The sequence below is a fragment of the Alexandromys fortis genome, unplaced genomic scaffold (genome assembly GCF_014885135.2).
Source record: "Alexandromys fortis isolate MF-2015 unplaced genomic scaffold, M_Fortis_MF-2015_v1.1 scaffold_15, whole genome shotgun sequence".
Classification (NCBI taxonomy): Eukaryota; Metazoa; Chordata; class Mammalia; order Rodentia; family Cricetidae; genus Alexandromys; species Alexandromys fortis.
In genome coordinates, this window is record NW_026067911.1 from 14,718,287 (window position 1) to 14,790,375 (window position 72,089).

Genomic DNA, 72,089 nt, shown 5'->3' on the forward strand with positions numbered 1-72,089 from the left:
GCATACTTGTGATAAATATTTTGAAAAAGGAATGATTAGTTCAAACCTGTGTTTAATTTTGCATGTGTTTTTAAAAGATCCTTCTTTTAATTCTATACACACGAATTAACCAAAGTTATCTAATGCATGTTTGACTAATGAAAGAGAAGCCGTGAATCAAACCACATTGACTTCTCAGTTCACTTGCTCACAAGCGCACTCATTTGTACAATGTAATAAAAGTGCTGAAATAAAAGAGACAAAAAGAGCTGCAAGAGATGTGTGGGAGACACATGAATTAAAGTTGAAACAATAAGATAACAAAGAATTTTAAGAAAGCACATGTTTTCTGCCAGAAAACTTCATACCAACTAATTTTACTGAATTCTGTGCTTATTATTTCGTAAAATTGGGTTCAGGGATGAAAGAACTTGATGGAATGTGTGGAAGAAACAATGCTTCATTCTTACTGAAATTTAGAAGTACTTACCTTGGGCTATGCCTCTCTATAGAAGCAGAATAATGTAGATCACACTTCATTAACTGAAAATGAAAAGTTTAGAATTGCCACACAGATCTAAATCCCACTCTGTGCTGAGAGGACAGAAGGCAAGCAAGTTGTAACAGCTTCTGTCTGTTTCCCTAAATGACCTCTGTTCCCCCATTAAAATGCCTGCCAGAGACAGCTCAAGGCTGCCAGGACCATCTACTGCTTGCTCTAGCCAATACCAGACAATAGGCCCTGACCTTTCTATCTTAGAGCATTTATGAAAAAGGCTCACAATTATGAATCTTTCCTTTGTCCCTTTGAGATGTATGGGCATTTCCTACAACTCAGAAGTGTCTTTCTCAAGCACCTGAAAGCCATTGCTTTGAAATGCAATCAGCAGGAAAAAGAAAAAGAAAAGAAAGGAAGGGAAAGAAAAGGAAAAGAGGCTTTAGTTTGAGGCTCTTGGGACAGAAAACAATCTGCATTTCCACAGTGGCCAGAAAGCCTACACAGCAGGCCTCACAACATCTACCCTGACCATCTCTTTTTATTCTCTAACTGCTAGGAGCCCAAGTCTCTGTGTCTTGTTCCTTCATTTTTCCTTCAAATAACCAATCATCTCACCACACTTCAGAACAGAACTCAGAGTTTTTGGAAATCATCAGTATTTACTGAATAAAATCTGTTTAGGCGACTTAAAATTCAGCTATGCTTTTCTTTGCCAAAATAAAAGTGTTAAACACTCACCTAGGAATCCATAACTCACTCCATATCCTGTACTTGCCCTCTTATAGAGCTGGCAAATTTTAATTCATTAGGAACATTCAAGAGTTTAAATCATTAGGAAAATAAGCATACCATTGAGCTATCTAGTAATTTCACAGACCCACTTGTCACATTTACTGTTTATCTGTAGATCAGCAAGAAGATCATTCTTCACTAAGTTTTATTGTCTAATTGATAAGAATAATGTTAGCTTATACAGAGTTTGGATGGATAAAAATAAATACAAGGACATGCTACACAGCCAGGGCCTGTGAGTTTCACCTAAGGAGCTGCATAGATTGTAGCTCAACTTAATTATAAGAGAAAAACAACTGAGTCCCAGTAGCCCAGGAACTTTATATAATTTTAACCTTAATGTTGGGAGATGTGTTCACAGGTTTCAGAGTACATTACAGCTAAAAAAGCTTTAAAAATAACAAAGTTAGACTAAAGATGTTTTTATTAAATAGCTTTGGGTGAAAAGCCCACGAAGAAAATCTCATGTTTTAAAAGGGCACCTATTTGAATGCAGAACCTTGTTAAGCTCAGGAAACAAGAACAAAGAAGTCCAATTATCATTGGCTAATTTTCTTTTCTTGCTAAAGTATCGTTTGCAAGGTTTGGGGACCTTAGCCCTCATACAGGGTTGCATTGTCCAGACTTTATTCTAGGGGGAGTGCCTGGACTTACTGCAACTTGTTATGCCGTGTTCTTTTGCTAGCCACGGGAGGCCTGCCTTTCTCTGAAGAGAAACAGAGGAATGCTTGGGGAAGGTGGAGAAGAGTGGTGGGGCACTGGAACAGAGAGAAGACGAAGGAGGGGAAACTGTGATCAGCAAGTAAATTGTCATCATTATAATAATTATTACAATAAATACAAAAATCTTATGAATTCCAATTAATGTAAACAGTTTAACAATAGGGTTTCCATTCATCACCTGATGAAGGTTAATATTCAGGAGGATGCCTATATGATTTTCTTTGGGTTCTCTTTCTTATTTAGCTTCTCTAAGAACCCGAATTATAGGCTCAATGTCCTTTATTTATGGCTAGAAACCAAATATGAGTTCCTCTTTTTGGGTCTGGCTTACCTCACTCAGGATGGTGAGAGACAGAGACCCACAATGGAGCACCGGACTGAAATCTCGGGGTCCAAATCAGGAGCAGAAGGACAGAGAGCACAAGCAAGGAACTCAGGACCGCGAGGGGTGCACCCACACACTGAGACAATGGGGATGTTCTATTGGGAACTCACCAAGGCCAGCTGGCCTGGGTCTGAAAAAGCCTGGGTTAAAACAGGTCTCGCTGAACATAGCGAACAATGAGGACTACTGAGACCCCAAGAACAATGGCAATGGGTTTTTGATCCTACTGTACCTATTGGTTTCGTGGGAGCCTAGGCAGTTTCGTGGATGCTCACCTTACTAGACCTGGATGGAGGTGGGTGGTCCTTGGACTTCTCACAGGGCAGGGAACCCTGATTGCTCTTTGGGCTGACGAGGGAGGGGGACTTGATTGGGGGAGGGGGAGGGAAAGGGGAGGCAGCGGTGGGGAAGAGACAGAAATCTTTAATAAATAAATAAATAAATAAATTTAAAAAAACAATAGGGTTTCCATGTGTACATGGAGTGAATAACTGTTTTTCTTTAATTTGACATATTACCCACAAAAACAAAAACAAAAACAAAAACACAAAATGCTGAACATGGTGAGTCTTCTCAGAAGTAATGGCATTTTTATGACAATAATATTCATAGAAAATTTATAGAAATATAAATATGAAGGATGTATAATTGTTGTGTGATTGTTGAAATGCTCTTTGATTTTTCTCTATGAAGTTTGTCCTTGCACACAGTACTTGTTGGTATGTTATCTGCAGACTTTCAAAGTACTTTGCCACAACTCATGTTACCCATGTGCACCAGCTATTCCCTACAGACCACCTGGTAGCATTTTAACTGTACATCCAAAAATATGAGCAAGGGAAAAGCTGGCCACTCCATCTGTTTACTTCTGATGATAGTTTCCAGAAGAAAACTCATTGATTTTTGAAGCCTGACTTGACTTTCTTCATACAGTAAATCTACCATGTTTGTGTGATTTGTAGAAAAGAGACCTCTACGTTGGTATAAACCAACGACTTTCTTTTTGCTAATTTTTGCTTAAATAAATTTTGTACAGGAAAACATATCTCAAGAAAGCTACTCAAGCAACACTTCAAATTTTATTGTCTAGAACAAGTCAGAAAAATCATTATTAGTCCTATACAAAGGACTAATGTTTGTTTTGTTTTGTTTAGATTTTCGAGACAGGGTTTCTCTGTGTGACTTTGGAGCTTGTCCTGCAACTAACTCTGTAGACCAGGATGCCCTCAGACTCACAGAGATCCGCCTGCCTCTGCCTCTCGAGTGCTGGGATTAAAAAAAAAATTGCATCTGGCAGAACTAATACCTTTTGTACATACAAAGTGTGTAACAATTGTAATCAATTAATAATATATGGAGAGTTTCTAGACTGCAGAATAGACCCGCAGAGATGTGCATTTGAAATGGCATCTATTACCTAGCAGGTAAAAGATGCTACGATTCAGTGGAAAGGAAGGTATGCCCTATTTCCAGGACATATGTCACATCGTTTCTAGGAAACTCTTAGACTCCGTTCCACCTGAGATTCGCAAAAAAACAAAAGTGCCATTTTTTTTCCAGGAAACTTTAACTTATCAAGTTCACAGCTTCCATTTCTGTCCTGAAGGAGAAATCAATAAATGCTTTGGAGTACCTATCCACCACTGGTCTGAAGTCTTCAGGAGAAGAATTTGCGTTGAATAAATGTCTGGGGACATTGCAACAAAATTTCTCTTTGGGCCAAAACCACATCAACTGATTTAAAATTTCCATGTGGCACCTATTTTTTGTTTTTGTGCTTAAAAATAGCTAATTGAAAAGCTTCTCAGGTATTTTTTTATACTAGGTTTATTTTGCAAATAATAATATATCTTGAAAGCAGTATTTCATTTTAAAATAATTTTAATGTTCAAATTTGTGCATTGTGTGTTACATGAGTAAAAGAAAATTAGAAAGACGAAATATAAACAATGCTAAAACATAATATCCTAAAAGAATTAAGTACATTTATAAAGCTAACATTTTTAAAATTAAACTGTTAGAGTAGAAGCAAATATTATGCTTTTTATTATAGTTAGCTTAACAACAATTCATTCCAAATATATGCTTATAGAAAAGACTTAAGGCTATACTCTTCATATGTCAATCTTAGATATGAAAATATTAATGCCTTAAACCTATTAGCATCCCATTACATAATACATGGAAATCATTCAATCAGTAAGTTTGACTGACTATATAGTCTAAAATTCTCAATAGCCAATGAACAGTAAGGTGATAGGTGTTTTGGACCATGCAGTAAACTAGTAGATCAAATATGGCATATATATAATTTTTAATTAATTCCATTTTCATTGTAAATTAATAACACTCCAAGAATCTCATTCTTTTGCTACATATATAAAAGATGTCTGGGTAACCTGACACTTACAGTTAAGTCTGAAATTATAAAATTACACCACTTGGAGTTTATAATATCTGGCATAGCATATGTTTCTTTTAATAAAAAACATCACTAGTTATATCAACAAGTGTCTATTTTTCTGCTTAACTTCTTACACAATAAGAAGCTGAGAAAATATCAGTATACAGTTCAAATATAATATATTTGAGATAATACATTGAAATACAACTAAGTTTGGTTTCACTAAAATTTGTGTCTGGGCAACATGAGCAAAATTTGACAGCTAAAGATAAAATACACATTTGTAGGAATAAAAGTAAAAATTTAAAAAAAAAGCATTGTATTGTTTTCCAACTAACAGAAAAACATCATGATCATTCTTTTTTGAGGGCTCTGAATTCTCTAACCAGTCTCTAATTTGAGTATATTTCATTCTTTTCATCTAAACTATTTCAGAGAAAGAGATACCCAGATAAAGGTGGTCATATTCATTTGTAGGTAACATAACTGTTCAAGGTTACCCTTAGAGAAATACTTCCCACTTAAACCTTCGTCCTTTAGCCAAGTGGGATGAATGCTGGACTGCCACTAACACCATCTTCCTTTTCTATTTTCACTGAGTTTGGAAACCAGCCCAAGTTGCTATGCACACCTGTGGTTGGTCTTTATTTGGATTTTTCTGGAGACATCCTTACAGTCAAAACTAGAGATGTGTCTCTTAGGTGAATTCAAACAGCCAGTTTGAAAATGGATTTTTACCATCACAATATACTTAGTCTTCAAGGTATTTCAGGATAGAGGATTGTCACAAGTATGACTTTACCTATAGCAATTTCCTGCTATTCCTTCCTGTCACTGTGTCCAATCCAAAGCATTTTGCTTTGTGTATTGTCATTGTAAGAATCCCCAGTTTCCTAAAGAGTATTTTAAAAATTGAAATCTCTTCTCTCTGGAAGTTTAATGACTGAAATACGATTTTTCTGCTATGCAGAGCCCCAGGGTAATACGTCATTTTTTTTTACCTCCTTTAGTATGTCTATAGTTTTCTGAATAGTTTCTCTATTTAACTCACTTTTCCTTTTTACATATTATTTTTCTGTCTCTTTCTTAATGAGTTATATTTTTGACATAAATTAAATATTTTAGTGAAATGTTCAACAAATTCAGAAACCTTTAGATAGAAATTGTACCACAATTCAATTTTACCTCGTCATGCTTTGTTCTAACCACTGTTTGTCACTTACTTTTCAGAAGGCTGGGGGAATTTCATGCAACATGTATGAAAAGGCAAGTATTTGGATAAGGCTGCTTTAAAAATATGCATGTGGAACCAGAAACATTAAGCTCACCAAACAAGCCTTGATAATCAGCATATAATATAGGACCTCAGGATAGAATACAGAAAACTGTACTCTAATCTTACTTTCCCATTGCTTGAGCTACATCTGGAATCTTCTCTCTGTTCTAAAAGACTCTGCACCTTCTTGGCCAGCGAAGGCCAAATAACCTTGGGAATCACAACTTCGAGTTCAACATTATCAGGGGTAGGCCCCTAAAATAGTTTGAATTGTAGGTAAATGAAATCAAGTGCACAATAGAACATTGTTCTACGCTACCAACAAGCTACAGCTTTGTCTTCTTTCTCTGAAGCATTTACATGACGCGTTACACACCACAAATCTGTTGTTCATCAACTTTTTAGAGCATCTCTTAGAGCATCGTTACCTTGTGTTCCTCTTTATGCCAGTTCAAGTGAGTCTTCTCAGAAAGTATTCTACCATCCAACTTGAAATAGCTGCTTCTCTTAGTATCTGTCTTATTTTGTTACTATCTCGTAACAGTCACTACACTTTTCTATATACAGATTTGCTGTTTTGCTTGTCCTAATAGTGTGACACAAATTCTTTAACAATATAGATTCCATCATGAACATAGTCCTACTGTTTTCAAAATTGAAGGCTTCTGTCTAACTTGATTGGAAAATCTTTTTTTTTCTCCTTCAAACCCCTCATTTCTTCCCTATCATCTGGAAGGCATGTTGCACCAACTGAAGAATTAACACATTTCTCCAAGAATGTTCTATAGTCTTCATTAAGCTTTGTTTACACAATGCACTGACAGTCATGTCGTGAAACCAGCATTGAATGCTGAGCATTTTAACAGTATATGGTAGATTAAGAGCAGCCATGTCTGAAAGAAAATGTGTCATCAAAATCATAAAGTATTGCATGTGGTAATTTTATTTCCCAATTGTCACTTGCTTTTTAAATATTTACCAACAAGCTACTGTATTTGAATTTATATATCAATTGCAGTGAGACCATTACAACATAGTAGAAAATCTGGAAGTCTCAACTTTATAGATCAGGTACCTATCAGTAGAGAAAATGGTATCATTTCTTGGATTTAAAATTATAGCTTGTAAGCTACACAAAAACATTCACCATAAAACATCTGTTATTTTAAAACACATTTAAAACAGCACACTCAACATTCTCATCTGATAATTCAGAAGGAATGTTTGTAAAATCATAGATTCTATGTTCTTTGCTCAACCCTTGAAATTCTGACAATGATTCTACAATTCACTGGATATCAGAATGACTTGGAGAAGTTTCAGTGGCCATGACCAATTAAACCTGAATTTCTATGGGTAGAATCTAGGCATCAACATCATTCCCAGCTTTCCAAGTGACTGCAATATTCAGACAAAACTGAGATCTACTACCCCAAAGATGAGTGAATGTAAAAATGGGCAGCATGCCTAATATATATGGATATGAACAGAGTCAAAGATGGAATATTTCTACTTAAACCTTATGCCAGTCAAGTTGAAGTTTTGCAGTTACATTATGTCATTATCTCTGAAATGTGCTTGGTTGAAATCCAAGGAAGATAAATGAGCACTCTTCACAGAAATGGTTTAATTTGGCAGACATCACTGCTTCCACAAACAAACTGTTCAACAAAATCAATTCTTGGAATCATTATAACTTTAAGAATAGAAATTAAGAACTAAGAGGCAGGTGTTACATGTAGACAAGGCAACAGAAGCACTCGCACTCACTTTTATTATGTGCAGCAGTGCTTCTCAAGGTACTTGGCTTTAAGTTTTGCCACACACCTTGGGTTTAAGGCATCCCATTCTCTGCTGTTGTTATAGAAACTTTTTCCAAAAACATGACTCTAGTGTCAGTTCTTACATTTCTCTAAGAACATAAATTACATGGGTAAAGTATCAATATTGTTACTTAAAATGAAATGTATATATCTATATCTATCTATCTATCTATCTATCTATCTATCTATCTATCTATCTATCTATCTATGTACCAAAATATATGAAAGTGTTCACATATACACCAGAAACTTATCTATAAGTGTGTATCTGTACCCACAATTCATGTATCTGGCTAGCTGTCCTCTGTAGTTTTCCAGCCGTTTAGTAATCATGTATTATCTATACCTTCCAATCTTGAGAAAAACTGTAAGATCATTTTCCTGTATTTTTATATATCATGTAACTGTTAGATTTAGCATATATCTTATACCCAATAAAATATATCACATTTTGATAATAAATTATAGTTCTGATTTTGTGAAACTTCTGACATACAAATTATATGTCATTCCTTAAGTTAGTCATTTAGCTCAAATACATAGCTTAAAAATAAGTTCTATTATTAATTAAGTCATCACTAGTTTAACTGTAAAAGGAAAATATACCATAGGGTATTAGAAATAAGTAGAAAAAAAACAAAACAAACAAACAACACTGTGATAGAATAATTATTTATCTTTTGGTAATTTAGAAATCTTTTTCTTTTTTATGGTTTGGATTCTTTTTCCACTCTAAAGGTTGCACTTTGGATCTCTTAGTGTTCACTCTTAATTTGAAATTTTTATTTGTTTAAGGAAATTGGTATATGTACTTTTTTAACATAGAGAGAAAAGAATTTTGTTTACAAATTTCACATTGTTGTAGAACAAGTGTATGACTATGTATAATAGATAACTTGACTTACTGAGAGTGCAACTGTTTAGCATCCTGGGTGCCTTGGTTTAAGGGGACTAGCCTCCCTGAGACTAATTTTGTGTGTGTGTGTGTGTGTGTGTGTGTGTGTGGTGTGTGTGTGGGGGTGTGTAGATAGATGATAGATAGATAGATAGATGATAGATAGATAGATAGATAGATAGATAGATAGATAGATAGATAGACAGACAGATAGATATATCTACATTTACTACCAGGGTATATGTTAATTCTTATTACATACAAACACACACATCACAGATTGAATTGGTATTATTTTTCCTACCTTACATTTAAATGGCATATATTAAGTGGAGCATGATGAAGGGTAAGCACCAATATGAATCAAGACTGGATTTGCTTCCATTTGATTCACAGTTGCAATTATTGACTAGAACTGCCTGTTGCACATTATCCTTTAACTGGTTCCACACTGTGTTTATTAATTGCTTGTAGCAATTTTATAGTTTAATTCTTTCAATGTAGGAATGGGGCAACACACTAATCTCAGTAGAAGGGTCTTCATCACTTCACTACATCACAGCTGTTGTTTTTTTCTTTGTTTTGCTTTGTTTGAGACAATGTCATACTCTGAGAGAGGCTGAATTGAAACTCATGGTCCTTCTGTCTCTGTCTCCGCAATGCATGAAGGCAATTGACAAAGTCGTTCCTTTATCCAATATTTTCAGAATATAATTGAGCTCTCGTTTCATAGGTATCTGGCTTTATCTATCTATCCATCCATCCATCGATCCATCGATCCATCGATCCATCGATCCATCCATCCATCCATCCATCCATCCATCCATCCATCCATCCATCCATCTACCTATCTATCTACCTATCTTTTCATCATTATCTATCGAATCTGAAGACTACACTGTGTAAGAATAGTGTTTGTCCTTAATTTTTGCCTCTCCTGAAAGGAAAAAGCCAGTCTCACGGAATTGGTGACAAATGACTCTCATCCTATTGCTCTTATAACATGCCAGGTGGAATTCTAAGTATAAGAATGATATTAAGTGTGGTGGCACACACCCATAATGGCAGCATTTGGGAAGTAAAATCAGGAGGATCAGAATTCATTGCCAGTTCTGTTACAACACAAGCCGAGGCTCCATCTCTAGCCATAAACATACAGCTGCTCTTGATTTTTTTTTATTGTTCACCTGTAACTTACTGTTCCACCAGTGAGAAGGCAAGATCACACTGGTCACTTTCCACAATGTCCTGTTCAAATCTAATGCATCATCCCCGTGAGACTGGGTGACATTGTCAAGCACAGAGCATAAGTGGAACACTTTTAACTTTAAACATGGATATCCCATTCCTTTACTATGTCCCTCAGGCTCCTCTCTGGTACCAAGGGTCTTCTTTAAGTTAGAAGGTATTGCAGCATTCTGCATTGTATCCTGGGATCAAAGATTCTCATTTTATTATATTTCATTTTAAGGTCTTCACACATGGAGCAAATTCATCTTTATACCTCAGTGCCACTCCTCCTCTTTGTGCCACTCCTCCCAGGGGACCAATTACTTCACTTTCACTTGTATTGATGAATTTAGGAATATATGTATGCAACAACAATTAATAAAAAAAGACATCATTATTTGAAAAAGAACAAGGATGGAATATATACGAGGGAGGTTTTGGCTGGAGGAAAGGGGGGACTGTCATAAGTAAATTTTAACTTAAAAAATAAAAATAATGTAAAAAAACAAGACTGAGCAAAGTAATTTAAATGCATACTAAAACAAACATTATAGATACCGATAAAAATTATTTTCCTTTTCTTTATGAACAGTAATCCTTCCTCTTCTGCATCCTGAAAAACATTTGCAAGATAATTCTGAGGATTTGGATCAAACAGAACCAACTGGAGTTCTAAATATGAGAAATCAAATGCAGTGAGATTGCTTTAGTAGGTTGTCTTGACTTATGTACATTTAGTAATATTGATATTTTTATAGGTTAGTACATACAACTATTTATTCATAGCAGCAAGTAACATTCCAAAGGAAAACATGTTGCTTCTATGGAATACAGTATGTAGCTAAAAATAATGAGGACAGCCTTCCTTTGTCCATAGTCATTCCCTAAGTACTCTGTCAACTCCAATTCATACTGACATAAACACGTGATCCGTGGAAATCTACTGTAGATTTTAGAGCTTAGTACTCAGAAACAGGGTGCTAAATCAAATTCTTGTGAGTCGTTAGCTTAATGTAAACATGATTTACACTATTAACTACTGTCCATGATGTATTTGTGGATATTTGGTTCTATCATTTACTGTGAAATTAGTGTTCTTTCAATAATTTGATTTACTTCTTCATAATTTTCTTTTTCTCAATGAAGAACCAGCATAATCCAGGGTAGGTTAATAGCTTTACAGATCACAAAATATAACAGCAATAATCAACGGTAAATGTTTCCAAATAAGTACCATTTTATCATATTAACAAGTGAGTATATAAATAGTGCCAGGTTTCTTACAAGCCCTATAATGACTTTTACTCATTTTTTTCCTCCTCTCTGTCTCTGTCCTTCCCCCATCTGGACCATCCCATTCCCTTAAGTTCTCCTTCTCCTCCCCTTCCTCTCTTTCTTCTCCTGCACCCCATGCTCCCAATTTTATTTTTAGGAGATCTTGTCTATTGCCCCTTCCCAGGAAAATATATATATGTTTCTCTTACTTAGATTCTCTGGGGTTCTATTCTGAAAAGTAAAACAAAGAATGTATGCAATTATAGTAAACTCAAGACTGATGCATGAGTCCATTGTAAAAATCAGAGCATATTTTCTATAGAAGCAGTTTAAAGTCAATGAAGACAGTTTAGTAGTGCATCATTTTACTACTAGATAGTGTGGTTAGTCATCAGATCACAGTCATAAATAAGACATTAATATATCCATATTTCCTCATTTTGAAAAATATACAATTATAAGTATTTTCTTTTGAAGTACTGAATGAGGCCAATGCAATTTCTTCCATTTGCATAGTTCTTTTTCTGTAAACACTTGATTTAAATCACTAAAGCAAAAGCGTGTAAGGACTATGAAATGGTGGTGGTGTGCCAAAGCCAGACCAAGCAGTCAGAAAATAGAAACAGGAAACACTCCTTGGCTCTACAGTTTGTAAACTGTATGGTTCTTTATTAATTCATTTGCCAGTGACCTAGTTTTCAATGATTTCTTTAGTACATTTTGCCCATTTCACCCCCATGTGTTCCTAATAACTGATCTCACCTAGTTGGTCCATGTTGGCATTGCCTCTGGAAACAGTGTGAGAATGAGCGTTTCTTGTGAATTAGACATGCCTTTTATTCTTGCGGGACTTCCATGTTTAAATGAATACTCACACTCTTCATTACAGTATCTCTGAAATGCATGCAGACCCCGAGGCATACCAAATTACTGAATTAAGGTGACATAATTCTTAGAGAGTTCAGTGCTTCACTCCTAAAATATACCCAATGTCTCCAAGGTTCTGACTAATTTATGCTGCTGGGGGAACTGCCCCAATTTACTTTGGGTTTTAATAAGGTATCTGCAGTTGCATCTAGCTCCAGCACTGATTTAGGACATCAGTATCAACCAAATCAATGTTATCACATTTTCATTATTTGTAATTGATCTTTACTCCATTAAAGTAAAGAAGGTTATGGCTCATTCTCACTTGTTACATTTGTTGATATAAATCTGTGATGCTTCCAAGTGGGAGAATTGGGGATTTTTGTTGTGGTTGCTGTTTTCTGGACCTTGCTCTAAAATAACAGGTTCTTGTATATATAAACAGCAGCAGGTGTACAGTCATGATAATTTCTTTGTCTGATTTAATGGTCTGAAAATTCACAGATGTGATGAAAACAGCTAATAACTGAAAAAATGCTTGGATACTACCATAGAAGCAAATCATTTTGTTCACCCATCAAGTGACAGAACTAGATACTTAACATTCAAATGAAGCAGGAATATTGTGCTCCTTCATCCTGGGTATCTCTCAAGGAACAAAAGAAGGCTGTAAATAAAGGGGTAAAATTAGCAATCAACTTTGTTAATTTTTCGGGAAGAATGTTATATCTCTGTATTAAAAATTACTAATAGCCTGCTTCACAGTTTCTAAAATGTGTTTTTTCTAAACAATGTTCATCCATTCTTTAGTTTTTGTATTTTTGTTTATCCTGTGCTACACATAAACTGGAAGTTACTACTCTCACCTTTGATAACACCTTTTAAAGGAATTATTTCATGCTAGGGTCCTGTCATTTAATAAATTATGGATTCTCTCCAGGTTATTCCATTTCTATTTTGCTATCTTAAATCATGAATAAACTCTTTGCTAATCTTCTGTGGGTTTTTTTTTTTTACTAATACTACTTGAGATCTCTGATATATTCTGACTTCTATGTGAAAATATTAGCATTGTTCCAAAAATGCAACATAATATAAGAATGTTCAAAGTCAGGAACAATCATGTCCTCATTCTCTGATCGTGAAATCAAGTTGGATCTGGACTTTCAGGCAAAGATGTAGACTAGAAAGTAAAGATTGTTCGACGATTTCAAGGATTCAGTCATTTTTCCTAAAGCTTATTGGAGGAAATCAATCCAACAATATATGAGCATTTGAGGATGCAAGCATTATTCCTGAGTAAAAGATTAAAGTTTATAAAGGACGAAATAGTCTATATAATAGCTTATGATAAAGCCAGAGGATTGTATAGCTTTTCGTGAATTAAACACACTGACAGCACTGTGGTATCAGAAACCTCAGACAGATATGTCTACAGAGTGCTGATCTGGATTCTATGTTAGTATTTTATGAATGGTATGTTGAGAAAATGGCATGAAAACATATGAGTTTAGTAACTAGGAAAATGTCTCCATGGTCAGAGCACTTCCCTGTAAGAAGTGAATAGATGAGCTGTAGTTCACATCACCAGCACCGACTAATAGCCTGCTGTGTAGAAGAAGACTAGAGAGGCAGAGACAGGATCCCTATAAGAAGACAAATACCTGCATTAGTCATATTACTGAACCCTGGATCTTGCTGAGAGACCGTACCTCAATGAATAAGATAAAGAATGATAAAACATGATTCCTGATATCAGCCGGCAATGGTATATAACCAGTTCAGGCTTGATTATCAGATCCGGGTTGTTTACTACTATCCCCTTACTGTATGACATAAGATATGCTCACTTAACACTGTGGCATGCTTGTATATTGTTTATTTTACATCATAAAGTCTGTCATATAACATACTTTCAAGAATTTTTGTTCTTAGAAAATGGTTCATTTGCCTGTATGTGATAATTTTGTCATGGATGGTAGATGTAGACCTACTCACCTCCGTGTTTGATGATTCGAGGTAATTTAAAGACATATATATGTCTGAAAAATTTGAATATAAATGGTCAAAAAGATCAAAGCTATTTTTTCCTTTAGATTCACATCTTGCCCTAAAGTACTAGTATTGCATCTATCCCTGACTTTTACAGAAGACTTCTGAGTTCCATGGGATTCAACTGACTCCATGCTGTTTGTTCCAAAACTTGTCTGTCTCCAGTTATGAAGATCATCATCAAAGCCAAGCTCCCCATCTCACAGGGAAATGGGAAAGAAGGCTTCACTCAAACAATAAAAATGAAAATAACATTGTAATCATTGAGAGTGTCACTACTAATCTCATGGTAATACATGTTCATCACTGTTTATGATACTTAATATGCATTCAGTAAAGTTATCTAAACTTAATTAAATCAAGTAACCTAACATAACCTAATAGCTTCTGCTATTTCCTATTTTTCTAAAGATGTAAATCCAGGTTGTTCCTAGACCATGAACCTTTACATTCTCTTCATCTTCCTAAAACCTACTGAACTTTTAAAAACATGGGTCTGCATTTTAGAATCTTAAATATTAATTTTCACTCAGCCTTTAAAGATTTCACACATAAAAATTTGCATTCAGAATCAATGGCTCTTTTACATGATAATGTAAGTTCTCTTAAATCAGCTTCTGGAATTATAACTTGCATTTTAGTAAGAGATAGCAAGTCCCTCCAGGAGGCCTGTTGGTTTCTCTCTTTGGTCATTTTCCTTTTTTGTTGTTTTTTTTGAATTCTATTAATGCTCTTTCAAATTAATACACTCCCATTTCTACAATGACAAAATTGTCAGGAAAAACTGATATACCCTGGGTGTTCCTTGATCACTCGAGTCCAAACAACCAGTTTTCATTAAGGTGGAATTAATATTGTCTGCTGCAAAGCAATAGAAACAAATCGCTTGATTGTGGGTAGAAGAGTTTTGTTTGGTGAGAACTCTTCAATCATTCTGAGGATCTGAGAAATCAACACAGAAATAATAATAGCCTATGGATACTCAGCTTCTACGTAAAATCAGCAACTTTACATTTGAGGTTTTATTGCATGTATGTTAGTTACCATGACTAATACTTCTGGGAGAATCTTCTTGCTTTATTGTTGCTACATGTTTATTTGTTTAGAAATGGGGCTTACATAGCAACGGGTGCCCCTCAGTCTCCTTCTGTGACTGACGACAACACTGAGTTTCTGATCATTCTGTCTCTTTCTCCCACGTGCTATCGATGAAGGCAATGTTGTGCACCACCACACTTGGCTTGTAACAGATTTTATATGGAAGGGAATGACTTCTTTGCTTGCCACTAATAGGTAAATACATTATTTTGCTCAAGCAAAAAGAATGAGTTCACAATGAATGTAATATTATCACTAATAAACATATGAAAAGTTGAAAACAAAAAAATCACTGATGTGAATACTTTTAAATTTGTTGAAAACAAATGTTAAAATGGTTGAAAATAAAAAAAATCACTGATGTAAATACTTTTGTTTTCAGAATGCATGAAATTATAGGTCCTGGTAGCAATGTCCACCTCTAGAAAATACACACTTTGAAGTACATGGGTCTCATTACAGACCTGGTATTCTTTCCCACATTCATTAAGAACTGATAGATAACATGCTAAACATATTTGACTGTTTTCATATATATTCGCATCCTACTGCTATAATGATATATCTAAGGGGAATGGCCTAATTGATTCAGTCCATGATGGATTGAGCTTGTGATAGACACCAGTGGTCTGCTCTCTTGGTGGGTGTGAAGCAGCAGGAAAGAGAAGGCACCAGCTCTCAAAGTCCCTTTTAAGTTTTGTACTCAACAACATAACACCTCTTCCTTGTCTGAAAGTGTTCACCACCTTTCAAGCTTCAAGTTAAAACACAGATTTTCACTTGTGGAATCAGGGGTATCTTTCATATCTGAGCCACAAGAGCATTAAAACATCTGCTATGCCCAGTACTTGATCCTGCTGGCATTTCATCTTTAAATGAAATGAAATTCCCACAAAACATAAATTTGTAAGAAATTTTCAAACAAAACTCCACTATATTTGAAATTCTGCTTTCCATTTCGTCTGTAATTTTGTCTCACAAATACACAGTTCAGTTCAACATGCAGTGGTGTAGGAGGACTTTCTGTACTTGTGTTTCTTTCATTGGCTGAATAAAGAAACTGCCTTGGACTTTTGATAGAGAAGAGCTTAGGTAGGCGTGGAAAAGAGAACTGTATTCTGGGAAGAAGAAGGCAGAGTGGCAGACGCCATGAAGCTCCTGCCTGAGACTGTTGCTGATTAGAATATTTCCTGATAAAGTCACGACCTCGTGGTGATACACAGATTGGTGAAAATGGGTTAGACCAGGATGTGAGAGTTGGACAAGAAAAGGCTAAATATAATGGGGCAAGCAGTAATTTAATTAATACAATTTCTGTGTGATTATTTCGGGTTAAGCTACCCAGGTGGCCAGGACAAGAAGCAGGCCCACTTTTTCCTCTAACAATGCAGACTCCATGCAGCAGAATTGTGGCTCACTTACATGGGGTGTTTGGACAGGGTTTCATGAAAGAAAACTGCAGAATGATGGTAGGGAAATTAAGAACCTGCCATGTGCTAACATCACATCAAGTCCTAGGATGAGAAGGGTACTTCACATACAGGACAGCAGTTGGAAAAGGGCTGTTCAGCCTCAGCAAACACAGCCTTTGGATCTCTTAGAACCAGGAAATAAAGACCATGCTTTCACTGTCCTTATCCACTAGAGAAAGGTTACCTGTTACTCGGCTTCCAGGCTAAGTCTAATACAGTCAGTGCAGCCCATTAAGACTAGGTTCCAGGACATCACACAGGATGAAGAATTAAAAGACGCTTTGGAGAGGACAAAGGAATTAACGGCCTGTCTGTACTACATTATCTTAATGGAGCTGTCATTGCTTGTGTTCCATTCAACAAATAAGGGAGGAGAAAACCATATGGATTCCCTTCATGGTATAAAGCAGAAAGAGTAGCAGAAATATGTGTATGTTTTGTTACAATCAAGGACTGTAGTGATGTATAAGTCTCAAAATGTAAGTCATATATATATGTATATATCCAATACATACAAGTCATGAATAAATATATATACATATATATAATCCATACATACACAGAATAAAATAGGAGGATAGTTAACCTGGCTAAAATAAAGTAACTCTCCATATTGAAGCTGATGAAGATGGAAAATTAAGAAAGTTTACATTGTATATTCTAGAAATTAATACAATTTCTTTATAATTAATCAGCTGTTAGAAATGTCACATGCTATCTCCTCAGAAAATACAAAACCGTGGTTTTGCATCTTCATTTATACCATGAAAATCCACACTTCACCTCTATGCTTATATATGTGTGTGTATGTGTGAATATATGAATTTACATATATATGACATGATATATATATATACTTTTTTCATTTATAAGACATTATCAGAAATTATATCTTTATTTCTTTATTTTGAAAGTTTAGAAGTAGTTGGAAGATATTGATTTAGTATTAAAAATAATTATCGGAACTACATTGTTAGCTTCTTCATAACAAATTCTATTTTATTTAATAGAATTAAAGAGGTGTAATAATTTGAAACAGTTTGAATAATGTGTCTGGAATCATATGGTAGTTGGATGCCACGTCATATGCAGGAAAAGGCTTTGGATTTAGGCTCCCCGATCAATTTTCTTTCACATATGTTGAAGCATTAAGTATGGAGAAGTAATGAAGTCCTCACACCTGGGCAAGTCCATCAGTTAACACAGTCAAGTGGGGTATTCTGGGAAGAAGCTACAAGAAAAGAGCAGATGGTTACAGGGTTGCTGAAACCAAGCACTAAACTTAATGTCTATCTTTGTATTAGGACAAACATAAAATAACTTAGAGCAGGTACCAAAATATCTCTTCTGACATATGGACTGACCATCAGTTACCCAGTAAGATTCCCTGTGGCACACTCTCCAGCAGCCAAACATAGAAGCACCATCTCCACAGGCATACCCATAGAAAGAGACTCAATCATACAGAGATGATTGACACTGTTCACATAAATACTTTGGTTCAGAGTTTACCAAAAATATAAGAAAAGAAAGTTCTTTATCTGTATATGAGAGACGTTTAGTAGAAATGGCGAGATAAACAGGTAGATGATAATGCTTTTGTAACATTTTTGAAATAAAATGTGTAAGTTAATTCAACATGAAAATAATAAATTATTCTGATATAGAATCTTAAGCCATTGCACTTTTCTCTAGGAATGAACAAAATTGGTATCCCAAAGAGACAGTGATAATTTTCTGGTAAATATTTTCTGAGAAGCTAAAGATGTCATATAAATCTTATCACTAAAATGCAAAATAAGGTGATCAGGAGCAGGAGCAAGAGAAGTCACAGGAGTTTAACAGATGACATTAGCCAGCATCAACTTTTGTCACAGGTGTATTTCTTAAATATATGCCCTATTATAAATATTGAATATCAGGGTAGTATAAAATAGTAATAGTAATAATAAGAAAAAATGGAAGCAATTTTCCAATTCTTATATGCATGTTCTTGGATATCCACTTTCCACTGCATGGAGTACTTGCACATACGTTTATATGCTTTGTGTGGCAGCTAATTGCTCCTGTCTAGATAGGCTCATTTTGTTAAAAGAGCACTGTTACCACATTGAACTGCCCTTCATCTGCCCTTGAGAAAGTGAGACAGCTGAATGGGCTTCTCTTGTCTGAAGGTTAATCTGGCTGCTGCTAGTGTACAAATCCAGACTTTCCACCAGTGGGAAGATGCTTTCCTCACACGAAGACAATGTAAGACATGATTTCCTCTAACACAGACCTTCCATATAGCAGTATGGAGAGTCATTACGCTGTGCAGTTATACACAAGAGGAGAAGATACTCAAGCTTACGTTCCCTATTATGTTCCAGAGATTATTATTTAAGATGATTTGACACCACAGAGATACATAGACCTTTTTAAAAACTCTCTCAGCAGTTAAGAGCACTGACTGCTTTTTAAGATGGCTAGGTTCAATTCCTGGCATCAATATGGTTGCTCACAACGATCTGTAACTACAAGTTCAGGGGTCGGACTCCTTTTTCGGGCCTCAGTGGAAACCAGATATGCATCCAAGGCATAAAAACACGTGCAGGCAAAGTACATACATTTAAAATTATGAAGTAATGTTTAATGTGAAAAACTAAGCACTAAAGTTTTTTTTTTTTTTTTTTTTTTTTTTTTTTTTTTTTTTTTTTTTGGCAGATACACAGTCTGTATAAGCACTGAACAAAAAGTAAAATTTCAGAAAGTTCTGGGTGATTTGTAGTGGTGTACATTACTGCAGCTGAGACTCTGGGTGTTTCACACGTTCTATCAATGAGCAAAATCTCTATCCCACAATACAGTTCTCCTTGAAGCATGAACACACACACACACACACACACACACACACACACACACAGGGAGAAAGAGAGAGAGAGAGAGTTCAGAGTTCAATAACTCTGCATTTAGTGTTTCTTTTCATCTAAAATTACTGGGAACTTAGAATGTATTGCTGCAGCTTGTATTAATTGTGTTAATGTATAGTAAGGATTTACCTGTTGATATAACTGATTGTATGACTGAGAAAAATAAAGTCTATATTTTAAAAGACTTTTAAATCATTTGGTGTTTTTAAAACTTAAACAGTAACATCATAAAATGAATTAATTAAGTAAATGTTTTTGATTTTTAAAGTCTTATGCTAATTTAACCTAAAATTTATACAATTCCATAATTTCTGTTTGATTACTTAAACCTTGAAATAAAAGTTATTAAAAGCAACTGGGTGCTTCTTACAGAAGACCTGGATTCTATTCTCAGCACCCACACTGAAAAAAGTCACAACCATTTGCAGCTTCAGTTATGGGAGACACAATGCCCTCTTCTGACCCCCCAGAGTACCAGGTATGCATGTGGTTCACAAACATATATGCAGACCAAATATTTACACATATAAAGTAAAAAAATAAGTCCAAAAAACAATTATAAATATGCTGTTCTTTAAACAGACAGTATCAACAACCTTGAAATTCTTTAAATATGTAGTAAAAAATTAAATTATATCAGTAAATTGTTCATTTTCTAATAATAACTAGGGTTTGGATTTATTTCAAGTGGAAATAAAGCTCACAAGATTTTAGAAATATAACATTTCAGGCAAGCAAATCTATTGCTAGAAGAAAAATAACAATTTTTAGCGAAGTTTATTTGTAATGAAGACTAGAGGACATAAAATAGGATAAATATCAACTCTCTTTTATATAAATAAACCACCATTAAAAGCCACTAAGAAAATAAAGCATGATTAAGTCCCAGGATCATGTTATATGATGGCACCTTAACACTTCCTCTCTTTAGTGAATAAATATATTTGAGATCACCTTAGTAGCTTTTAAAAATTAACTAAATATTTTAATATCTTAGCTCTCTTCTTTTTTGTGGGCCCTCTATTGAAAACGAAACACTTTGTTATCTTTTTATTTCATGTATGTAGTTTTAAAATATTACTTGTCCTTTGTTAGTGTAATGAGAAGCAAACACTTAAACAAAGAGTTAAACCACTACTTCTACTACATATCCGTTTCTCCTAGAGTCTGGCAATGAAATTCTCATTCTCTATGCCATGACACAAAGTTGTCTTTCAATTATTGCACACCTTTTTTTCTATTGATTTTAAATCTAGAGCAATCATTACTCTCACAAGTTCTCAATATGTTACACTTTCTATGCATTTTTAATTAAATCTATTTCTAGACTTTAAGTATCTGAAGTTTTTTTTAGTAATTCTAAAGCATAGATTGATCATAACAGCTTTTAAATTATATTATAACATTACTGTACAACAAACCTATCAGAAGTGTCTTATTTGTAATAAAGTCATCTATATTCATCTAAATTCTGAGAATCTACAAATGCAGACACATTTATGCTTGATAAACCTTAAGTGTATGTTTTGATTATTGAAAGCTAATTTTAAGCCCACTGAAGCTAGCTGTTGCCCTGACCTTTAGAGCATTTTATTTTTATTTTTAGATTCTATGGCAGTGCTCTGGGCTCAGCCTGACTTGACAGATATTGGGCAAGTTGTTGTTCTTGGCACTTTTCTCAGTGTGTTTAAGACCCAGCAGTAACATCTTTCAGCTTAAGAAAACTCGGCATGAACAGTGGTGCCCATATTTGTACAGACACATCCAAAAAAAGTTTGCTTTTTAAGAAAGTAACACCAGTGAAGCTTTGAGGGTATTTATTTCTAAAACCGCATATGTGCTTAAGTAGAGTAACCTAATGATGTCAGATCTTCACAGAAAAATAATAATCATGATGAATAAAAATGAATAATAATTTCTGAATTTCAAGATTCAAATTTATTTAAAAATGTACAAATTTTGTGTTTGTCTATCCATTTCTTCAATTTTCTTTCAGAAATTCTAACTGAAGAAAACAATTTTACATTGACCTTTTAGAGTAATTGCTTTTATAGACATTAAAGTAGAAAGTTTTCTAAATCTTTGGTTTAACATGATCCAAAATATTTTTACATATTCTAAGTGTAGCTTAAAATTTTATTGAATGTTGCATTAAAAAGTTTGATTTAGTCAAATTATTCCTTTATCAATGCCTATAATAGAGAAGGGTTCAAAAGAAGCTTCAATAAAATATCAGATTTGTTTCCTTTATCAGTGTGAGAAAACATATTTTGTGGTAATTCATGCCATATTTAATTATACAGACTATTCAGGAGTCAAAGTACATCTGGCACCATTGAGTCGTGATTGCATGTGCTACACTCCAAGGCGAAAGACAATGATAGGTTTTAATGGGTCTCAATCAGGGAGTGCTGGATTTGGAAGAAGTAGGAAGCATCTGCCAAGAAAAGACATTATTTTCCAGCTTGAACAGTGATTGTGCCTTTGAAGAACACATTCCATGTCCAACATTCTTAAATTATTGGGTCTTGAATCATAACTCAACTCTACTCTTTCTGAAAGATAGAAAATCATATGTAGAGATGACAATTTAATTGTATACATGCATGGAGATCATGCATATTTATACTTCCTGAAATTATTCTCAGACAATTCTTGTTAAAATGGCACACTAAACCAACATTTGAACATTCATACATGACATATAGGTAAGAAAATCATTAATTTCTCTTTGTAAATTGGCTACATTAGTTTATAATTTTCTGTATGTTTTGATTACTGATACTAAGGTTTAAGATAATATTTATTTTTAAATACTTTTAATGTTCATTTACATTATGTACAATACACCTTTCTCCTGTTTTCCTAAATTCTCACACTGGGTGGAAGTCACATGATCTGTCATGAAAAGTGCATCTTTGGTGGCCAATGGGCACACTTATTGTTTAATGTGTCATCATGTGAAATTGACTATGTCAAAAAGAACCATTATGAAACCCAGATGACAGAAGGGATGGCTTGTGACATTTTCCCCTTATGCCATGTGTAAACTGACTGACTGAAGGTGGTTTTTCTATATAACAAAAGCCTAAGGAGAGAAGACTGGTGGGGTGTGTTGCTGGTGTTTGTGAATTTCGTTGCAAAGGGAAGGGAAAGGGACAGACAACATAGCAAAACTCTAGCTCACTTAACATTAATTTATTGCAGGTTTTGTCTTTTCTGTAAGAATTAACGTCAGAATCATGAGAACTGAATCTGGTCTACTTGAGCATTTTTTTTCTCTTATTTCAGAGGTCCAGAACAAACATTTCAGCTTGGTGGGTTGGTGGGAGCACTTCAGCTTCAATTGTCCCACTGTGAGGTTTATGCTGATCTGCCAGTCACATGCAGCAGCTAGCCTATTATAACAGCCTCCTGAAACTCGACTTTAACACTTTTAATAAGAAGACAGACACACACACAGGAAGATAGGAAGATGGGAAGATAGATAGATAGATAGATAGATAGATAGATAGATAGAGATAGATAGATAGATAGATAGAGAGAACCCTTTTCTTAATGCAGTTTTAAGGAAAAATGGGCCACTGTACATAGATTGCTTCAGCAATGCACCATTTACAATCGTGGAAATTTGAATATCATAAAGATAAAAATGGTTGAAACACAGTTTATCAAATTTAGAATATGACCAGAAACCATGAAACTGAGTCAAAAAAATTTTACTCTTTCCCTTCTAATGTTAACTCTATTAGGCTATGTATGTGATACAAAGAATACAATAAAATGAATGAATTACCAAGTCCTGTGCAGCATACTTTGTATTTTGTTGGTGGCTGGTTACATTCCAGAGACAATTTCTTCCCTTCTCAATGGGAACACTTTAAGCTACATTACTGAAAGAACACATACTGTTTGGTAATCTTCAAGCTGCTTGAATCTTTTATAGCTAAATGGCTTTTCTCCAAAAAAGAATATAAGGTAAGCTGATTGAAGCAAAAAGCACATCAAGAATTGGCCTAATTCCATCATTAGAGATCACAACTCAACTTAAGACACTCTACAAATATTGATAGACCCATCTTTGAAGTTTTAAAGATATTAATAGGATAAGATATACTACATAATCTCAAATCAGTGAAAGATGTTAGAAGCCATAAGCATTCAAAAAATATCCAGGAACCCAGCAATTCCTTTCTCCTTGGACTCATGCCATAGGAAACATCAACTTTAATATTTAGTTAATACAAGTCAAATAGATTCCAATTCAATAAAAATGTTAAACATCTGATGATTTTAACTTCATATAGATATCAAAATTTCAAAATGTAATTATTTTCATATGCTGATGAAAGGCATAGTGATATGTGGGTAGAGCAATAAGTCCTAGGTAGTTCTTTCTGTACTATGTCCATGTACCAGAATAATAGTTATTAGAATCTTTCCTGGGCCTTATGACTTATCTTGCCACGCATTCCTGTCTCAATTAACAGTGCCAAGTATGGGTCCATCTTATGAGACAGGTCTTAACTTAGATCCAATCAGAAAGTAGTTGGCTACACTTATAACATCTGTATTGCTATAGACCAGTGGGTATATCTTGTCAGGTCAGGTATTATTGTCGCTCACAGAGTTCACATCTATATAGGACTGATAATTTTCAAAACAGCCAATTAATAGCTTAGAGTTTCTTTTCAGTTTGTTCTTCCAAAAGTCTGTAGATGAAAATGACTTTGCAAGATGTATGGACTTGAAACAATAACCCCAAGACCATAATCACAATGCATATTATCAAAGGTTTCTGTAGGGGCATTTCACTTGTATCTTAATAAATAAATCTTGACTGAAGATCAGAGCTTAAATAAGTCCCACTGGTCAGCCTTACAGACCAAGCAGTGGTAATTCACACCTTTAATCCTAGTACCCTTGCTTGCTGCCATAGAAACAAGGAAGTGCATGCCTTTAATCCCAGTGGTGCATGCCTTTAATCCCTGCCCCCGAGAGAAATATAAAATTGGAGGGGGGGGGTTGGAGACAGCTCTCAGAAACAATTTCATTCTGAGATTCCTGGAGGCATGATTGCCATTTCAGGCTGAGATCAAGGTAAGAGCCAGTGGCTGGCTGCTTTGCTTTTCAGATCTTCAGGTTGAACCCCAGTTACTCTTTCTGAGTTTTTATTAACCATACTTCTTGTTTCTACATTTGTTAATACATTTTACAAAAAAAAAAAACATAGCATGTGCATAATATAGCTAACATTGAACTGCTTGTATAGAAATCAGGGCAAGAGTTCTACTGTCAATGTCCTGTGACATATTGTTCAAATGCCTAGTATTATTAGATAAGACTTGAAATGCAGATTAATGATTTGGTTTGCTTATGTTTATATAGCAGGCAAGAGAAATTAAAACTACTTACAAAAGTGACCACTTAAATCAAGGGATGAGAAAACATGGCCTTTAATGAAAGTCTGTCATTGACTTAAAAGTCATTCCTTGCTGATTAACTTTAGAAGACCTAGTGTAAATATTCCCTTTCAACTTCATATAAGGGGTTGAAGAAAAGGAGATATTGTCTTAGCTCCAAAACACAATTTTTGATCTAAAATCTAACCAACATTTAGTCATATAAAGTGGAAAATGTTAAGTAATCTTACTCCCATCTCAAGGCAGTGACATATGAATTACCCATAATTTTAAAACTCACTGGACTTCTGTAACCAGACATTTCTCTTCCACCAACATTTTCCCTAATAACCAACACAGAGGCCTAATATTGTTTATAAATGTTTTCTCAATAGCTCAGGCTTATTACTTACTAGCTCTTATATTTTAAGTTAACTGATATTTCTTATTTGTGCTCTGACACGTGGCTACTCCTTTATTAGCATGGTACATTCATATGACCCCTCTGTGTCTGGATGGTGACTCCTGACTCCACTTCTCCATCCCATCATCCTTAGAGTGGTTACCCCAACTATACTTCCTGCCTTGCTACTGGCCAAATCTTTACAGTATACAAGAGGATTATTCTGTAGAAGACTTCCTCCTTGCCACTTATACTGTCATCACACAGTGTCAGTTAATGAATTTTTAACTGATTCATTTTCTCCCTATGAAGTAAAAATAATATTCTCAAAGCCAGCCATGATTGGAGCACGCAGTTCTACTAATCACCATTCTCATATTTCATTGTCCTTTTATTTTTTAAACCTGGTTATTATTTATTTAATTCCTATTGGCAATCTCTTTAATTGTTATGTTCTAACATTGGTGGCTCCATATTTTTCTCATCTCTACAAACTTAAATGTTTATATAATGTAATTGCCAAGAGATTACTCAATGTCTGTTGTTATTTTCAAATATTGTTTACTGTTATATTTGCTTTAATTATATAAACTTTGATACTCTGAACAAGTTGCTTAATTATTTACTCAACTGACTCTGTACATGATGTTCTCAACCTAAGCACTATTGACATTTGAGACATGTATGTGTTTACTGCCAAAGGCAGTCGCATGTATTACATATTCTTCTATAGCATATATGATGATAACAATGAATGTCACTACTTCAGAATTCAGATAAGAAATAAAAACCTTACTACAGAGGTAAAGGCATTTGTTATAAGGATTAGGGCACTCTCAAGTGTAAGAGTACCTTACCATAGGGACCATTGTAGAAGAATAATTTATATTTATAAGCAGACAATGGACACCAAGACCATTGTGGATGTAAACACTCCCAAGCAGTGAAAGTGAATAATGACCAAAGTGACCATGTAGCTGTAGTAAGGAGACTGCTTGTTGGTTTCTGGCTGCCTGGCTAGCTTAGACCCAAAATAATCACACAGAAACTATATTAATTAAATCATTGTTTGGCCCATTAGCTTTAGCTTCTTATTGGCTAACTCTCATAATAATTTAACTCATTTTTATTAATCTTTATATTGCCTCGTGGCTGTGGCTTACCTGGTACAGTTCCCGGCTTCTGTCTCAAGCAGCTCCATGGCTTTTCTCTAACCCTGGCCTTCTTTCTCCCAGCATTCAGTCCATTCCTCACTGCCTAGCTCCACTCTGCCCTGCTCTGCTATAGGCTCAAAGCACTTCTTTACTCATTAATGATAATGCCAGCATACACAGGAAAATCCCACATCATGTGGCAATGAAAATTTTGTTAGTTAGACTGTCTACTTTTTCAAAAGTTCCTAAACCAAATGGCTTTTTATTAGTGCTATTTTCTTGTTTAAGAATTTCACAAGTCTGTTTGGATTAACTCATAAAGAATGAGACAATAGCAGTTATTATTTCTGCACCAGTAAGGTTCTATTTGGATTACAATTGTATGTTTCCATGATGATTCCACCCAAGAATAGAAATCCAACTCAGATCTGATTTTTTCCTGAGCAATAATAAAAAATCCAGAAGTTTCAGGACCTTGTTTTGCAAGATGTTGATGATGAGGAAGAGATCTATTTTCTGTGACTTGAAAGACAGCTAAGTAATACATGACTAGGAACCTCAGAAACATGATCTCTACTCTGAAAATATTGCAAAAGATCAAATACCCTCCCCAATTTTAGATACTTATAGAGTCTCTAACTTTCCCATGATATACAGTGAGTAAAATTCTTTGAGCTATACTTTGGCCTCAGGCACATGACTTGCCTTGGCACTATGATTTAAGAACTTGTCTAAATTAAGATTGTATTTATATTTGAGCTATATAATTGTTACTCTCACTCATTAGAGAGCACCTTCCATATTAAAGGACTTTCTGTCAGCTGTCAACAGAGAACAATTTCAATAGGAATCTACCTAGAAAACCATGAGAAAGCCCAGCAGGGTTACACAATCTTTACAAAGATGACAGTCAGAAATGAATGTATATGGCACACTGCTTTATAGCAAGTATTTACTCGCAATTAATGAAGTATTACACTATTCTGGGTACCTTCCACTCTGAACAAATGGATTTGTCACTGATCTGAATCTTACTTTTGAGAAATATAAGGGCTTGGAAATCTAATTAGATGTCCTCTGAATTTTGAACCATGTCTCTAACAATAACTTTCTAAAATCATATCATGGTATGGTTATTTGATGGAGAATAGCCTCCATAGGCTCTTATATTTGTGTAGGTGAACACAGATAGAGTAATCCCACACTAGCTCAGAATTGAGTATAATAAAAGTTTCTTATCTAGGGGGCAGACTCACGGGATCTCAGTCCTCTGCATGAGCTGGGAAGAAGAACCAAATCCAGCTGCCAAGAGAGAGCTAGCAAGTCAGCATGTGCATTATTTGGTACCCAAGGCCACATCCAACTGGGACCAGCATTTCAAAGGCCATTGCCTGAAGAAGGAGTTTTCCCAGCATATTAGAATATTTAGATCCAGGTTGTCAGATTCTTTGGGAAGGATTAGGAAGAAACGCCTTGTTGGAGAAGGTTTGTTACTTCGTGGTGGGCTTTATTTTCAAAAGTCCATTCTCTCTCTCTCTCTCTCTCTCTCTCTCTCTCTCTCTCTCTCTCTCTCTCTCTCTCTCTCTCCCTCTCTCTCTCTCTGCCAAAAATTTACAGATCAGATATGGGCTTTCAGCTACTGTTTCAGTGCCATACCTGCCTGGCTGCTGCTATGTCCCCTGACCAAGCCCACCATTGATCATAAACTAACCCTCTGGAACTGTAAGCAAGCCCTTAATTCAACGCTTACTTTTATGTTATCTTGGTCATAGGCTCGCTGCATAGAATTAGAACAGGAGCTAAGGTAGTTGGCATTAAAATGGTGAAGAAGAAATCATTCTTTGCTCTTCTCTTCAACTCATTTGACCAAACTGTAAATCAAATCATTTGTCTCTATGAATTTCTGTGCCTAATGTCTTTTTAGTACATGGAAAGTGATGAGTCTGTTGTAGATATCTTACCTTGTAAATATTAAAGAAGGCTATTGGCTGACAAAGGCTGAGATGGGATTAATGTTAAGGGGCATGCAGGAAAAACAATCTAGATAGATATGTATACCAGAGAGTTTCCTATGTCTGTACAGTGGTCACAAGCCTATACAGCTAATAATTTATTCCATGAAAAATAAGAATTTGGAAGTTCTGGATTTATACACACATAAGAAAATAAGAGGACATCTTGGACATATAGAATAGAATGTTTGCTTTAAATGAGCTATTCCTAAGAACAAAAACAACAAAAATACTGGATATATTTTATGATATCTTACTGTCAATATTTTCTCCCACAAATCTAATAGCCTTACGCATCATAGTTATAACATCCTTAATCTCTGGTAGAACTAGTTATTCCTGTTTGCCTTAAAATTGTTCATAGTCAATTTAAAAATAACTGGAAAATCAATATAAAATTGATTTTCTTAAGGCTATTATTGCATAACATTTATAAATTAATATAAAACAGCATTGTGTGACATTTAATTTTATTTTCTTATTAATAATCTGTGCCTCCATATATTTAGAGTGTTTTTTTTTTCCTTCAATGAAAAGTTATAAAGTTGAACCAGTGTCCTCTGGAAGAGTTGCAAGTGCCCTTAAATAGTAAGTTATCTCTCTAGCTGCTACACTCATCTTTTATCAGAAGAAAAAATATACAGTCTTTTCTCCTGGTGAAACTCTTGCTGTTTGCATACTGTCTATTTCCAATTAATAAACGAACGGATTTATAAAGTGATTTTAAGATCTGTTCTGGTTTGAGGACCAAGCATTATGCTACCCTTACTTCAATAAATCAAATCTGAAAAAGATGTAACTCACTGATTCCAATAATACCACACTTCAGTGGTAAGCACATTCCCTTGTCATCATAAAACAAGAACCTTTAAGAAAATGCCAGGGAGTACCTGTTACTTCCTGATGACCTTCGTGATAGAAATGAAACAAGCACAAAGAAAAAAGGAAGCCCAAGACTAAAGAGTCAGCAATTTCTGTCAGGGCCCAAGTAATGCTAGAAGAGAGAAAGTAGGAGTAGGGAGAGAAAGACACGAGACCTCATTGGGAACACATGGAATATTTTCCCAGCCACTACTCAGATCATTGGAAATCTATTGCTCTGGAACTTCTTGCAAAATGGACTTCTTACCTCTGAAGGAAGGAAGAAGAATCTCTTATCTTAGGAGAGTAGACTCTCCAAAGGAAGATGCCAGAAGTCATGGTGCCAGCACAACAACACAACATTGTGGGTGGCACCTGGGAAGACACATCATAGCGAACTCTAACAGAAGCATGGAGGGCTGGACACAGAGGAATTTTCTAATCAGAAAGGAGTGGTTACATAGCTCGAATACAATTAATTTGTAAAACACCCAGAAACAAAAAGAGGAAGTTACTGACCCCCGATGCCTCCTAATGCTTTCAATTAAGTGAAGAGGAAAAAAAAAGAGAGATTCTATTTAATCTAATAAAAATCATGAGAACATTCAAATGAGCCAACAAAGTATAAGAATATAGAATAATATATTTTCAAAGTAAAATGAAGGCTTAGTAAAATGTCTTAATTTGAAATGACAGCATAAATAAATCATGAAATGCAAATTAACAGGGAATAATTTAAAATGAATATAATTCATAGTCAAGCATGTTAAATTTTTAGATAAGATTAACTATTGTGGAACACTAGCAAATAATCATGAAAATCAAAAAGTAATTATACAAGAAATGACTAAGGTGTTCAGATGCCCAATAGGCAGCTTGACTAAATTCAGAATCACCCTGGAAACTCCCGCTTTGATGTGTGTACCTTGACAATATGACTCCCCAAGGGTTTAATAAAGACAGTAAAACCCGCTCTGAATGCGGACAGCTGTTGGATCTCAGTTTGTAAGTGGAATCTCTGACAGAAGAAGAATTTGATGTGAAGACCCAGTTTTATAGATGAGTAAATATTTTATCAGGAATTAAGCCAAAAGACAACTGTAGTATATTTTGGTAAAAAAATAACCTGCCCATAGTCTGCCAGTGTCCTGAGAACTTTAGAAAAGTTGAAGTTGCCTAACTCTTCTGACAGAAGAACTTTAAAGCAAATAGCAGCCAGGCTAGACCACTGTCTCTGTTTACTAAGAGTTAACTAATCATTCTGTGTGAAAGAATGAGTGTGGGAGAACGATCTAAAACCTGGGCTGCTTGATAGGCATGGGACCTTCAGAAGACTTTTGAAGTTGCTAAAAAGAAGGATGCAGAAAAGCTATAATTCTTAAAAGTCAACAAACACAAACAAACAAAAACCTGTTTTCAACTAAGACAACAAGAAAGATATCTTGACAACAATATACCATTTGTGGAAGGCTCCAATACATGAGAACACAAACTGTTTTGAAAAGATATAATTGGAACTGAACGTCGCTATGAAGAGGATGCCTGATTATGGATGAAAGCTTAGGGGATTGTAATTGTTTCCCAGTGGTCAGCTTCTGTGCTTCACTTGTTTCATTACAACAGTGATAGAAGGGACAAGATGACATATTGATTCATCAGCAGGAACTAGTAACAATACCCATGGGATACTGGGTTTTTGTAGCCATGAGAGATGTAAGTGTGGGGGCACTCAAAAAAGGCTTGGGTCAAATTCGCAGAACATTATGAAGGACAGGCAATGGGTGGCCAGGGTATAATCTCTGGAAGAAATCCCTTAAAGGACGCTGCATGAGGCTGAGAAAGTGAAGACTTCAATGAACAATTCATTATCTATAATCAAAGACTATTAGACTAGAGAACTTGGGATGTCACATTCACCTTAGCTTAGAAAGTGAACTGCACCTGTTTTTAGTTATGATGACAAAAACAGCCTAGAGAAGATAGGACACGCAGAGAAATGAAATGTGCTATTCAACTAATACTCTTCATTTTATTCAGCCTTCCTTTAGTTTGGCCCTTCCCACCTCAATGAACCCAGTTTACAAAATCCGTTACAACCAGGCTCACCAGCTTATATCTTATGTGGGTTTTGGATCATGTCAACTTGACAATCAGTACCGACCACCATACTATCAGACAGGTTTATGGAGAGTGATTGACAACAGAGAGGAGGGAGAAAGGCATACTGCGGGATAACGTTTTGACTGCGAGCACTTGAAGTAAAAGAACTGAGTGATTCAATACAGAAATTAAATAAACTATGCAGATTGGAACATTAAACAATATAGAATACCAGAAAGTGATTTCGAGGTACAGCTAATCTTGTTTGAAGGTTTAAGCTTAATAGCAATTGAGTAAATAATAAACATTATGCCAATGTTGTTTGCTTTGACACCACAAGGTGACCAACTTTTAAAAAGATTACCTCTATTGTCAGGGTATTATTTTCAAGTAATGGTAGGTAGAAAGGACTAATTTTAAGCAATCATTTCCTTAGATACATCCCCTGGGAAATTTTCTCAAAAGGTTCACTCCACATAATGTGTAGTCTTTGTAAAATGTGGTGTAAATCACGAAGTAGTGATAATAGAGGGCCCCAGATCAAAACTTAAACGATTTCAAACCATCTTGGATGATATTAAGAGTCAATTTCATGTTCTTGCCCAAAGACTAAATTAACCTACTTAATTCTCATTTGTTGCATTGCCAGACTCTCTTGCTACAGCTACCCCATAATTAATACTGGGAAGCATCTAATGAGGTTCTGCTGTAAGGGATCCTTAAGCATTCTCCCACTCAAATTACTTAAAGATATTCAGCTTAGTGCACTGTAAGTGGCTCTATTTCTTTGAGCCTTCACGGAGAATGAAGAAATCACAGACAACATTACCAGATATGCGAGGTAAAAACAGAACGAGACACAAGGTGTACTAGTTTTATTGTAGCACACGCTTGGCCAGCCTGCTAGTCCCACCAGCTGTCCAGCAGGGAGCACGTGGGTTGGTGTAACAGGGAGTATAAATGAAGGTATGGGTTTATTTTGCTCAAGAATGATGTGATTTTATCACTGTTTTCTGTAACTTATTCTTTTAAATTTAGATTTTCACTGATACTGAGAGAATGAGCAAAAGAGGAATCAATTTATTAAAATGGAAATCTGAAGATCAACACACCAAGAGGAACAAAGGGAATAAGGAAACTGAAAGGTTAGTTGCACCCTCAGCAGATACACCTAATGTCGTAAGAAAATAGGAGCGATATTGTTCATGTGGACCTATGTTAATTTCTCAATGATGTAGTTGTGTAATTCATATTTGCCTTCAAGTTAAACTATTATTTGTAAACAAGAGGCTGCTCTTTTGTGTTCCAGCCACCCAGATCCAGATAATCACAAAGAATCAGTATTAATTACAATACCGTTGGACCTATGACCACAGGCTTCTTATTAACTAACTCTTACATCTTAAATTAATTCATTTCTATTATTTCATATTTTACCATAAGAATATGGCATACCAGGAAGGTTTCAGCGAGCATCTTTCTCCATCAGCAGCAACATGGTATCTTCTTGACTCAGCTACTCCCTCTCTATACCTCTGTTTGGATTTCCTGCCTGGCTTTACTCTGCTAAGCCACTGGTTGAAACAGCTTCTTTATTAACCAATGGCAATTAAAACACATTCATAGCAAACAGAGGGGAATCCCACATCATCTCCCATTTTCTGTCTAAATAAAAATGAAGGTTTTTAAGTTTAACATAGTAAAGTTACATATAAAAAAGAGTTATCAAGCAAAAATTATAGTTACAATAGTTAGTCCATTTGCTATTTGGCAAATCAAAGAAAATACTCTATCACCTATCCTATCTTTATGAGTCTAAAGTTTTATATCAAATTTATCTTTTGTCATAACTAAGGAAAAGTATAATTGTCTTTAACCCCATCAAATATCCCAGAAGGATATATTATTACCTAAGTAAACAGGAAGTGCATTATAAACAACTTCCAAACTTCTAGAAATGACAGAGACATTTCACTGCCTAGATAATCACACAAAGTTCTTCTATAACATCAGGGCATCCATATTCAGTCTACAGGCCTACACTACCTGACAGACTTCTCCATTAAGCAGGAGATTTGAAGATCTGTTCTGCCTTGTACTAAGTTCATCAGTTGCTTTCTTCTGTGTCCTGCAGAATGTCTGGCAGTTTGTTCTGGGAAGCAGGAACCTGAATGACTGTCTAACCTTCTTTAGGCAAATTCAGCAGTCACTTTTCTGTGAGTCCTGCATGTCCAGTTCATACAACACACCATCAAGCAGTCTAGGCAAGAACAGTTTCTTGCCCAAATGGCAAATCTTGCCATATTAAAGACAATTACATAACAAGTTCCTTTGATGCCCATCAACCTCTCTTAAGTAATTGCTGCTACCAGAAGCAGACATGTCTCACTGTCAAGAAAAGTCAAGTTCTTAAAATATTTTAAATGCCATTTTCTTTAGGCCTTTAAAGTGTTGAAGATTATCTATCTATCTCTGTATAACTAGAAAACTTAACTAACATGACTGCAAGTTTGACTATTATAAATGACTATCTGTACTTTTTAATTATACATTACATTTTTAAATGAGCTGCACAAACAAAATATCATAAATAAGAGCAGAAATATATGTACACAATGTAACAAAATCAACCATAAATTTGTATCAATACACCAAAACCCATATCATTTAGGAAAGTAACAGGAATAGTTTATCCGACAGGTTTTATGATCTGTCTGGCCATAGGTTCTTGACCTCTAACAGTGACGGGTAGGAACTTTATCTAGTAGAGCACTATTTGAACCCAATTAGAAAGTGACTGGTTACTAAAGTGATGTTCATGCCACTATTGCACCAGTGGGCTGATCATATCAGGTAAGTGACAGCAATACTTGGCTGGTTTCACAGCTGGATAACATTGGAGATTAATTTTGTCCTCTGGTACTATTCATAGAACCATCTAGCACTGTTAGTAAGTGTCTATGGGATTCTTAATCCTAAGGGTCCATCTATAGTACATTCCTCCTCCAAACGATCAGGAATCATGGGAGAAGATAGAAGAGGAAGGATATGCATGCAAGTTTCTTTTGGACATATCAGGGCGTCTGCAATACAAACTCACAGTGACTGTGAAAGCAAACCCTAGGCCTGTGCAACCTCAAGCCAGACTAAATCTCAACATGGAGATATGAAATAGGGATGAAGTACCACTTGTAGCTAAAGAGTTATTGATAAAGCCTGCTGCTGGGGGAGAGAGCTAGTTTTGTCCAGGACTGTCATCTCCAGTAGGTTAACCACTTTCCACTGGAATGCTACACATCTAAGAAATATGGGCATCACAAATCATACTTTACGACTGTAAAATAATTGAAAAAGAAAAATTGAAAGATTTCAAAGTTCTGTAAGAAGAGAAACCAAGTGATCTAGGGGAGCTAGGGGAGGGCATTAATATGATTAAAGTACATTGATGATGCTTTCAGAGAGTTAATAAAAATATTTATAAAGTCATACACTACCATGCCTTGCTTTGTCTAAGGTTTGTAAAACTATCATTCTCTTTCCCTATTGCACAAACACTCTTTTATTCTCTCTCTCCCAATTTTTCTCTCTTCTTCTTCCTCTCTGGTACATCAATAACTGATCATGTATTATTTGAAATAGTAAAATACTAAATGACTTCTTTCTTAAGTTATATTATATTTTAAGCTATTTCATAATCCTAGGTTAATGTTAAATGTTAGAAACTAAGAAAAGCACAGACGTATCACAATAGCTACTTAATAATAATTATGCAGGTAAAAGTCTTATAGATTTCATTTTGCAGGAGAAAATATCCAATTCTTCATTCAAGTCTGTAGAAACGCAGTTTCCTAGGTACTTATTGTGCCACACTTTCATTTTTACACAGGCCATCTCTTCAAAATCTCCTGACTTCTGACTCTGTCTCTTAATTTGTGGCACATCCAGTTTTCTCACAATTAGTGACCCTAAGTATTGGCACTTCTTCTGCAAGCATCACAGCATGCTTTTCCCAATTTCTCTCCAGTGGTCTCTGGCACCCTAGTATCCTGCTACAGCTGCTGTTAATATCTCCTGCAGTAGTGCCGTGGGGTTCCAAATCCCCTACTCTGTGTGTCTTCATTATGCAACAAGGAAGGAAGCTTTGTTTTGATCAATACTCAATAATTACTTCTGAAACTCAGCAGGTAGATTTATTAAATAAGTTTTTCCTAATGAGAATAAGATATTGCATGGCATTCTGGTAGTCAAATTAATTAAATTAAATAACCTTTACATATGTACAGAAGAGTTTGGAATATTTCCTTGGTATAAACCCAAAAAATAAAACACTTCATCTTCTTTCCAGGAATGTATTCAATGATGTACACCAACTAAAACATTTCTCTAATAAAATACCACCATTTTATTTATGCAAGGAGATTATGACACTATCTCTAATCTTATGATAAAACTCCTTGGGTTATTTCATCAGGACTATGCTTGAGCATTTGCCTTTTCCCAATGTGCACACTTTCTACTACACAGCTGAAGAAAATTGTACAAATGCTTATTACTATTAAAATATGTAGTTAGACAATATCAATATAAAAATTATATCACCCTTGTTAGAGCTTGGTCTTTTGATCACTCTAGACTTCTGATTAGGCACCTTTCTTCATGGTCTTCAAATGTATATACAGATTTATGTTCTTATCTCTATCTGATTATTGAACTGATAATTGTTAATATGTTAAAGTTAAAACTTGGAATGGTGACCTTAGGAAACAGAAAAAAAAATGGGAGAAATATAATATTGTATTTGGCCTTGCAGTATCTATTGTCGTTAGATTTCTAGGAGATAAACTATAAAATGAAAATTACTTTTAAGATATGAGTATTTGTGAGCAAGAATTTGAAGGAATTGTCACAATAAAACTTTATGCTGTGACCGAGGAACAATGCAGTATGTTTTAGGGCTCAGTCAGAGAAGTCAAGAAGAGTCCTGGGTACGTAGTTTAGTGGAAGACCACCTGCCTGTCATATATGAGGTAAAACCTACAACCACAACTGTAATACATTAGCATAACTTCTAACTGCACTCTAAATATTGTCCTTATACCCAGAGATACGGGTTCTATTTATCTCACATCAAGAAAACTTCTCTTGCATCAGAAAGTGATCATTACAGAAAACCATTACCAATAAAAATGCAGAGTTGTTGATGCTAGTCCCGGCAAACAAGAATATATAAGAAAAAGAGGATTGAGATATTGCTTTGAGATTTTGTCTCCTAGAAATATTATAAAAGCTGTACCCATGAAGTTTCCTAAACATGAGCAGAACATGTACATCACACCAGATATGCCGAAGTGGACAAGGAAATTCCCATTAGACCTTAACCACACACAAAGATGGAGGGGCCGTAATAAATGCTAACAGTAGGAGAAATAGTCTTGTCAGGAAAGATTACGCCAATTGGCTACCCAATACCAAATACTGAGCCCCAAAACATACATACAAGCAATATTATGCCAAAAGAAGAAATTTTATTTAGAAATATATGTATATATGTAGGTGGTGGTTGTTTTTCTTTAATTATTCGCTCTCACTCTTTAGGGGCCCACCACCCAGCTCCCAAATAAATCATTCATGGTGGCTTATTCTTAATTATAAAACCCAGCCTTAGTTTGGCTTGTTTCTAGCCAACTTTTCATTAACTTAAATTATCCTGACTACATTTTACTATGGGCTTTTTCCTTTTCCTACTTCTATATATCTTCTTTGACTCTTACTCCATGCCTGGCAGGGTGGCTGGCCTTTGACATCTGCCTCTCTTCTTGCTCCTACCTCTCTTCCAGATTTTTTCTTTTATTTATTCTCTCTGCATGCCAACCCCTCCTATTCTTTCTCCTTTCTCACTATTGGCTGTTCAGCTCTTTATAAGACATAAGGTGCTTTAGACAAGCAAAGAATCACAGCTTCACAGAGTTAAACAAATGCAGCATAAACAGAAGCAACACATCTTTAAAATGCTAAACAAATGTTCCAGAGCATAAACAAATTTAACACATGTATGCGTTCAATGATGAGTAGGGGAAAAAAGGGCCTTGAATTTGAAAATGAGCTATAAAGTACATGATAGTGATTAAAGTGTGGAACAGGAATGGAGAAATAATTGTATTATAATTTCAAAAATAATAAAAATGCTAAAAAATAAAACAAAGCTATATCAAATACAATAGTGAAATAAAGTTGGTCACTCAGCTTAGAAACCAGGACAGCGTACACACAATCTATTCTATCACAGTAACTGGAGTACTGCCTGGGTTAATGATGGCAAAATTAGTGAAGAGAATGACAATGAAACCATCAATAACAACATCCATATATTAACAGTAAGATGTAAAAGATATAGATCAGAACTCTAGCTGGCTACTTTGCCACAGGTTGTTGGAACAATGCTTTAGAGGCTTACATACTGAATAGTTACACAATGAGCCTGTAGGATGAGAATGCGAGGTCATTGCATAAAAGGACTGTAGGAGAAAAAAGAAATCAACCCCGAGACTTCCATGTAAACAAGAGGCAGGCTGTGAACTACAAAGTGACTGCTGTTTTAAAATATTTTGTGAAGACAATGAGTTTAACAAAACAATCCAAATGACTGTGTATGTGTGTGTGTTAGTCTGTGTAAGTGTGTAAGTGTGTGTGGATGTGTGAATGTGCCCGTGCAAACTACAGATGAAAGTTATTAATCCCAGATGTGAACGCAGAGTGTTCGTGAGCCTCATGTGCATCAGCACCAGTGCATGCCAGATGGAGAATTCTCAATTCTTGCACAATCAGATAAACAGTAAAAGAACATGAAGACTTTGTTCCCAATGATCCCGACACAGATACTGTCGCAGTCTCTGAATACCTCAGAGAATGAGGATTAGTAATGTTGCAGAATGCTTGCTATTTCAGCCAGGAAAGGAAGGGAGAGAGAAAAATAAACATGTGTCCCCAAAGACTCATGTTTAATACATGTTTAATTCAGAGGGGGTAAAAACCAAGAAAGGGAAATTTAGAATTATTCCTATGCTATCCTCATAGAGACTGAAAACATTCTTGTATCCATATTAAACTGTAAATAGTTGATGAAGAAATGAAACAATTCACAAAGCATGGCTATCAACTTAAAATAACTAGAAAGATAATCAATCATCTAGAAAATTGGAAGGGAATGAAGTTGCAGAACATGGAATGAAAATATAGTTTAAAAACAATAAAAAATAAATAAAACAACAACAACAAAAAAAACAAGCTCTAGGAATTTTCTAAGACTTGTGAGTTGTGGACACACTCAACCTCACACATACGCATGTAAGCAATACCAACGAACTTATCTTCATAATCAGAAAAGAAAAGCAAAGTAGAGACGTACGGGGGGAATTCAAACTGAGGAAAGAAATAAAATGCCTAAAGAAATAAGGAAGAAAAATTTCCAGGAAAAACAAACAAACAAACAAACAACAAAAAAAAAAAAAAAAAAAAAACAAGTGCCAGCAGCCAAGGAAAAAATTAGAAATGAGATAAAACAACAGTCCAATCCTTACATGGACAGAAACATTTCAGGATCTCAGGCTTAGGAATTGAATAAAATAACCTAGGCCTGCTAGGTGCTTCACTGTTAATTCAAATTTTGAGTAAGAATAACACAGTAAGAGGCCTTTCTATGTGTATTTCCCATTGAATACTTGCCACTTACTAAAAAATAACCACACAGAGCACATGCCAAAAAAAAATGTACCTAAAAAGGGAACATTGAAAAATATGTTAACAGACAGGGAAGCTACCTGGTGGATTAATTAGAAATATACACTTCCACAACCCCAAAGCTTAATAACTTTGGGAAGTAGCAATCACTTTTGTAAATGGAAAAAGGCTGTATGTCTGTGAGAAAGTTGAAAATAACAAATTGAAAACTGAAAAAAAATGGGTATCCTGGTCTTTGGTGATGAAATGAAACAGTAACTTAACAGTTTATTAACTGGAAGGACAGTAAGTGAAAACACACAAATCAAAGCTTTGAAGATAAACAGGCAAATAGAGCAGGACTCCTTTAATAATTCAGTTTTCTGTCTCCGTGGGTGGGTGCACCCCTCGTGGTCCTGACTTCTTTGCTCATATTTCCCCTCCTTCTGCTCCTCCTTGGGACATTGGGAGCTGATCTATTGTGAGCTCACCAAGGCCAGCTGGACTGCGACTGAAAAAGCATGGGATAAAACCGGACTCTCTGAATATGGCGGACAATGAGGGCTGCTGAGAAGCCAAGGACAATGCCACTGGGTTTTGATCCTACTTCATCTTCTGGCTTTGTGGGAGCCTAGCTAGTTTGGATGTCCACCTTCCTAGACCAGGATGGAGCGGGGAGGACTTTGGACTTTCCACAGGGCAGGGAACCCTGACTGCCCCTCAGACTNAGGGAGGGAAATGGGAGGCAGGGAGGAGGCAGAATTTTTTTTTCAATAAAAAATTATATTTAAAAAAAATTCAGTTTTCTGAATTTACAGGAATATCGCAAGGAGTTACTTCTAGAAACATGGGCAACATAAAGATCATTGCATCTCTACAAAGCCATCCACACTGGTGTAGCAGTTCCTTAAAGAAGTATCTGTGTCACTTCCTGCACAACTTTCAGTCAGCTCTACCAAAAATGTCTTCTCCCTCCAGTTACTTACAACAAGTGTATCCTAGGCAAGGGGCTCTCTAGGATCCTGAGTCAGGTTTATTTTATGAACTTCTAGAAGTTTACAATCCTCCATTCTTCCTTTCTTCAGAAGGGAACATTTAAATTATGAAAAGGCAGTACAAAATACTGGAAAAAAAACTGTATTCTTTCATATCTCTATAAGCATGCGGGTGATAGCAGACATGGGTTTAAGTACACAGATATAATTCCTCAGATTAGCTGGGTTTTTCTTTGCATACAGTTTTTTTGTTTTGTTTTGCTTTGTTTTTTTTGAGACAGGGTTTCTCTGCAGCTTTGGTGCCTGTCCTAAACTAGCTCTGGTAGACCAGGCTGGCCTAGAACTCACAGAGATCCACCTGCCTCTGCCTCCCAATTGCTGGGATTAAAGGCGTGAGCCACCACTGTCCAGCTGTATACCACTTCTAAGATGATGGTGAGTGCTCTCTCGATCTCCCTCCCTTTCTTCTTTTCCCCGTCCCCCATTATTGTTACTTACTGATAGCTTATACTGCTGTTCTAGGCTTTAAATTTAATCTACATGTATTGAGCCATATTTTTCACATATGTTGTGCCTGTATACTTTAATATTTCTCTTTCAATTTGTAGGGCATTAATATAGACCTCAAAGATCATCTTTATCCTTCTATATTTCGAAAATATTTTTATTCACAATGAACGATTCATTGTCTCATTTATGTTTGTATATGAATCAAAGAGAGGGAAAGGCAAAAAGAAAGGGAGGTATATGGCTATTTATGAATGCACTAGCAGTATTTAATTGCTTTAATGAACTATTTCCATTCAAATTACCAGTCTCGGGTGTAGGAGTGTGGGTCAGTGGCAAAGCACGTGCTTAGCATGTGTGAACTGCCCCTGGGTTGTTCAGTATGACGATCATGAGCTGTATTAATTAGAATCCTATTCATCACTCTGGCAGGCTATGCTGTCCTGGCCCACTGTACTAACTCTTAAGGAATTGGGTGGAACTAGAAACTAACCTGTGATTTGTGAAAATTGTTTTAATTCATTTGTCTGTCACAAGCATGCCAGTCCCCATTGCTGGGTATATGACTTTATCATTAGTACAGTGAGTTAATAACCTGAAAATAATAATAATAATAATAATTAATAGAGAGGGAGTACAGCAGTACTTGTAACACCAGTAGTGATGAAAATGTGACTGGATTTTATTGCAAGTTTGTGGTTCCTCATTTCTTTCTTTTATTCATTCTTTCTGCGTTCCCAGCTCTACACCTGAGCCCAAGATAAACAATCATTCCCATCTTTTCATGAAATTCAAAGAGGATAGCCTTTAACTTCCCTAAATCTACTGTTTCGTGGTTTACCTCATCCATCACAGGCAAACTATTCACAAAAATATATAAATTCAATGATGGTGGACATAACTACAAAGAATCGGTGTTGGGAGGGAGAAAAGAAGGATAAAAATTGTAATATGGATATTCTACTAATATGCAACTGATGTAGATATATCCAAAATTCAAAGCAATCCAAAGTGATTATTTTACTATGGTTTATTTTTAATTTTATTGGTATGTCACAATACAAACTTCAGGGACATATATTCTTAAAGTTCACGTGAAGAAAAGTAATTTGCAGATTTGGTGTAGCCTTCCATGGGAAATGGTTTGTTACTACAGCTTTCTCTCTTCCCTCTTTGATCACTAACATGCCAAGTAGGCGTGTGTGTGTGTGTGTGTGTGTGTGTTGCGTGTGTGTGTGCTGATTCAGGAAGTCATATCAAACAAGAAATATTACTTATATATACTTTTCAAATATATTTTTCCACTTTATACTTCAAATTTCCCTTCAGATTTAACATTTTCTAAATTATTTGTTTGTATAAAACACCGATTGTTTATATAATTCTGCTATTCTAAACTAGATCTTGAGACACATGCAAATGCAGAGTTTTATATGTTGTTATATGTTGTTTTACTATTGAACCTTGTCTGTATATCTATCTGTGTGTATGCATGCTCATATATATTCAGATACATGTGTGTATGGGTGCACGTGTTGCTTGGATCTACTCTTCAGGTGCCATCAGAGATGGCTTAATACAATCCCTTCTTGACTTGCAATTTGCCAAACAGGCATTCCTGGTAGCTAAAGAGCTCCAAGGAAACTCCTGTGGTTGTATGAATATACCTATATGTTTTTTTTTTTTTAACAAGAATTCCAGAGACTGAAGTCAAGCGCTTTGCTGACTGTGCCCTATTTTAATTCTTAGTCATCACAGTCTATTCACCTTCTCCTGGGAGCAGCCCCACAGGTCTTATGATAGTTCTCACAATTCTCACAATTGCTATCTTTTATTTTGTTTACATGGAATCTGAATTTGGAAAGATACTGGTAACATGTCATCTGGCAGACATTCTCTTGCCAGATATCAAAGTGCTGCTTACTCTGAGATATGCTTAGTACTTTCTGATCTACTTATCCCTAAGCACAACAAGATCTTCCACTATAGAACACATGAAAACTATAGTGAGAAGGACTGGATTTTAAATACTATTCCTCCTTTAAAGGTTGTAGTTTGTATAAACTAAAGGGATGGCTATGTAGCTTAGATAGTAAAGTGTTTGACTAGCATCAACAAATCTCTGGGTTCAATCCTCAGTATTACATAGGCAGGACTGGGTGGAGAAGAGGACAGAAAGTTCATTTCTAGCTACAAAGCAACTCTGAAACAAGCCTGGACTACATGAGATCCTCTCTTGAGATATCTTAATTTGGGGCCAATGAGCTAGTGAAGGCACCTGTTGCTAAGCCTGAAAGCCCAAGTTAAATCCTTGGAGTCTACAAAGAGGTAGGAACAAGTGACCCCTGCAATTGTTCTCTGTTCTCTGCAATTCCACCGTAGGATTATCTACACAAATTACAAACACAAAATAAAATGAAATGTTGAAAAAGTACAAATATTAATTGAAATGAAGGTGAAGTATATTTATATGCTAGATTTCAGAATTACATTTTTGCAAACAAACCAAATGATGCACACAAACCAAAGCAAGTCACTGAATGTTTCATTCCTGTGTCCAACAGCATAATTTATATAATCTTAGCATCATACCACATATCTAGATTTAATAGTATCCTACTGACACCATTATTAACAAATAGAGAAATAGTTATTTGCCCAATCATAAAACATTTATACATAATGGATGAATATAATACAAGAACGATGAGAAATAGACATATAAAGAATTTCTCTTCATTCAGTTGATTAGAGACATGACTGAACAATTCATGTGTTCTGTGAGATTTGCTTCTCCATCTGCACAATGGGGGCTGATTGCAATAACAGCTCATCACGATCGCTGCAGCTATCACAGATCAAACATTAGAAAGTTCTCTGTGTATTTGTTTCAAACTGTTAGCTAATTTAATTAACACTAGAGAGGTCATAGTCTAATGTGCCCAACATCCACAATCTTTTCCATGTCCACTTAGACGTAGTAGAGAAGTCATTCACTAATCATAAGGTTATTACAAAACCGTCTTGTTTATCATTCAAAAGAGACAAACGTTAATCAGTCAATTAAAAATGCCACAAATTGATAAGTGCAAAATGTTCCTTCTGAGCTCAGGAAGTGTGGGATATTGGGAAAGCAGGGTTAGATGACCAGAAATAATAACGATAATTAAACTCATAGATCTCTGTTGGATACCTATTATCTGTATGCGTGTAAGGACATGAAAAATATATCTATTGGATTTAATTTATACTTATTAAAAGAGGATCAAAGTAAAACATAAACACAAGTTGTATTTTATGGTCTGAATATGAACCCAACCGCTCCAGGCTCATGACTGCTAGTGCCGTTTGAGGAGAAAACATACAGACTGAGTGTAGGTCACACGTTTGTGACTTTCTACATTTACCCCTTGAGCATCGCCAAATCATGACTAAATGTTTTGCTCCCTGATAGTCATGAGGTGATTGGTTTAGGCGTTTTCCTTCCGATGCCACCCTGATCTGCCTCACCAGGAGCATTAATAACAGAGTCAAGGCAGCAGGAACAGAACCCTCTAAGACCTGGTGCCTCGAAGGATCTTTTCTCTGATATTTACATCTCCCTTTTAAAACTTGTAACTAAAGAGCTTTATTTTCACTGAGTTATCTGGAGGGCACCATATATCAGTGTCACTGCTCCCTTGCTACCCCGTCCGGTTGGCGGAGTGAGTGTTATAAAACATATAATGAAAAGAACCATTTCCATCTACATTATCATAAAAAAGTTAAAGAGAAAACTCAATGAAAGGGGCAATGGAGTTTTCAGAATAAAAGGAGGCCCATATTTCATCTAAAAAAAAAAAATAACCAAAGGAGGGTGAGTGTCAAATAGAGCACCACCCCAGCACACATACCTGTGGTCCAGGTCGGCCCCGGCCCCGGAAGCTTCCAGATCACTATGGCCCGGACTTCTCTGCCTGCTGACTGAGAAGCACGTAGAGCCTCTCTTTGATCCACTCTCGGCTGTAAGGCTTGTAGGTCTGGGTGTCTTCTCGGAACACCAGGCAGCTGAGGTTCACCATACGGTCGATAAACTCAAACAACTGATCGACCCCATACGTGATGGACTGGCCGGGAGGGTTCATCCGCTTCAGGTGTTCTTCGTACATCTTACAGATGCCTTCCATGCATTCATTCACGGATTCGTACTCGGCGTAGGTTCGGCCTTCTGGCCTCTGAGTGGCCTGCACCAGCAGCTTGATGGGAATCATCGCAGCCTAAGCCCGTCTGTTGTGGGGCTTGCTCCGTGCTAGCACGAGCTCCGCGGCAACGCCCTTAACAGCCGGATCTCGCGAGAGTTGCTGCACCAATGCAGGCATGCACTGCGCATGTGAGGAAATCGGTCTCAGCCTCCAAAGACTGACCCAGACAACGCTTTTCATCGTTAATGGTTCCATAGTCGTCAAAGCGGCTGATTATCCAACTCTGGGTTTGGAGACCTCTCTGTAAGGAATTATATTGGTTCAATGCTCTTGTTTTTATTTAAATAACCTTTGCTAAATATGCTTTAGAATGAAGTTGTTTAAAATCATAGTCACCAAAGCAGAGTAGACAAGCCAAGTCCATATTTACACGCTTCTCTTCGCCACAACAACATGAATTTATTCAACCTTGTTTGCAGCTCTCATTAACTCCACCTAATTGTTAATATTGTTTTATAAATATTTGCATAATGTTCTTTCTTCAGACTGTATACCTCATTTCAAAGTATGTGTTAATGCACTATTCTGCTTTGCAAAGAATGTGAGGTTGTCTTTAATACAGGGTAATTCACAAATTTCCCTCCTTTACTTTTCTAAAAAATTTAATAAGAAGAATAAATTAGAAAACTCTCAAGTGATAACAAAAGAAAGCTATTTTTATGCTCTGTGGATTGCGAGAGCATTGCATATTGTTAATCTGTAACATAAAAGGAGGCAGTATCTACCAGCTACATCTATTGAAGAAATGTTTTAATTTACAATAAAATACAGAACTGGGGCAAATAAGAATCTATCAATTAACATCACCTTAAAAACCACTTTATAAAGAGAATGCCATCATTTCAAACACGTGTTTTCTAAAATTGGCGGAAATGAATGCATAAGCACCATCAATGGGCCCTTTAACAAAGAGAAGCAGATCTTATTAGTGACAACTTATAGCCAGGAAAAGGGACAAAGAGATCTTGACGTTTCACACAGCACTTTTATTTTTATAAGGCAAATAATTATATAAATGGTTTTTCAATACTTAAGTTAAACAGACGTATATATGAGGATGATTAAAATAATGTTCTCAGGAAAGGTTTTTAAGGAATGAGACGCTCAAGGGAAAGGACATTACGGCTGGTTCTGACCGCAGGCCCTGTGCTCCCGTGGCTGAGTTGAATAAGCTTGCCATTGACTCAGAGCTCGTAACGTTTCTGTTCTCCTTTCTATGTTATGAGCCCTAACAGAATCTGCATCCCATAATTCAGTTGCCCAAGTTGCAGGATTTCCAGCAGCACAGCCAGAATGCGCTGAATGAGGCGAACTTAGTTGCTGGCAGCAGCTACCTTGGTCATTTTATCCGGTTTCCTAAGAAAAGTAAGAGCAAATAAGTTGTTAGTAACAAGTGGGCTCCAGGTTGTGTCCACCAGTGGAGGAAGTGGCCAGTGAAAAGAAAGGGGCTGAAACACTAAATGCACAGAGTTCCTCACAATGAAGGTACTAAAAGAGCTGCCGCACTTCCAATCCACTTCCCTCGCATCTGTTGTCGAGGTGATCTTAAATTTCAGAGTACCCCATCGCTATTGCCCACAGGACAGGAGCATAGCCCGAGTGACAAGGGGTTCTGGTGGCCATAATTTAGCAATGGTGGAGGTGAAGGCCACTGCCTAGTACCCTGAAGTTTTCTTTGTTACACACCTAAAGTATTTTATTCCAACGTACTACTCAGACATTCAATGTTTTGTTGTTGTTTTTTGTTTGTTTGTTTGTTTTCTTGGCTTTGTGTGTTTTTCTAACAGGTAACTTTTTTTTTTTTCATAACTTCTTTGTTTTCAAAATCCTAGGCAGGTCCCAGTGTCTCTCTCTTTCAGCTGCCTGCAGCTACTATTTCTGACTGTGCACTGCCATGTTCCCTGCCGTGGTTACAATAGGCTAAACCCCTGACACTATAATCAAGATCCAGCTCAATGCTTTCCGCTGTAAGAGCTGTTGTGCTATTGGTTTCTCTTCATAGCAATGCAACACCAAATGAGACAGCGTCTGTGTTTTTCTTGCTTACATGGACAGTTCATCCAACAATAAAGTCAAGGGAGGGATAACGTGAAATAACTAATGGAGCAACGGAAAACAATGTATGTTTCTGCTCCATTTCTTTGTATATTCATAGTTCAGGAACCCAGAGAGCAGTGCCATCTGCATTGGATGGTTCTTCCTATGTCAACTCTTGCAATCAGTATTATCCCCCTTGGTCTTGCTCAGAGGCCCATCTACCGGGTTCCTCTAGATTCTCTCATGCTAACAATGAACACCAATCACATCTGCCATGTACTTCTATCATGACATAATTTCCACCACAGGCCCAAAGTGAGGAAGTCAATTTATCATAGCCGAAAATTTCTGAGACTGTTATCAAAGTAATATTTTCCCCTTTTAAATTAACTATATTGGGTATTTTGTTACGTTAACAGGAAACTGATTATCATGGAACTTCATCCTTCCCTACATTTTTGCTTCCTGTTCTGCTGTATAATTTTTACTTTTCCCATGTAGTGTGACTGTGTTTTCACCATTAAAGTATAATATGTAAGAGTGAAAGTTTGCCTTCTCTAAGTGTATACTTTTAAAGGTGAAGTAATCAATCTGTTTACAAATCCCAGGCACAGTGTAACACAGAGCAGAAAAACATAGTGAACTTTAAAATGTGTAACCATTGGAACTATTAAATATTTGTCTCATGAGTAAATTGAACTTGTCAGAACAACCCAAACTGGGATAACTTCCTTATCTCATTCGTCTTTAGTGTTTCTAATTTTATATCCATGATTAAAAATATACTCTGCTGCAAACTGTAATTTTAGGGAAAACTTGAAATTGCTACATCTTCCTGATCTCACCCTTTCCTACTTGCCCCGTACTAATAATATCTTTTCCCAGGGACCTCCTGCCTTCCCTCTCCTTGTATCACAGCATACGTTAATCTCTTCCTTCTTTGATTATCTACACAACAAAGATTCACCAGCTCCAGTACTTACACACACAGAAGTCATTTATGAATTTGAAGACTAAACTATTCGAGATATTGTATTTTTAGATGTGAATGTGTACTGGATCTTTGTATGGTAAAAACACACTAAATTATAATACAAAGTGCATGGTATGAGAAGGTATAAATGTTTACAAATTTCAGTGTCAATTTCAGTGTAACGAAAATTGTGAAATCAAATGCAAACTATATGCAAGCATAAGAATGATCAGCATGCTTTTTGGTGTGCTGAGGAAAATAATTAAAATGTGTTTTAATACTAAACATCGTGAATATAGTATAAATGTCTTTTTAAGATATCTAAAAAATTGGCTTTACTAACATTTAAAGACTATTTCTTTATCTCCAATTAAAATTTGTGTTTAGGCAGAGCAAAGGTTTTTATGCACTAAATGATCCGAACTGAAGTTGACCTAAGTTCATTATCAAGGGCATGAAGATGATTGGCCTGGTCTTAGCCTTGCCATTGCTTTCCATGTGACCTATACACAAAGAGGCACAGAAAGAAATCATTAAAACATTTTAATTTATTGTAACATATAAAATTAAATATTTTAATCCTTTGCAAATTAATCTTAGAGAGTGTTCTCTCAAACTCAAAATCCACTTTTATATATAGGATTTTTTACTTATTTAAATATATAATTACATCATATTCTCTCCTTCCTCTTTTCCTTTAAACCTCACCCATATCTCCAGCACTTCCTTGCAGATTCATGTGAATTCATGGCCTCTCTGACTATTATTGCTATATAAACATTTCTCTCTCTCTCTGTCTCTCTCTCTCTGTCTCTCTCTCTGTCTCTCCTCTCTCTCTCTCTCTCTCTCTCTCTCTCTCTCTCTCTCTCTCTCTCTCTCTCTCTGTGTGAGTGCCTATTTGTGTGTTTGAGTGTAAACAAAAAATCCCTGTAGCTTTCTGAGTCTTTTTAGTGTTGCTTGTTTGTTTTAAGGGCTGACCAATTGAGATCAATTGACCATTGAGGGTTCTCATATGTGGAGAAGACTAATTCTCCCTCTTTTAGGATTTAAATTAGTTTAATTGCTCTTCATCTAGGGGTGTAGCATCCCTGTTGTATCTAGAAAACAGAGTCTTGCAAAGGTTGTTTTTATTTACCATTTTATTGATTGTGTGTATGTAAGTGTGTGTCTGTGTGTGTGAGAGAGAGAGAAAGAGAGAGAGAGAGAGAGAGAGAGAGAGAGAGAGAGAGAGAGAGAGAGAGAGAAGGAGAGAAAGAGAGGCGATAATAGTACATGTGTTCTATGATACACCTGTGAATATCACAGGACAGCTTACATATGTTGGATCTTTAACACATTGGTTCCAAGGACTGAACTCAATTCATTAAGACTGGTGACAAGTGATTTTCTCCATGGAGCTGTCTCACGGACCAAGCATTTTACTCTAAAATATTTAACTCTATATTTATTTACTTATTGAGAATTGAATTAATAAGAATATTTCCTTAATTTACCTAGGAAATATTTTTTGCTATAGTGTTTAAATAATTTCACTAGCAGTAAGATTCACAGCCATTGGGATGTAGCAGGATATTTAAAATCTTCAATGATCTAAAAATATTTCAAGGAAAGTAGTTATATGATTTGCATAAATGCATAATATTCACAAGGAAGTAATACAATGGGCATATTTGGGCAAAGTGGTTATTATTGTGATTGTTTTGCATTTACACACTACTTAAAATTATTTTCAATAAGTTTATATACCCCTGGAAAAATTACTGACCTTTTGAGGACACGGATATTATCAAATTAAAATAATTTATCAATTTATATTCCCTTAACTCTGACTAGGATTCATGTTAGTGATGCCTGGCCCAAAAGCCAGTGAGTTGCTTGGAAGAAACAGTAGAAGGATACTAGAGATTAAAAATCAAGAACCATGAATTTATGGTGTAGTATTACTGGTGTGGTATTTCTGACATACTCCATGTGCAGCATCAAATGAAATGAGTACCAAGGTAGTAGGTAATGTCAGAAAGATATAGGTCTCATGGAACCAAAATCAACCTGGGCAAAGAATCACATACTTCCATCAGACCTTCTAATGAGCATCCCAGACATTCCTCCATCAGACCCTCTAGAAATGTGCTCACAGTTTCTGGAAAAGGATCATGGCATGAATTTTATCGCCAAACTCTCATTTCATGTTTTATTTCTTCTTCTCTCTCTTAATAACTACTTTAAGAGGTTAGATAATCAACTATCCAAGGGGGCTGTTATAGTCTGAAGGAAAAACCCTAATCCTTAGATATAGAGAAGTCTTTCTCATTTATAAGATATTGTTCAGTAGATGATCATGAGATTTTTTTTCTTTTTATCTGGAAAGATTACAAAATAAACAAATGTATTTAAGCAGAAAGTATTTGATGTGACTTAACCTTATGGGAAATTACAGAAGTGTTTCACAAACTATTAAATAAAAATACTGAACTGGGACATAGACAATAACTTGAGACCTGAGTTAAATCCCCTTAACCAATGTAGGAAAGAAAAAAAAAACAGGCTTAGAGGTACACTTTTGTAATTCTATTGCTAGAGAAACAAAGGTAGTTTAAATTTAATCCCTGGAGCTCACTGGCCAGGAGAGGAGCTTCTTAGTGAACTCCATGCCAATGAAAAACAAGTCTTATTAACAAGATGCATGTTTCCTGAGGAGTAACAGTCAAAGTTGATCTCACAAAAATGAGTACACAGTGCATATATATTCAAGCACTCTGACACACACATACACACACACTCAGAAATATAAGAAATAAAATCCTGTATGAAAATGTGTACTCATATGCGAAAAAATACTAAATATTCATTTCAATTGAGAAATGGTAAAATATGAAGGCTAATCAATTGAAATTTGAGCAATAAAATAATAATGCATATTAAAATAAAATATGTGATGATTTTATTTACATAATCAAACTTTGTCAACATCTGATTTTGAAGAAGGAAGGTAGAAAAATATCAAGGACTCATTCTAAGACAAGTGTTGTGCTTGGTTTGTTAATTGCTCGCAGTACTTGAGTGTTCATTGACATAACTAAGAGATTATTTCTATGTGATGCAAGGATGAGAAAAGTTTTAGAGCTAGAGTTATGAGCTACAGAAAATATCTTTATTTCTTTATATAAAATCTACATGGACAGAATGTTTTGAAGTAGAAGGATGGTGAGATGAATCAGTCAGTAGAAGCACTGACTGTTCTTTCAGAGGACCCATTTTCAATTCTGGGCACTCACAATCTGTAATTCCAGTCTCCCGGGATATAATACTCTTTTCTTGCATCCGTGGTCATGATGCCCACACATGCTACAGAGACATACATACAAGCAAAGCACCCAGACACATGAAAATAAATAAATCTTCAAAATAAAATAAAACTGGATAGCATATAATGATAAATTTGATCTTGACTTTATTAAAAGCATATTCATAGAAAGATGAAGATTAACACTGGTGGATAAATGAAACTTAGATTTTGTATCGCTTTAAATATTAAAATATTGAAGCTGTAAGTTCCCTCTCAAATGCATGTGACACATTGAGGCTTCATTTGTGCACTGGTTGCAAGATAAGCCACCAATATACAAATATATGCATGTATAAATATAGATGGCCTTGCCATTACTCTATATTATTTTAGCTAAAAATGACATATTAAGCATTTGAATTTGAATTTCACAGGTGAAGGATTCAATCACCCATGCAGCTGTCAAATTCAGAGCAGCATATGAGAAGTGGGAGAGATGTACAAGTGTCAAGAAAAGGAGCATCCTTTTAAGTACCAAGATTTCACTGACAGATGGCTTGATAGCTTATTTTTTTATTCTATGAATTCTCATAGCCTCCATAGCAAGTGTATTTTAATAATGCCTCATATGTCAAATTAATTTATTGAAGTAATCAGATGATGGAAGGTAGGTTTACAGAAAATTAAATGAGGAATGAAATTTTAGTCTTCATAATCATATAGATTGTAGAATTCAATGAACCCAGTGAATTTATTTTCCTTCACATGGTGTAGACTTGAGATTTCTGTAAAAATATGATGGAAAAATTAAAAGACTATGCAGAATTATTAGAGAGGAATCTCTTAAAGAGAACCTCAAATTGGAACAAGCCACAATGTTGATAACAGAAATTGGGGCTGAAATCCAAAATTAGAAGTAGAAGATATGAGTTGACAAAGGCAGAAATAGCTTTAAATTTAATAAAGATAATTTTTATACTAATATTTCTATATTTTCTCTGTATTTATCTCTCCAAACTATTAGACTAGCATAATGAACTATAACCATAGCTACACTTAGCTTAACTTTTTATCTTTAGTATAAAGTCAAAGCTAAAGGTCATTGTATAGCTTTTGTCTACTAAAATCTTAAATTATTGGTCCCCAATATAGGTGTAATATTACCGTGTGAAATGACATTCTGTATTTGTTACTTTAGTTTCATTTGAAATTTCTTCTTGTAAACTATTATAAACAGAAATTCATTTAGAGAAGACACCTAGGGACTAAAGAGAGTGTTTAATATAATTGCTTGAAATTGAATTTAAAAAGTTAAATTTACAAGAGTACTAATAGAGCCTATTAATGATTGTTGACAAAAGTTCCTTTGGTTAAAAAAAATTGTTTTATACAACATCAGTAATTAGCTAAACCAGTAACATAAATCCACTGTAATTGGTAATTTCATTTCATTTTTTTCTTTTACTAATGCCTGATATGCTGTGTAGTCCTCACTGGCTTAATACTCATGGTCGAACTAGTTCAACCTCCAGGGTGTTAGAATTTCACTTATGGCACTAGTTTTTACTACTGTTAACTTTATTTACTTTGCAGTCATCTTATCAACAAAACCAAGTGCGCCCAACACCGTAATTAATCCTATCATGAGGGAAACTTCCCATTTATTACCATGTAAGCAATATAGATTATTGTTTTAACCCAGAAAACAACAATAATGCATAAGAGGAGTAAGGTGAAACTAAGAGAAAAAGAATCTTAATTCACATCCTGATTTAGAAGCTTCTTATGAGTGAGTCTTTTGAGATTAGTGAGGTAATAAGAAATTAAAGAAAGTTTGAACCAAAGAACATATATGTAGAGAGAGAGGAGCATCGCAAGCTTTAGGGGTAGCAAAGTGCATGATTTAAAGCATTGGAAGAAACTTTATTGAGCACTCAATATGGATTTCTATTTCTCTTCCCCAAAACCCAGGACCTTGGTACCTTTAAGAATTAGCTGATGTTAGCCCAGGTCCTGGAAGGATAAAACACATGGGCATTGGTATAGGAACAAACTCTCCACAGATGGGAAAAGTCTCATAATGCTAGGTTTATGACAGCCAGGAACCACTGAAATCTACTTCAGTGGACCAAATTAGAACAGATATCACATTGAGATAAAGGTGCATTTATTATTGTCCTATTTGTGTGACAAATATCTAAATATTTCTTGACTTCTGTTGAGGCAAACATATAGAAAACAGATAATGGATATATAAATAGATAAATAAATGATAGTGCATATAGAGATAGATGATGTATAGATAATAAATGGATACATAGGTGATAGACTAATTTAAGTTAGGCAGTTTATAGACAAATATGTATTTATATTAGTAATGAATTATACTTTTTTCTGTACTTAAGAATTACAAGTAACTGACCTCTATTCACAGGATATGGAAATATTCATACTTGTTAAGTATGGACTGTACATGATGACTTTCTTCAAAGGACTACAATGTGAATGACTGTGTTGACCTGGAGTTATTATGAACAATGATAAATTATGATGGTAATACATGTTCTCACTATGAGGTGACAAGGATGACATTTTGTCTCTGAGGTCTTACTTCAAGAGGTTACAACCTTAATAAAAAGGAAACCATTAGAAGAATGTAAATTAAAAGATATTTTACAAAATATCACAGCATTGTTTCTTCAAACATTGAAGGTCAAAAAAATCAAGCAACAAAATTTTGTTAGCAACAAAATTTTAATGACACTGACAGCTGTCATGTGTCTTGTACAAGAACATATAAGAAAATAGAATAATAGTAATTTTTCAGTATAATTTTGCTAATATCATACTAATGTAAATCATATCATAATAATGTAAAAAATTGCTAAATGGAAATAGTGCAAGACTTCATGATAATTATATTTATTTGCTGACTTTTATGTAAATAAAAATTAACCTGTTATTTTTTCAAAATTTAAATTACCTAGATTATAATATAATTATATTTTCACCTCTCTCTCCTCCCTCCAAACTCTTTTATATATCGTTCCCTGTACTCCTTCAAATTCAGGATCCCTTTTTTCATTAATTTTAGTTGTTTGTATACATGTATATACACATATATTCTCAAATATAACCCTTTCAGTCTATATAAAGATACTTGTATGGATGTTCTAATGGCTAATCATTTTGCACTGAGGAACCAATTCATATGTTCTTGCCTAGGAATATCACAGCTCCTCCTCCCAGGTTTTATGTATTGCCTATAGTCTTGGTTGAGGCCTCTCGTGGAATTTTCTGGCTCAATCTGGCATTTTAATTGGTCTCACCTGATCTTATGGCCCTTAGAGTCTTTCCTCCCCCTGTTCAACAGTGTTCCCTGAGCTTTAGGGGCAGCAGTATGTTGTAGATGTAATCACTGGAACTGAGCTCGACAATTTAGCATTTTCATTGGTTGTACTTTTTTGTACCACATGTATCAGACAATAGGGTGGGTTTATGACCTCTCAAAGTCCACATACTTCCTCTAACAAGGCCACACTTCCCCATTTTTCTCAAATACTTACACAGTTTGGGGAGCAGTAATTCAAATAGTAGATCCTACGTGAACTATTTGCATATAAAAATCCAGAGAGGCATAAAAATTACTTCCTTATTTTTAAAATTAAGGGAGCCACAGATTGACAAACAGAAATGGAAGTATATCACATAGAAAAGATATTAAATATGACCTTTGGTAAAGATGGGACTAGTCAATGGGTATGAGCCCCGTAATGCAGTGAATATTTTCATCAAAGGGATGACTGATTTTAAAGAGGAAACAAACGATCACTCACTGAGACCAGAGAGACAGTAGTCATGGAACATGGACATGAAGATGGTCTAGATTATCCCTAAAGTGCTTAAATGTACTTTTCTTATATATCTAAAAATGACCTGGATCCTCTCATCTTCTAGTCTTCACTTCCAGAGAACAAGGATAATAGGTATATCCCAATAAACCTCTACATAGCTGGTGCTGGAGATAAAATTCAGGACTTCATTCATGCAAGGAAATCACTGTATCTAAGGGACTACATCACCAAACCCTTTACCACCAGGTCACAAAGAATAGCACAGTGGATAGAGATGTGGGTATACATGTCCCTCCACACACATTTAATGATTTAAGGTAACCTGGGGAGGTTCAAGGCTGTTTTGTTGTTACTTCTTATCTTCTTCCTTATTTGTTTGTTTGTTTATTTTCAGTTTTGGAGGCTAACTTCAAGTAGAAAAATGCATTGCTAATGTTTATCATAACTTAAGAGGGTACAGCACTCTCAAAAGAAAAATACAATTCCACCAGAACACAACCTAGAGCATCTGATAAAAGGAAATTAAATTAAAGAATTGCCCACATCACATTGGCCTGTACCACTCTGTGTGAGTTTGTCTTGATGGATGAGCATTGTTTGAGGGTCCCATCATGAAGGTGGTGTTGGGTTGTACAATAGATCTAACTGAGTATGATCTAGTCATAAAGTGAGGGAGTAATCAGTGTTCCTCCAGGGGATTTGCTTGAGCTCCTGCGCGGTTACCCTCAGTAATGGATTATGTACTTGAAGTTTAAGACAAATTATCTCATTCCTCAAGTTGCTTTTCCTTAGATTACCGGTGTAGAGAACAAACTATAGCAGTTACTTCTCATGTTGCTATAACGTGTGTGTGTGTGTGTGTATAACCTTACAATTCTTCAAATGCTACTGTAATAATATATATAAGTATATATACATTGAGTAATACATATCACATATATTCAAACATATATAAATGCATTTATATAACACAGGAAGAAGGATTTACTTTGGCTTAAAGTTTGAAATCTAATCCATCATGGCAGTGAAACATAATGGCAGAGAAGTGGCACTGGTAGGATTTGGTAGTAGCTAGTCATACTTCATTTGCAGTGAAGTAGCAGAATAGGAGGAATTCTGGTGCTCACCTCACTTTATCTTTAATATTCAGTTCAAAACCTCAGGCCAAGATATAGTACAACCCAGAGTATGTTGATCGCCCATCACAGCTATTATAATCAAGATAATACCCTATAGGTGTGCCCAGAAGAGAAGTTCCCAGATGATCTGAAATCTCATTAAATAGAAAACTGAGAAGAGCCATTACATTTACCAAGACGTTACTACCCACAATCAACAATGAGCTCACAATATTACATGAAAAATTATAGAAATGAAAGTTTCATATATTTCATCTTTCACTGCTGTAGGAGACAGACAGTAGTCAGGACCATCCTTGTTTGTTACTCTGGGACAGGAATCATCCCTTTGTCTGGTGGATATACACTGTATCTTAACTGGATGTTACCTACTTGGTAATCAACTCAGGTAACATATTAACCATCCCAATACTCCCATTCTCTTAAAACCTAATGCTTATATGGTCCTCACTAGGCTGGGAATAGGTTAGACAGTCACAAGAATTTATAACAAGGATAATAAAATAAACTCAACTAATGTACACTGATAGTGATTTTTTCCAAGGGACCAGAGAAAGGCAAAGTTCATAGCAAAAATGACAGAGAACACCTTAGAAATAGTGGGGGTTTCTCAGTAGAAAGGGAGGTATATAGTATGCATGCAAGCAAACATATCTGATGTTGAAGTGTGTAAAACTTATGCACAGAAGGAATATTAGCACTGGTCCTGTCAATAAATGGTTTATTTTAAGAATTGCATCGGACATTTAAATTCAGATGATAACACAAAGAGGGGAGAAAAGAGATTGCTTTAAGGTACACTGGGAACATAAAAGTGACTAGTCAAATGGGTGACATTATATCATGTTTGAGAATAGAAAAAAATCTGAAGGATGATTCTAGAATGACAGGAAAAATGTCATTTATGGTAGAGATAATGGATATGTAAGTGAAGTATATTGGTATTGAAGACATTCAACATGTCTGAAACTATGAATTTGAAGGGATTCCTATGGGACAAGTTTAAAATTCATCATATATACGTAGAAATATAACTCTGAGAAATATGTGGGCTACAAAGATGCATGTGATAATCAAACACATAAATACACTGACTGCAATTCACGAGAAACTTATGTAAAGAAAATGGTTTTCAAATGACAATTATGTAAGGAAAAAATTAAATGATCTAAAATTGAGTTAATGAAAAGATCCTTGAGAAGTACATTTGTAACAGTAATAACTCAGAGAAAAACGGAATAGAGTGATAATAGTGTCATAAGCATGTACATATGAAATTTAACAAGACTTTGACATTTGTCATTAATTGCGTGTTAGCACACTCATAATATCTGTTAAAAGAATGGGACAGGAATTCAAATATGGTGGAATGAAATGGGAGTTTGGCACAAAGATGTAAGAGTTTTAAGATTAGGTTTTCAGTAGCATTGTAATGAAAATAAGAAAGGGAATGGGGCAAGTTTAAGGCAAGTTAATTTCCATTTTTATAAATATTTGTTAGTTCTTTTTATCTTGATTATAGTAAAGGGTTTATGACTATGGTTATCCAACATACAATAAGACAAATAGATTAGGAAATATTAGGGCTGAGAGCTTGGGTGTCATGAAAGTGACCAGTGCAAGCATGAAGAGCTGAGATTTCATCACCAGGGCTCACACAGAATACTCTGTGTTTTGCAGTTCATCTATAACCTCAGTGTCAAAGGAACTGAAACAGGTGGCTCCATGGAGCCCAATGGCCTGAAAAATCTTGCCAATCAGTAAGCTGTGGTGAATGTCTCTATCTCAAAATATTTGAGAGAAAATGATTGAGGAAGACACTCAATGTTCATACTTTGGGCCCCTATGTACACATACATATGCATGCACATCCCCATGCACATGTGCACACATGCACATACACACACACACACACACACACACACACACACACAGAGAGAGAGAGAGAGAGAGAGAGAGAGAGAGAGAGAGAGAGAGAGAGAGAATGAAGGAAAACTATAATGATCCCAGGTAATGAAAGATGTTACATTAGCTTGTTCTTAGAAGTGAGAAAGAAGATAAACTCAAGGATAATAAAGAGTAAAGTGATAAGATTCATAATTAAACAGCTTCTCATATTGGGGAGAGAATGCTGATTATTTTCTAAAATTTATGATCTGGTAAATAACCTTAGAAGTTAGAAAATAAAAGGGGGCATTGCAAAGACAACTGACTACATTCTTCTTTACCTAATATGCCTGTTAGTGCCTCCTCTTTTTGTATGTCATTCATTTTGTATACTGATTTAATAATACTAAAATTGCCATTTGGTAAATATCCATAACAGTACGTATATTTACATAAAAAGGAAAATATATATGATTCTCAGTTTATCATCAGAAGCAAAATGAAAGATCATGCACTTGAGTAAGGTGGTATATACACATTGAGGTACCTCTGAACTTGACTCAAGGTTAGTCTAAGTGAGGTAATGCTAAAGGTTCTACTGCCTCTACAAGTAGTGACCTGTTTGTATTACTTTCTGTACCTCAAGCCGTCAACAATTATCCATTGGTAGCCTTTTAACAGTCTGACAGTTGTCATACATACAGAAATAATTCCATTAGGGAGATAATGAATCCAGATGGAATTGGATATTAGTTTACAGACTTTAAAGGAATGATTGATAGAATCAGTTCTTCACAACTCTGGGATATAGTTCAGGAAAAGACTTGGCTGCTCCACATTGGAGGAACTGCGTGTAAACTAAGCCAAGCAGGATTGTCAAGTGTAGGCATACACCTGTGAGCAGTATGGAATGTTCTAGACCAAGTAAGAGTAAAAATACACTTGGGAAATGGCCTCTCAGACTCCTCCTGCAGCTTGCCACCTACAGAAAACATAATTTTGTGACAGATGTCATGACTGTGGAACCTGTCTCAATCAAGAAAGCATTGTTGATCATCCCATCAGAACTGTGTGGTTCTTCCTTATATTGCTAACTTGAAGGAAAACATGATGGCCAGGATTCCAGGATAGAGCCATAAAGTATGCAATAGTTTATTCATTCGCCCATACTTTAAATATATTCTGGAATTCTTATTGTATAACTATCTCTAAAGACCTATGATTTTACATTGATAAAATATGTGATTCTTTGCACAAATTAAGAAAGATACTGACATGCTTTCATTTTTTTCAGGCATAATTACATACTAAATTGCCTATGGTATGACATTTTTTTTATTAAAGGAATGAGTGTACTGCATACTTCCATCAATGTAGAATGATCAAATCTTGGCATTAATGACTCACATCAGTGCATTAAATCACCTCTTTAGGGTTTTAGTAAAATAAAAAGTAAAACTAACGGTTGAAAGTGAGAACAAAAAGATGTGTATGCAGAAAGAACTACTAATCAAAATTATTCAGAATTCTTTGGAGATAGAAGTGCAGAATAGCTTAAAATGAATGAACAGCTCAACGAGCAGGTAAATGAGAATGAAGAAAGAACATTTTATATAAAATATGTAAAATGAAGAATACATGCAATTTATATACATTTTGTTAGTTTCTTTTGAAAAAGTCTACATTTTATCTATATTTCTATTTTAGAATTAACATTCTTAAATTAATTTGCTGATCTTTTATTTGCTTTCTTTTTTACCATTCCCACTACTAAATGAAAAACAAAATGCAAAAGCTTTTACTTTTATCTATCTCCCACGAGAGAGAGAGAGAGAGAGAGAGAGAGAGAGAGAGAGAGAGAGAGAGAGAGAGAGAGAGAGAGAATATTTTGGTACCTGTTCTATAAAGACAACCCACCCACCTAAATATATTTTGTATGTGATCTCATTAAAATAACATTTTATAGATGTTCCATTTAGAGAATAAAAACTGCTATTTATAACATGAGAGTTACCTCTACCCTTGTGGTAGTTAATCTTGTCAACTAGATAGGATTCAGAGTCCGTCACCTAAGAGACACACCTCTGTCCTGTTCCATAAGAGTGTTTCCAAATGCCTTAAAGTGAGCTGTGTTTCACTGGCTTTGAATGTAGTCTGCACCGGATCATGGGCTAGGGTATCATTGTTCATCTCTACTTCCTGACTGTGGACACAGTGTGACCTACTGCCTCACACTAAACATCAGCAACTTCTCCTGCTGTGAAGGTCTGTGCCCAGAACTATGAGCCAAATAAACATTTCCTACCTTAAGTTATATTTGTTATAGCACAGAGAAAGACAATTAGTATAACTGCTACTGTCAGAGCAATTCTCAAGCAGAACTGTGAAGACTCTTCCTTAAGAAGCTATAGAATCAGAGGCAGGATTCAACATTATAACTATCTACCTGGCATCTGGCCTCATAAATATTTTCCTCATTTCAAATCAGTTCCTCCAAGGGATATTCCTTCACTGTGGGGAGCACAAAGCTGACTCAGAATCACTACAGAATGTGAGTTTGAATTTGATCACAAAACTCAAGTTCAAAAATACCTTTACATTTTCCTCAGCCTACCAGGTTTTCTAGCATGAGCATCTATTTCAGAAGGTGGAAATAAATTATTTTTTTACTCCTTAAGGTCTTCCTCAGTCCAATAAAAACAACGTTTCTCTTACAGGTATTGGAGATGCCTGCATCTTACTCAGGAACCTAGTTTTCTGGAGGCAAATGCTTTAGGTTCTAGTTTCAATCTGTGATCCTCCAGTAAGGACACTCTAACACCAGTTTTGCAAAGGATGCCAGAGTGTGAGTTAGTGCACCGTAGTGTTCTTTCTGGTGCATGTCCTTTCTGAAGCCCACTAACTTCCCCATTCAGATGCAACAGTTAATTGTCTTAGTATCATTTCTTGAGTTGATCATTTTCAGTCTGTTTAACAGGTGTCAGGACTATTCTGCCCTCTGGTTTTCAAGTAGCCCCAAACCTGAATAACTAAACTCTGCAATTTTCCTGTGAAGCATGGAGGATTCTTTGTGATGTGTCAATTGTAGGTGCCCAGTGTCTCTTTGAATTCATATTTGTATAATTTATTTGGATTTCCACAAGTGTCTCTTTTTTTTCCCACTCTGTATAACTGATTCTCCATAAGTGAAACATTCCCTGATAATTATAGGAGAAAAACACATAAAACTTATGAAGCTGAACTCACTTAAAAAAATCTTACAATACTCAAGATTTCCCTAAAACTTAGCAGATTCATGAACCTTCACAGAAGCAGTATGTAGTGGCTAGGGAAAGGGACTTTCAGATTTTCCGAATTCCCTACAGTTTCCAGGGAGACCGAGGTTTGGGACATGGCTGTCTTGACTCCTCACTCATGCAGGAATTAACTCCTCAGTGATTTTCAAAGGTTTATTTATGTGTGTGTGTGTGTGTGTGTGTGTGTGTGTGTGTGTAATGCATGTGCAACTGCTGGAGTTTATATGCACCGATTGTGTGTAGGTACCTACTAAATCCAGAGGGGCTGGACTTATAGATACTTGTGAAAACCTGTTGTGGATGCCCAGAACCAAATCTGGATATCCTGAAAGGACACTATGTGCTATTTACTATTGAACCATCTCTCCAGTCACTTTCCTGTAACTCTCAAGTTAGATGTCCATCTACAGTTGTCAAAGAGTGAGTATTTGATGAGTATAAATAACCAAATAAAATCTAATATAATTATATTTTGTGTGGTTAACATAAGGCAAATACATGTAAACCTCTCCTAAAGTGTCCAACTACCTAGGACTTTAAATTGTATATAAAGGAACATAAGTGAACATTTGAGAGACTTGTGGCTATACTTTATCTTTAACACTGTGGTCAGGCTGGAGGCTGGGTACTGTTCAGTGAAATAGAGGGTTAGTGACTGAAAGAATCAAAACAAACAAACAGAAAAACAAAAGTATTACAACTTCCCTGAGTTGGGTACCTTTCCAAATTTAAATTCACAAGACTTAGTGTATTTTCTTTTGAATTTTTGAAAGTGACCCCCCCACACACACACAATTAATCAAGCATCTGTATTGTTACTTATTAATTTCAAGAAGAATAAACCAAGAAGCATAAAGGTATTTTTTGTATACTTAATGACCTAACTTAAGTAAATAACTCTGAATATACTATCCCTGCTCTTGTTCATTACAAAAAAAAAAAAAGCTAGCATTGCTATTGGCTAAATTAAATTAGCTAGTGCAATATTCACCTAAAGCTGTGCTGGGTGGAATGCGGTTTAGGAATGCCCACACAGAGCACTCAGGACTGTTTTCTCTTCTGAGAATTCTCTCTCTGCTTTTCACTCTCCCGGGACTTGCGTAATTAGTATGAATAGAAAGCTTGTTTGTGTATTGAGGAGCTTTGGAATTAAAGGGTCTTTTTGAAGTTTTTTGTTACAGGAGATAAGAAGAAAGCTGCATGTATTTTTCTACATTTTAATGAGTTATTTAAAGCTCCTTTCTTTATTTAAAAAAAAAAGAGAGCACAGGGCTTTGAGTTTCTAAACACAAAAGAAACTACGTTAGTTCGTTTCTCAAGAAAGGGTGCTGTTTGCTCCATTTTTATTTGGTTCCCCAATCCAACGAATATTCTTATATTCTTAACGGAAAGCTAAAGGCACACAATTTATCATTCAGTTTTGCCTATTAAGCGGTACCCCGATTTCCATGTTCTTACAAGGCTTGTCGGTGGCTCAGAGACACATGCTGAAGCATCCATCCTTTATTTCTCCCCTTAGTTTAATGACAGTTGTTCCCCAAATTATGTCCTCAGTAGTGGATATAGTCCCCTTTGTAGATGTTTGCAGTGACTCCCACAAGGCTCAACCACCCTTGTGTTTACACTTTTCATAAGAAGCATCCATGGCTTGTGCTGCTGTCTGCATTGGGTAAAAACCAACTTTCCCCAGCAGTCCTTTTGGTCACAGAGTCAGCTCACATATATACATGGAGCATCACATTCATACTCACTGGGGGAAAGAAATTAGCTCGGTTTGACCACAATGTCTAAAATCACTTGTATGAATGCAGGAGGCAAATAGACACAGCTCAATAGTTTATTCTCAAAGCTTTCTCCACTATTATATACGAAATATTTTTTAAAATGAAATCTGGCAATAGCTAAGTTTCATTTAAATAAGTGAAACATTTCAAAGTAATTCTGGAGATCAGGGAAAATACATCAAAATTAACATTATATTCCACCGTTTCAAGAGTCACTTTGAATCCTATTTAGCTCCTATTCATTTTAATGTGTCAGAAACAGTGAAACTGTCTCGGAAGTCCTCATTTTTCTCCTCTGGCCTATAAGAAGCAAGGAGAACGAAAGAACAAAGATAAGAACAGAAGAAAATAATCTAGTCATTGCCACAGAACAATGACAAATTCCTTCCAAATCACAGAAGACAAGAACATTTAAAAGATTGATAACTCTCAATGTAATATAAATCATATTTTCTATCTATCAACATGGACCTATCTATCTATATTGTTCCTGGAGGAAGTATCCTTTCTTGACAAGCTGTTGCTCATAGCAACAAGTCATTCTGATATTTTTTTATTATAACTAAAGAGTAATATCCATTCTTGTTACATGGGTGTAAAGTATAATTTAAAGCTCATTAAAAGTGTAGCAGGTGTTCACATATAAAGTGCAAAAAAAAGATTTTTTTTATGACTGAGCTGTCAGTGTTCTAAAAGCCTAATTTTTTTGCATAACCTTTTAGCAAACAGACATGATTTTACTAGAGAGAAGAGGAATGCAAACAATGTATGGAGGAAACTAAAAGGGCTTAGCAGTTTAATTTGACCTTGACTCCTGCTCTTTGGGAACATTACAATCCTTTTACAATTCTTTATCACAACACAACTTCTTCCCAGGAGACAGGACATCTTCAGACATTTTCTTAGCATAAAAGATACTACAAAGTAGAAAATGGGTAGGTGTTGCCTTAGCTAGAGGAGGCTTTGTTTAAATCATGGCGAAGCTGGGAAGGGATGAATGTTCAACCAGCCCTCAATTCACACATTCCTTCTTCGTCTTCAAGTCTATGACTCTGTAGAGAGGAAAATCCTCACACTCAGACTCAAAAGTGACTAAGTATCTCACTAAAAGGACTGTTTATCAATATTTTCTTTTGTGGGCTCAAATCTGATAACTGATGAGGAAAAGATCAAAACATTTAAGATGTAGAGTCAGGGCTGAGAGCAGAAGTTTACTGTCAAGACCATCAAGACTGAATGAAGAGTGCTCAGGCTTGCTCCTTTCACTCCCCAAATCTGGAAACGAAAATTTGCTGTCCATTGCTTTTGAGTATTTGTTAATATTTGTCTGCTTTTAGAATAGAAACAAAGAACTGCTGCCTTTAATCATAAACATAATTAAATTCTAAGCTACTAGATGAAATTGAATGCTAACGAAAATTAATTTTGAAGCTTTAAAAGACAAATATTTACAAGAGTAAAAGTGAAACAATATTTTAGTCTTAAGGGGGCAGTTTTTCCCTTTCTATGTTTCTTCTTCTAAACTGGCCATGAACACCTGGACTAAAACCATTCTTTGATCAAAGAAATGCCAAAGCTTCTTGTTGCTGTTTTGCTGCCTATTTGTTGGACTAGGCTCCTCTGTATTCTTGACTGACATCAAACTCCCTCTGTAGCAAAGGATGATCTTGAACTCCATTCTACTCTCCTTTCAACTCCACAACTCCAAAGTGCTAGACTTACTGGCTTGTTCTTCCACATCAGACTGCGTGAGAGAAATTCTAATAGATGGTTTTGATGTCTCAAACACAAGTTTTGCTTGTTTTATAGTAAGTTAATTTGTCTAGAATCAAATTATTTTACATCTATACTCTGTAAAGTCATTTTTTTCGCCTTCAACTCAGTGGCATTCAACAAATATTAGCATTGAGAACACTGTCCCTCTTCTCCAACATACTAGAAATGGGCTAGCAGCTCACCAAGTGCTCTTGTTCTTAGGACATTCAGCTCTCCAAAGTACCCTGCATTTGTGCTCTTTCCCACCTTCAGTGACTGTATAAATAAGTCATTGTAACAAATCATAAAATGGTTGTACTTATTACTCATAAAATGTAATCAATTCATTTATTCATTCCCCTTTTTTCCATAAAGAATTCCCTCAGTAAATATTCAAAGGGCTAGACTTAAATACTGGGTTCTACCAACTTAAGAGGGACCTAGCTTTGAAACAATTAAAGGTGACGTGTTTTCATAAATGTTCAAAGGGATATTTCAGTTCATTTTATATCTAGAAATGTCCTCAGCTTTGACAATGTTTCAATTTCTTTCTGGAGAAATAATCATATCATGTACTAAACATCAGAAGCCCCAGAATCCACACTCTAGGATGAATATGCAATGGTCTGCATTTATCAGAAACTGATAACATGAAGACCTCATCAATTTTGAAAACTTGATATCTTACGTGTTGAGTAAGAAATTGTATTAAATAATTCTTTTCTTTTACTCATTGATAAGATTAGAGAATTACTTCCTATTCGTCCTTCAACATTATCAGGTGTGGTTCCTTGGCAACACTGCTGCTAAAACTCCAGGGAAAAAAATGTGTCTTGTACAAATCATATAGACAATGGCAATATGGCTTCAGAGGCTGAAAGTATACAAGACACTGCAATGTTAGAGGATCAGGCTTTCAAGTATGTTAAGTTTTATATTGTGGAGATAGCCAAGTCAGTAAAATGTTTCCTAAATTAGATAGAAGATTTAAATCAGAATCCATATAAAATGCTTCCCAGTTGTTCATCATCCCAGCATGGGAGAATCCAAGGCAGGATGATCCCTGGTCTTGATGGCCAGTGAGAAACTCTGTCTTAAAAATTGAAGTGGGGAGATATTGATGAAGACACAGGATGCTGCCTTCTGGTTGCCACATAGGCACACAGCTGTGCACATGAACCTGCCCTTGCATGTGCCCTCACACAAACACGTGCCCAACCTACACATATGTCAACTTTATGGAAAACTTCCATCCTATTGGAATGGAAGCATCCATACTTCAGCAGAGCACTTCTTATTCCTTGTGAATTATAGAGCACTTCTCATAAAGACCAAAAATTTTATTCACTTGAAAAATGAGTAAAAAAATTCTTTACTTACAGAGGTATTTTTAAGAAGCTAACATTCCCTCAAAACTATCATTAGAACAATGAGATTTCCATATATATATATGGGGTGGTCATGTTTAATTATCAGTAATGTCTTTCTCAGATGTTCTCTGTTTTATGTTGTACAGTTTCAGAAAGTACTTCTCTCCTTGAGTCAAGAAGGAAATATGCTGATTGGATGCACTGTAAAATTCAGGATGATAATGTTTGTTTCTCTGAGCTATGATTTTTCAGGAAACAAAATAACATAGTAACACATAAGTTCAGTATTTTGAAGTAGGCAAAATGACCTGAGAACATAAAATTACAAGGAATCTTTATTGACTGCAGCATTTACATATTTTATCACTGAGAAACAAAAGATATAAATAAAAAAAAATCACTGAAACGACCCCAAAGCTATATGAAAAAAGAAATATTCTTCATTTTTATTCTGTGTTGTATTGCAATAACAAATATCATGTAATGGAAAAATTATAAAAATAATAACAAAAAAAGAATTCTCACTGTGCTCTTTCATGGGAAATCACTTAGCTAGCATCTGGGAAAGACCTTTGTGCAACATAATCCATGGCATAGACAGCAGGTCAGAAGAATGTCAGAGAATAGTTGAACCAGGAGAAGAATATTGGCCTCATTATATACATGAGTACCTTGTCTAAATATTAATCCCTTTCTGTGATAATGGTATCAAACCCTGTTGCGTTTTACTTGGTTCCACTTCCCCATATTATTGCATTGGGTTTAAGTTTTCTAAACCTGAACTTTGGGGTAAATATTCAAGTCATAGTATGAATGCATTTAATTCATCAATTTCAACATCACTATAGTGAGAATTTATGTTACCCCTCATCACCCCAAGTACACATAGTTTCCAACTTGATAGGATTGGCGAACAGTAGGGTCTTTGGAAAATGGTTGGAACGTGAATGTTTAGTCTTCATGAATGTGATTAATACTATAATGAAACAATATTGTCTTATCTCTTTTTCCACATGAGAACACAAGCAGGCAATGTCCTGAACAGATCTCATCAATCACTCCATCTATCTAAACCTTGATCTTAGACTTCTTGGCACAGAGAAGTGAGAAAATTAAGTTTCTGTTTCTCATAGTAGTTAGAACTTATAAAAAGTGATAAAATTATCATACTTAATTTGACTATCAACTTCTTTCCTATGGATTTTAATGAGTTAGATGGACACTGTAAAAAATTGTGGTTGTACCTACTGTAATAAAAAATAGTATCAGAGAAAGGCAATTTATAGAATCAGCAGGAATAGTGAAGAGAAGGATCATTGGGTAAAACATCTTGAGAAAAGTATGACTACTTGTAACCCAATGATCAATAACAAAGTAAATGTATGGGGAGGTAGACAGAAATGTAATGTAGTCAAGGGTATAGCTTAAGGCTCTGAAGACTTAATTGAGATACTACAGGAAAAACATTGCTCACAGATGGTTTGTTATGAATAAACTGAAGGCTATCTGTGATGCAGCAGGCTGAGTTGCAACATTACACAACTCAAGACTCCAATGGAAAACATGAAAAAAGTCCAGAATCACTGAACTGTGCTCATAGAAAGAGTCTTAGAGCTAATGAGCATCCAGAGGGCAGAGAGGTCAATTAGAATCTTCCTTTCTTCCAAGTTTAATGCAAATATCACATTTGCTTAAATTATTTTTGTAAAATTCTCACCAGTTTCTCAGATAAACCATTCACAACAGTTTTAGGTGTTTGTCTATTTGTCTAATTTACTTTTAAAAAAGTAAAAAAAACTAATCTTTTCCAATGAAATATTTTATTTATTCAAGGAAAAGTAGAAAACAATGCATTTTTTCCTCTCGTAGTTCATAATTTCTTTCAAATAAAAGTATTTGCAACAAAATTATTTTTAGTACTGTTTGAATCAATTCACACAAGTCACTCAGTATCGCTCACATTTTAAAGAGAGAAACTCAACTCCAGGTTGAGACTACTTTCATTGTACTTCCATCTTGATGCTGTGAGCATCCTAGATGATTCTAAATTAAGATGCAGCTCCCTTTATGTATACTTCCCTCAGAGTTTCCGATAAATATTCATTTTTCACTCTAGCCTGGTTTGTCCCAATAACTGTCTTTCAAAAGAAAAAAAAATCTTTTGAACAATCTCTTACTGTACCAAACCTTTTCTTTCTCTGCAGAATATGTGAAAGACATATTGTTGAACTCCCCTCTATTGCCACATGGGAGTTGAGTATAATGTTACCTCTAACAATGGCCATCATAATAATATACTGCACAAAGGACACTGCAGAGAAACCCACTTAATATATCCTTGCAACAACCTCACCAGCCAACTCTATGATTAGCCCAATTTTCTAGATGAGGAAACGAGACCTTGGTGTAGTTGAGTAAATTACTCGAGACTGCAGAGCTAATAATTAGAGTAATCAAGGTTTGATCCCATCAACCCAAACTGAATTCGCCAACAACAGAGTTTCTCTTTTCACATCATATACTTCACACAGACAACCCAGGATAAATTATTTGTTTGACATTACATAAATAGTGTTATGTTCTCTGAAAGCTATGTATCCTGAAAATACCATATTAGGTAAAGCACTCCTGGCTTTGTGACTTAGTTCACAGAAGTCTAAATTCATTATCTTCCTTAGAAAGGCAGGTAGGTATTGCCAGCCATGCATGTCCCCAAACTTCCATTCAGGTTTGTGGCATATTATCATATTCTCCATGGAAAGATACCAAGTTGCATCCACAGCAAGTAGATTTCAGGGCATGGTATACTGATGGATGGCTTAGCATCTGTAGGAGGTTGCTCTTCTTTCTCACAGTCAATTGTGATGGGAACATCAGCCCTGATGTGTAGTTCAGTTTCCTAAACTCCCTGTGTTCAGGTAACCTCTCTGACATAAAAAATACTGCTTCTTCACAACAATTCCCTATTCTTATCCTCACTAAATAAGTGGAATTCATGATTTATAATTTGTAGAAATTAAGAAATTTCAAAGTTCTAAGCATCATGATAACCATGTCACAAACAAGCAAAATTAGAAAGATAAATGATAAATCGATAGATAGATAGATAGATAGATAGATAGATAGATAGATGATAGATAGATAAACACAGTCATGTTTATCAGAGTGACATCCTATTCTCTGGTACAAACTTGTATTCTGGTTTATTTTCTGTTGCTGTGATAAGCAACATTACCAAAAGCAATTTGGGAATAAAGAGTTAATATCATGTATAGTTTATAGTACATCATTGAGTGAAGTCAAGGTAAGACTTTGAAGCAGAAACCATGGAGGAACATTGTTTACTAGATTGCTTGTCATGATTTGCTCAACTTCTTTTTCTTTTTTTTCCTTTGTCTTTTTTTTAAATTTTTTGTTACCGTCTTATATTGATTATTAATGGAGAAAGTGCCCCACAGACATGCTACCAGGATGTTTTCCTAGAGGCCATTCCTCAATTGATGTTCTTTGATGACTTACCTATCTGTTGAATACTAAATAGCAGAAGTATGTAGAAAAGTATAATGAAACAAGAACAATGAAAGATTAAGAAAATCACATGTAGAAAAGAAAGTCTTTGGGTTTGTTTGACTACTAAAAACTTACAAACAAAACAATGGACTGAGGAGATACCTTAGTGATTAAGAATACTTCCTGTTCTTTCCGGGGATTCCTTTGGTTCCTAGGACCCACACCAGTTGAGTACCACCTGCCTATAACTACAGACTCAGTGGAACCACCACCATCTTTCATCTTTTACGGACACACCACCATCTGTGTTCATAAAATAGGCAAACACACATCATTACACAAGAATTAAAGTAAAATGAATGCTTAAAAAATGAAAAGATCCATATTAAGAGGAAAAGAATATATTGTGATGTGGGATTATTCTCTGTATGCTGTGATTACCATTAATGAATAAGGAAGCTGCTTTGGGCCTATTGATAGGGCAGAACATAGGTAGGCGGGGAAAACTAAAATGAATACTGAGAGAAGGACAGAGTTGGGGAGAAGCCATGTAGCCTGCTGGAGACAGACGCTGGGAACTTTACCAAGTAACCACTGCCACATGGCGATACACAGATTAGGGAAGATGGGTTAAATTAATATGTAAGAGTTAGCCAATAAGAATCTTGAGCTAATGGGTCAATCATTGATTTAATTAATACAGTTTCTGTGTGATTTTTTTTCTGAGCTAAGTGGCCGGGAACAAACTAACAGTCTCTTTACTACAATATTATATGTAAAAATTCTTTAATTAAAACATAAATAAATAAAAAAGGACAGGAACAAAGAAAAAAGAGTAGAAAAAAAAAAACAATCCACAACTTGAGCATTGAATCTTCATTTTCTCCTTTAGAATTTGGATGCTCACCTTACTAGACCTGGAAGGAGGTGGGTGGTCCTTGGGCTTCCCACAGGGCAGGGAACCCTGATTGCTCTTTGGGCTGATAAGGGAAGGGGACTTGATCGGGGGAAGGGGAGGGAAATGGGAGACGGTGGCAGGGAGGAGGCAGAAATTTTTAATAAATAAATAAATTAATTAATTAAAAAAGAATATTGAATATTTAAAGACAATATTTTATTTAGAAAGTTTGATTTTATATTTCATGATAGTAGTGCCCTACACAGAGAATTGCACAATATACATATTAGTTTCATCGCCATTAATTCATTTGATCCTCTTCACAACCAAAGTTAAGTCCATTTGCAATCTAAGTTAAACACCAAGGTTAATAATGTAACCTACATTTTCATAAGCAAATTACAAAGTTTCTGACTAGCAAAGATCACACATTCTGTAATTATTGACTCACTAAGCATTGTTATTAAGACCATATTATCATATCCAATTTACAAATGGAGCGTGATATTAAGTATAATTCAGTGTTATTATGAAACATACAGTTACCTAGCATTTTGGATTAGCCCAAAAATGTCACAATAATTCAAGGGTTTGAGGAGAAATTTACGGAAAAAGACAGTTATCAGGGGAAATATGTAAATGAGTTATTACTGCTAATGAGTTAATGAAATAAGAATGATCATTTTTGCACTGAAGAGTTATAACAAAAAGAAATTCATTTTGATCATATTGAAAGTGAGAGGAAAAGTGGGCTGACATGTTTGAACAGCTATTGGAAATGAGGAACAGGAAATATTCTAAAAAAAATTAATGCTACTTGAACTTGATGTAAGGCAAGAAACAGTGTAATATGAACCTTGAAACGTTAGTTCCTGGAAATCTCACTTAGCAGCCACAGTAGAACTCCTTTGTCACTTTCCATTCATTTGGAACCACGCATGTTGAAGGAGTCATGCCCTCTCAGTTAATCGCTGGAAACAACGACACAGAGGTGCCCTGAGGTGTGTCTTCTAGACAATTCTCAGTCCTGTCGGGTTAACAGCCGAGTCGGTTCTCACAGCTGCTAAGAATGTGAAGCTATCAGCTGAGCAGATCTGCCCTAGCAGTCACTCTGTCACCACAGTAAATACCCATGATTTCTACACCTTGAGGAGGCTTTATATATCTACTATGTGAGAAGAAGTGTAGAAACATATTTCCATGTGTTTCTGTCATACCAGGTCACCAAAA

The 72,089-nt window shown here is 35.5% G+C and overlaps 1 protein-coding gene across 1 annotated transcript; it reads right to left on the reverse strand.

Annotated features, from left to right (window-relative positions):
• Positions 1-17,798: 17,798 nt before the first annotated feature.
• Positions 17,799-45,099, reverse strand: LOC126499306 (enhancer of rudimentary homolog). The gene is made up of 2 exons (XM_050138467.1): positions 44,723-45,099; positions 17,799-18,001 (listed from the first exon to the last, which is right to left on the reverse strand). Exon 1 carries the CDS (start codon positions 45,077-45,079, stop codon positions 44,765-44,767), a length of 315 nt encoding a protein of 104 aa, XP_049994424.1. The 5' UTR covers positions 45,080-45,099; the 3' UTR covers positions 17,799-18,001; positions 44,723-44,764.
• Positions 45,100-72,089: the final 26,990 nt, after the last annotated feature.

What these genes read in the sequence shown, in the direction of transcription:
- LOC126499306 (XM_050138467.1), bottom strand. Translation starts at nt 45,079, where the DNA reads ATGATTCCCATCAAGCTGCTGGTGCAGGCCACTCAGAGGCCAGAAGGC.